The sequence below is a fragment of the Oncorhynchus nerka genome, linkage group LG3, assembly GCF_034236695.1.
Source record: "Oncorhynchus nerka isolate Pitt River linkage group LG3, Oner_Uvic_2.0, whole genome shotgun sequence".
NCBI lineage: Eukaryota > Metazoa > Chordata > Actinopteri > Salmoniformes > Salmonidae > Oncorhynchus > Oncorhynchus nerka.
Window position 1 is genome coordinate 14,114,195 of NC_088398.1, and position 71,043 is coordinate 14,185,237.

Sequence of the window (71,043 nt, forward strand, 5' to 3'; positions counted from 1 at the left end):
AGTGACTCTCTGCTGCATGCAAACTAGCAGTATGTAGGTCAGTGGAAGAAGCCTCTGACATCTCAACATCAACTCACTTTTTATTTAAATTTTTAACCTTTATTTAACTAGGCAAGTCAGTTAAGAACAAATTCTTATTTTCAATGACGGCCTAGGAACAGTGAGTTAACTGCCTGTTCAGGGGCAGAACGACAGATTTGTACCTTGTCAGATCGGGGATATGAACTTGCAACCTTTCGGTTACTAGTTCAACACTCTAACCACTAGGCTACCCTGCCGCCCCGGTTTTAAGTAATATCACTACCATCAAGCATAAAACCCTCTTTTATTCTGCATTACACCAGACAATGCACCACTGAAAGACACTAAAGTTGGTTCTTGCAGTGACATAATATTATTGCTAGATATAGACAGAACTTTTAACAGAGGGAGGAGGGGAAGAGCGAGAGATAACGGGAGAGAGAGATGTGGTATTGATGAATTGCAATCTATTTGAACAGTCTGTAGTGAAGTTGGATTCCTTTCTTGTTCTCATTGCCCTCTCATCTATTAAATTCTATTTCAGATAATGACCATATGATAAACACTAATAGCATGAGGAGAATATGTTGTCCCAAATCTACCCAGGCCTCTTCCCAATATGTACAAACTTTACTTGCCAACAGTACAATAATAATAATAATACATGGGATTTAATGCACTTTTTGAAAAACCCACAGACACTCACTGTACATGAAAGAGTATAGGACAAAAACAATAATAAGACAATAAAATGAATACAAGCTACTTAGACATCCTTTTTCCAGACCAAACTGGTTCAGCGAGCTTTGAGATTTGGCTTGGTCATAAACACATGTATTCATCTTGTGTAATGCTCTGATGCTATGTACCCCACCCCCTCCCTGTACATAGCCATGTTATTTTTACTAGTTTTTGTTTTTCGTTATTCACTGTGTATTTTTTCCTCATGTCACTATTTATATATATGAAGCATGTGACAAATACAAGTATATTTGATGCTGACTGCAGCAGACTTGCTTTTCCATGGGAACAGTTTGCTGTGGTTTAGTGTATGAAGGGAAGAAATACAGGTGTCAGATCTTAATTTGACCAGTTTCGTCACAGGAGTAAAATAATCCTGCAGCAGGAGGACTTGATTATTTAAAAATGTGATATTTTTGATTGGGAAATTAGTCTTGGATAGGCTACAGTAGGCTATAGTTTAGGTGTAGCCTACAGCTGCATTTCATATACACTTGTATGGCATAGTGGAGAACAAAATCTATCTTGTGTTATTAAGCTATATAAAACAACGGTTGTTGAAGTGCATGTACATTTGAATGTCACAGCAGTAGGACCTACAGTAGTAGGACATTTATTCTGTCTGGTTCTTTAGTGTTTAGCGAGCGATAGAGAAAGAAAACTGCAGGTTTTCAGTAAATATATGTAAATCAAGAGGCACATTTGAATTTCCTCAGGTGCAGGGAAATTCTCTGTAACCACAGAGTGATCAAATTAAGATAATACATCTGTACTTGCCTGGTTGAACCAGAATGAACACTGCACACACCATTATTCTACCTCTTTACTTATCAAGTCTGGTTCAACCAGCCAGGCAAAAGGAATACAGTATTGCCAAGTTTATTTGCACAGCCATCTGAATCTACACTACATCATGGTCCTTTTGTGTCAACTCTCTTATTCAATAACTGCTGAAAGTGGTTGGATCTCTCATTGAGATATGTAGTGTAGTGTCATTTGAGTGAGTTTAAGGTAACCGGGTCAGGAGGATGTGGCTGCTATTGTTGTCGTTTTACTGCTGCTCTGTGGGGCCTAGGACACTAGCCGTGCAATTCTACGTCACCCAAAATTAACTGGTTCAACTCAACAAGTTCTTCTCTTGTGCCTTATAGCGGGACAGGTGAGGGTGACTCCTCTCTATGATGGACCCAGAGTTGACTTGGTAATGAAAAGTGTTCCCACTGCTGCAGCAAAACTATATTTAGGCTGACTGAAGGCCTACTGAAGAAAAAATACTAACTTTATCACTTGGCCCAAATGTTAAACTTTTTGCATACGCTCTAAATGGGTACTGATCCCAAAGCAAAAGGTTACGCATGAAAATCAGAGAGAGAGTTATGCATGTTTAGCTGCTAATAAAATGCATTTGTTACTGCATGTAGTTCGTTTGACTGGTTGGTGAAGGAGCCTAGCGGTTAGTGTTGAGACAGTAACCTATAGGTTGCTTGTTCAAATCCCAGAGCCGGCAATGTGGAAAAATCTGTCATTACGCCCTTGAGCAAGGCAGTTAACCCCAACAACAACTGCTTCCCGGGCACCGATGACATCAATTAGGGCAGGCCCTGCACCTCTCTGATTCAGAGGGGTTGGGTTAAAGTTGTGAAGCTGAAAGATATCCCCTTTCCCTAAGGAAAGTATCAGTTTTCATCTCATACAAATGAATGTAGTCATTGTTTGTATTTGACAGTTGAATTGCTGTGTGCTTTTAGGTGGATAGTGCTTCTGCATTTCATTCAATCCTCATAAAATGGGTATATAGGAGGAAGAGACAACTCCGCATCAGAGGATGATAAATATAGTAGGAAAGTTTTGTTTTACAGTAAGGCAGTTCCTCTTTCTCAACATCTGTGAGTGAACAGGTGGACATCAGGCATCTTTAAAGAGGGCTGACACCTGCAGCTTTGCCTTTTACCAGTGAATGCTGTTTACTCTTTCAAAACCTTTTGAACGGTCAATATTCTCCTCACAGTTTTGTTTTCACATGGTAGCCTAGTAATCCTATTAGTGCTCTGACACCTCTGTAGAGTCTGTGACCTGTGTGTGAATCCCTACTGTAGCTCTCCCATCCCAAATCAACTGTTATTCGTCACGTACACGGTTTACAGCAGGTAAAACTAACTGACGCAAGTTAGGGGTGATAAACAAATGTTTTCTACTGTCTATTACCACTCGGATACGCACCACTATTGACATGAAAACACACAATATGGAATGATAACATCTGTGTGAAACAAGTACGTTTTTTTAATCAATAGGTTTCATAGATTGGGGTTGCGCTATACAACTTTTCAGTGGTTCTTACATGTAATATCCCTAGGTCCAGTCAAAGTCTCTGTGATAATGGTCTGATGAAGTGTCAAACTGTTTGTATTCTGGATGATAATTCCTCATCCTTCTACTCTATTGTTTTTGATAGAGGGCCTGCCACAGGGTCTACAGCAGTCTACCACAGCAAACCAAACTAAAGACATACCATGGGTTTCTTCCCCATCCCCCATCTAAATATACACATTTTCCTTAAATACTTATTGCCTGATTAGCATTTTGTACACACTCCCAAAGCGGCCATTCAATTAGTTGCATTTAATAGTTAAACGCACTAAGGATGCATTTAGCATGTCCAGGTCCATGTGGGATTTTCCCATGACTCATCTGGAACATGCTGAGGCAGAGAGCGGATTTGCAGGAATTGGAGGAGAGTTGAAGCAACTACTAGATGCTTCACTGCCAAGTGAAAGTTGTCTAACAGGTACAGTACAAACTGTAACTATTAAGCAATTGTCCTGGAAAGGGCACACACTATACCAGATTGATAGCTCAGTCTAATTTTTTATTTTTATATATAGTAGGTACCAGTAGATTACAGTAGATCTTTAATTGGATGTGATTCATGTTTTTCACTCATGGAAAAGTTGTCCATTTATATTTAACTATACTCTATAAATAACTATATTTAACTAACTTTAAATCAAATATATTTCACATAGTCATGTAAATGTGCAACACCATCGATCCTCCATGTGTGTCTATAATCAGCCCCCACACAGTCTGATATGGATTTCTTCCATCCTATGGTTGGCTACTGTTGTGTAACCTCTTGGCCTCCTCTGTGACCCCTGGCTTTATTTAGACAGAGTTTCCAATTTGCTCCTTACCCCTTCCTCTTGACACTAACTCTTGGAGATTTAAAGACTGTACAGGGTCTGGATAGGTATACGCAATGTAGTGGAGGAGCTTCCACCTCACTGATCGGCACACCTTGAAGGGTAAGGACCAAAGTGAAGTGGTAGGGAGTCAATTGGGACTGGCTGTGTTTCACACAATAAAGTGCAGATTGCAATAAAACATAAGTATCAGGAAAAGAGACAGATCGAAAAAGACAGTGTCTGTCAGCCAGACCTTTATTTGTTTGGAAATTAGCGTCTCTGCGACAGTGAATTGACACTGTCATTTTCTAACCCAGATTCAGCCCAGGGAGGCATACTGTAGCAAGTAAAGATAATGTGTCACAGAGGCTATCTAACGCCATTGTGAAATCCTCCATGTCAGGCGGCCTTGAAGGACCTTAAGGGAGGGTTTTATGGTGAAAGGGGCTTATCTAAGCTGTAACGCTGGAGTATAAGATTCCTGATGGCTGAGATGAGGTGGACATGCTGTTAAAGCACTGAGCCTCCAGACAATCCGCTCTCATTTTCACCATATCATCCTCTCTTCTTCACCTCCTTTTCCATCTCCTGCACCTCCTTTCTACCCCGGCTACTATTCAGCATGGGAGTCAATTACAGCTTTGAAGAGTAAGTGACAATACTTACTATGGATACCAAACCTGGACACTTGATTTGGAGAAATAAGGGGTTTGTAAAGACAAATCTTGCCCTTTCTTTGCTAGGTTAAACATGTAATTTAACAAGGGCAGTTTCTTGATCGGGGAAATAGCTAGGCCTATGTCAGCTTCAGCTCTAGCCTCTTCAGGTCTTGTGTGTGCTTTAGTCATTATTCATGCAGACCAGAGACTATGTATGATCTGATAGTGGCATTCCAATGGGCTGTAGTCATGCATTTGGACCCTAAATGAGCTTTTTCCTGTAAGCGCTATTTCTGAAAAGTAGCTGAAAGACTTGTTTTTCCATGCAGAAATTGGTTCACTTTAGGCTTGTTTAAAGATTTTTGGCTTGTGGTTGCTAGATTAGATTGTGTTTCAATCATATTGCAGAGGAGTGTGTGGGTTTTTGGTGAAACGTATTACATAATTTAAAGTACATAAACATTATATTGATGTATGAGATTGCCTCCTCAGGGTTGAACTGATCCAAACCAAGGACAACAACACGAGACACTACAAGCATCCCTGCTGTCTGGTAGTGGAGAAATACGAGCTAGCTGTGCTGTGCTGCTGTGCTGCCATAAACTGGGGGGTGAGTTCTGATTCAAGGATCTAAAGATGTGGCATTGCATTCAACGACCTCTATCTCTAAAACAATGAGAGCAGTTTCTCATTATAAAGAATGGATTAGACAAATTAAACAAGTATGAAATAATAGATTTAAGCAAGTTTGAAACTATTTTTACTTGACATTTATACATCTAGGTTAGGTTTGTTGTGATGAAATATCTATGAAATATTGTAGCTTTAAGGCACATATTTGTTAGCCTGGGTACCAGTCTTCTTCTCCTAACATTCCACTCCTTGTCACTTCTTCTCATATGCTAAACATCTTTGCAATAGCACGGAGTACAAGGAGTGGAAGGTTAGGTGTGGAAGGTTAGGAGACACAGACTAGTACCCAGGCTACAGAATTGTTGGCTCATTGCCATGAGTGCAACAATGAGATATTTTGACAGTTCGCTCAAACCTGCCGGACACCCCATATATGGACATATGCCCCATAATTCAGTTTACTACAAGTGCCATCCTGTTTTTCAAGAAAGGAATCTGAAACACAAAACTGAGGTGGCCAATACGGTTTCCACAAGCAGGTCTACTATCAGCCAATGAGATTTAGGGGGATGGAAGTTGAATGAAGTAAGAGAGAGCATTTGATGGTTGGGTATAGGTTATCAGTTCACACTCTTGCCTGTGCCTGTGGTACATACAGTATCATATACTGAGGCAACTGTGTTACATTATTAGTATACATGAGTTGTGTTTGGGAGGAATATTAGTAGACATGAGACTAATGCAGGAGAACATCAAGGTGCTTTACTTTGCAAACAAATGTCTGGAGCCATATGTAATGGTGGGTTGCTAACTATACTCTTATTTTTGTGAATTGTAATGTTTAGTGTGAGATAATGTATTAGTATGCATGCCATTTGTATTTGTATTTTTTGAAATACCTTTAGTATGACCCAAATATGTGAAGAGTAATTTTAGGGTGGTGTGCAATAATGTTAATTTATTGGTGAAGGGTTGAATAAATGATTGTATTTTGTCTTTTATCAACCACCCTCACTCACTAGTACTGATTGTGGGTGTAATTTCATGTTTTATTGTGTTTGTTTTTGAGTCAGTTAATTACTCAGCCTTGTTTTACAATATCAGTGTGGTTAAGAAACTGACAGCAGAGAGAAAAAGAGAGTGTGTTTTAACAGAGATGTGGCTGAGAAACTCACAGCAGAGAGAAAAAGAGAATGTGTTTTAACAGAGATGTGGCTGAGAAACTCACAGAGTGAAAAAGAGAATGTGTTTTAACAGAGATGTGGCTGAGAAACTCACAGCAGAGAGAAAAGGAGAGTGTTTTAACAGAGATGTGGCTGAGAAATTCACAGAGTGAAAAAGAGAATGTGTTTTAACAGAGATGTGGCTGAGAAACTCACAGCAGAGAGAAAAGGAGAGTGTTTTAACAGAGATGTGGCTGAGAAACTCACAGCAGAGAGAAAAAGAGAGTGTGTTTTAACAGAGATGTGGCTGAGAAACTCGGAGTGAAAAAGAGAATGTGTTTTAACAGAGATGTGGCTGAGAAACTCACAGAGTGAAAAAGAGAATGTGTTTTAACAGAGATGTGGCTGAGAAACTCACAGAGTGAAAAAGAGAATGTGTTTTAACAGAGATGTGGCTGAGAAACTCACAGCAGAGAGAAAAGGAGAGTGTTTTAACAGAGATGTGGCTGAGAAACCCACAGAGCGAAAAGGAGAATGTGTTTTAACAGAGTTGTGATTTCATGTCCAAATCATCCCAAAGTGTCTGAAATGGATTTTGTACCTTAATAAAGTTACTTTAAGATCATTTGAACATGAAAGCGAAACATTATAATACCTGGGACATATAAGTAATTTTGTAATTTTGGTGAACTTTCCCCTTAACAGAGTTTGTGGTTATTTCCTTGCAGATCATCACAGGGAACGATTCAGTAAAGCCTCGATGGAGCGTGTGCAGCTCAGAGGAGGGTAACCGCTCTGAGGGCGAGGAGCCTGAGGACATACTTCCTGTTCTCCGAAACCACAGCCAGCTCCTCAACGACCAACACATCGAGAGTGTGAGTTACTGTTAAACTACACTACAACAAAACACTGTGGCTAATACAGTCACTTCTGGCATGTTTACAGAAATGCTGATGAAGGTGCTTTGTACTTATCAAATAAACCTAATGAAGTAAAGGAAAAGTAAAGCAATCATCTCACAGCAGTATATAGGCTACACAGCCAGCTCATGGGAAGAACATAGTGCTTTGGTTTGTTTGATATGTACAAAGCTAAATATGGGACTTTTTTTTGGTTCTTCAATTTATACTGAGTTCCGGGAAAATAAAGTGCACATACTCATCTCAGCATTACACAGCTTTGACATGTGAATTTAAATGGGACATTTTCTCATCATCCATCTCATCCTCTGTTTCTGAAACCCACAGCTAGCCAATCACATACCAGCAAGGACACAGGGGTATCCATGGAACCTGGTCTACAGCACAGCCATTCATGGCACCAGCCTGAAGACTCTGTACAGGCAAATGGCCCACATCGACAGTCCTGTGCTTCTGGTCATCAAAGACATGGGAAAAAAGGTGGACATCTCAACAACGCACTGTTCTATATGACTGACATCTAACGTACTGTTACATCCATGTACTGCTATTACATTGTTATTACATTATGAATGGGTCATACGATCCCAGTAAAATGCTAATACGTTTGTTTTCCTCTCTCTCAGGTGTTTGGTGCCTTCTCCTCCCATCCCTTCAGAGTGAGTGACTGTTGCTACGGAACAGGAGAGACTTTTGTCTACAGCTTTGACCCTGCATTTAAGGTAACATTGCATACTGTTGTGTGCACGGCTTGTCCATAATGGCATCCTATTCACTATATACATTTGACCAGCGCTTACCTTTGTACTATAGGGAATAGGGTGTCATTTCAGATACAGCCCCTGTTGTTGTAGTTAATAGGCTGTCTCTTGACTGTCGTGATGGGTGGAGTTAGTCTGACACCTCTCTCTTCACACAGGCCTACAGGTGGAGTGGTGAGAACTCTTACTTCATCAGGGGCCATATGGACTCTCTACAGATTGGTGGAGGAGGGTAAGTGTTCAGAATTTTCTTTATCAGAAATACCGAAGCCTTTATCATCTAAAAGTAAATCTAGTTAGCTTCCACAAACTCATTGATGTCTACAGATCTTATTGGCTAAACCACATCATTTGGCTCTGGTCTGATATATACAGTGGGGTAAAAAAAGTATTTAGTCAGCCACCAATTGTGCATGTTCTCCCACTGAAAAAGATGAGAGTGGCCTGTAATTTTCATCATAGGTACACTTCAACTATGACAGACAAAATGAGAAGAAAAAAAATCCAGAAAATCACATTGAAGGATATTTAATGGATTTATTTGCAAATTATGGTGGAAAATAAGTATTTGGTCAATAACAAAAGTTTATCTCAATACTTTGTTATATACCCTTTGTTGGCAAATACAGAGGTCAAACGTTTTGTGTAAGTCTTCACAAGGTTTTCACACACTGTTGCTGGTATTTTGACCCATTCCTCCATGCAGATCTCATCTAGAGCAGTGATGTTTTGGGGCTGTTGCTGGGCAACACGGATTTCAACTTCCTCCAAAGATTTTCTATGGGGTTGAGATCTGGAGACTGACTAGGCCACTCCAGGACCTGGAAATGCTTCTTACGAAGCCACTCCTTCGTTGCCCGGGCGGTGTGTTTGGGATCATTGTCATGCTGAAAGACCCAGCCACGTTTCATCTTCAATGCCCTTGCTGATGGAAGGAGGTTTTCACTCAAAGTCTCACGATACATGGCCCCATTCATTCTTTCCTTTACACGGATCAGTCGTCCTGGTCCCTTTGCAGAAAAACAGCCCCAAAGCATGATGTTTCCACCCCCATGCTTCACAGTAGGTATGGTGTTCTATGGATGCAACTCAGCATTCTTTGTCTAACAAAACACGATGAGTTGAGTTTTTACCAAAAAGTTATATTTTTGTTTCGTCTGACCATGACATTCTCCCAATCTTCTTCTGGATCATCCAAATGCTCTCTAGCAAACTTCAGACGGGCCTGGACATGTACTGGCTTAAGCAGGAGGACACATCTGGCACTGCAGGATTTGAGTCCCTGGCGGCGTAGTGTGTTACTGATGGTAGGCTTTGTTACTTTGGTCCCAGCTCTCTGCAGGTCATTCACTAGGTCCCTCCGTGTGGTTCTGGGATTTTTGCTCACTGTTCTTGTGATCATTTTGACCCCACGGGGTGAGATCTTGCGTGGAGCCCTAGATTGAGGGAGATTATCAGTGGTCTTGTATGTCTTCCATTTCTTAATAATTGCTCCCACAGTTGATTTCCTCAAACCAAGCTGCTTACCTATTGCAGATTCAGTCTTCCCAGCCTGGTGCAGGTCTACAATTTTGTTTCTGGTGTCCTTTGACAGCTCTTTGGTCTTGGCCATAGTGGAGTTTGGAGTGTGACTGTTTGAGGTTGTGGACAGGTGTCTTTTATACTGATAACAAGTTCAAACATGTGCCATTAATACAGGTAACGAGTGGAGGACAGAGGAGCCTCTTTAAAGAACAAGTTACAGGTCTGTGAGAGCCAGAAATCGTGCTTGTTTGTAGGTGACCAAATACTTATTTTCCACCATAATTTGCTAATAATTTCATTAAAAATCCTACAATGTGATTTTCTGGATTTTTTTTTCTCATTTTGTCTGTCATAGTTGAAGTGTACCTATGATGAAAATTACAGGCCTCTCTCATCTTTTTAAGTGGGAGAACTTGCACAATTGGTGGCTGACTAAATACTTTTTTGCCCCACTGTATCTTTCTCTTGTTGACCTCTAGGGGGCTTTTTGGCCTGTGGCTGGATGCTGATCTGTACTACGGTGCAAGCTTCCCATGTCACACCTTCAACAACCAGCCCCTGTCCACCCAGCAAGACTTCACAGTGCAGGACCTGGAGGTCTGGACTGTCCAGTAAACAGAGCGAGACGCTGAGAGACTCAGAAGCGGAAAAGAGAGAGAGAAAAAACTAGAGCCATGTCTATCTATGGTTTACAACATGGCTTTACTTGTGTTCAGTGAGGTTTAGCCTGTGTTCAAGCTGTTAAAGTACAGTAAGCTTAATATAGTAAGCTTGGTTTGTCCAATGACCTTATATATGAATGGACAACGCCATCGATCACGTGACACCAGTCATTCCTATGTGAAAACTCAATAGTGCATTTGAAGCCAAGGAAGTCCATTAAGATGGCGTCTCATGTGGGACATTTACATAGGCATTACATGCTAGTTTGAGCTACTCCAGGATGTGACGTTGCAGGCTAGCTCAGTGCTGCCCCCTCTCATTGAGTATTTCATGTTAAAGGCAGAATGGGGCATGCTGCCATTAGCTACTAAATTATGACAGTAACTTCTTCTGTGTGCGATTTTAAAATAATTGGTTCAAGCACATACATCTGGGGTATAAGACATTTTTGTTTTTATTTGTTATTATATTTATACGAAGATTGCCATCTTCCCATTCACTGTCCTGTGTTTGGCAAATAATGCCTGCAGTACTGTGGTTGGCCTTGAATGAGAGGGGGCAGTCATTCACCCCTGGGTTTGTCACGTGTAAAACCTGGTCTAGTGACTTTTAGGCTGGTTTTACCTGTGTTTTACCAGCGCGAAACCTATTATACCAGCATTAACTCAGGATGTATCTGTGTTTTGCCTGGTTAACTGAGGACTGTATGGTGAGAGATAGACAGGCTGTTTTACAGTGTCCTACTGTTTGCTGCTCAATACCTGCTACTGAACAAGCTCTGTCCAATACGAGCATTACAACCTAGACATCTAAGCTGTAAACCCTCCATCAATCCTTTGTTATGGACAGCATTTACAAACCAAAGCCCATTTTAGAGTAATATCCTATTTTCATTACAATTTCCTCATAAGCTTTAAACTTTATAGAGGCTAAGATGAACACACTACTGTACTACCCAACTATTTTCTATTTATTTCTGTGTCTGTGTTACAAGGGTACAACATCAGATGCCCCGTAGGGATTCCTCACACACACAACACTCAGGTCTAGAAACAGCCACGGCAGAGTACTGTCTCTTAGAGCTGCTAAAAGTGGCCTCTAATGGTTTGTACTAAAGGTATGGGTTTAAATCCATGTTAAATGTTTTCTTACATTTCTAAAAGAGAATAATGCAATTTGTTTAAAAGAAAGAAACAGGATATAAGATGGACCAATTGTTTTAGTTTGGTGTCTTTTTCACATTCCTTTGATGTTTTTTATATTTGCTATAAAAATATATATATATATATTTAAAGAAATGTTATCCAGGGAAGTATTTTGTTTTGTTTTTCTGTATGTGTTCTGTACAGTGCTGGCACTGTTAATGGCTCCTTATTAAAATTCTGCATTTCCAGGTGACAAAAAATGTGCTTTAAACTTGTGTGATTATGTGACTGATTGTTTTCAGATCAATAAGCATCATTGCCTGGAATAGTAATACTAATATTAATCTCATCAACAACAATATAAAAGCAAGATTCATGATAACAAAAGGACATATGACATGTTTTAGATTTACCCAGTATTTTGAATTATCATGCTAGATGCCCAGTCATTTCTGTATGCTGAAATTAAGCTAGCAATAGGTAGCCTAAGGCCACATCAGTAATCACTCATTGTATGATTGGTTTTGAAAGAAATTATAAAATGTCACAGCATTCATTTACATGTTGCTGTACTGTCAAAGAAAGTATGTTTGCTTAATGAAAATGACACCTGCAATCTCAAAAGCAAGGCCTACATAGGATGCAGCCTAATGTACTTTCACAACAGCTAATGGGGATCCTAATAAAATACAAAATACCTAAGTTGAGCACATCTTTATTACTGTAAACAGTAAGGATGAGTTAGATTATTTTTTAAAAGTTATAGGCTATGACCAGTAAAAAAAAATCAAGAAGTTAATCTTTATCGTTCTTTTCCTAGGTCACGAAAATGGCTTAAAAAATCCCATCTTTAAATCATTTAGGCAAATTCAACAATGCAATATAACCGTAGCATTGACTTATACATGTTGAAGAAGTGGCAGAAAATAGAAAAGCATATCTGATAAATGACTAAAATGTAAATATTTTATCTAGACGATTCAGTGAGAGACGTGTTTCACTGCCACCTTCAGGTGGACATTCGTGCGCACTACCAAGTTGAGTAATTGTTTGCTTTACCTTTCGACTCACCAACGATAACCGTTTGATCCACTTGTGTTCCTTCGTTGATAGGTATGATTTCCACTAATTACCACAGCCACAAAGTTGGAATTGGCTAGGCATAAGGTTAGCAGGGTGGTTAAGGTTAGAGTTAAGGTTAGGTTTAAAATAGCATCCTAAATACATTGTAGAAATAGGCGGGGTTTATGCCTTTGTGGCTGTGGTAACTAGTGACGACCATTAAATATGGCAACCAACGAAGGTTCTGAACCTGCAAATGCATATATTTCTAAAAGAAACGTAGGTCAAGGCGAAGGATACGACAAGAAATGCATATTCTGCAAGGTTGTCAACAATGAGATGGGCACGGAGATTCTTCATGTTGTAAGTATGAGTGAATTATTGACACAAACTAGCTAGCTAGGCTAACGTTACGTTAACGTCGTTAGCTGGCTAGGTTAGCTGTCAGAAAACAGCGACGTTGATTACCACTACGACAGGTCATTTGAGCTAATCCATTATCATATTTCCATAGCTATGTGGAAACAATATACATTAATGATCCCAAAAATAGTTTTTAGGCAGGTTAGCTTCCAAACTGAAAACAATGCTGATTGTGATGGACGTTCTAGCTGAACCAACTAGTGACCACCCCATGTGTTTGACTTCGTTTGCATGACAGGACGAGGAGGTCTCTTGCTTCAGGGACATCAAGCCTGGAGCTCCCCATCATTACCTGGTTGTGCCAACGAGACATGTTGGAAACTGTAAATCACTCAGTAAAGAGCATGTGTCATTAGGTATGCAACTTTAAAGTTGTGTGTGTGTGTGGTGTGGTGTGGTGTGGTGTGGTGTGTGTGTGTGTGTGTGTGTGTGTGTGTTAACTGATTATCCTGCTGTGTCTGTGATCAGTAGAGAAGATGGTGGAGATAGGGATGGAGATCCTTCAGAAGAACAATGTCTTAGACCTCAGCGATGTTAGGTATGACCACAACATTCTCTCCAGTCAATGTCACATGATTCAAATGGAGTGTTTTTCAATCTTCAGATGTTATTCGGGCTGTGACAATACCAGTATTGAGATGTTTTCCATGGGGGGGGGGAATTAAATAGAAAGCAGACAACTCTTTGGTTCTTTAAAAACCTGCTGTATGCAAACTATTGTATGATATATATATATATATATATATAGCCTGAAAAATGAACAAATGTGACTAGATGATGACATAATGTCTGTTTCCAACATTAGGGCTGTTTTCCAAAGTAAGTTAAAGCCATGTAGTGTGTTTGTTTCTTTGCCACGATACTGACAAGAGTCGCTATACTGGTATCGTCCCGGCCCTTTTATTAACAAGTGGCTCCAATTGTAAAGGCCAATCTATTTATTTTTGCTATACATGCATAGTTGATTGGTTTGACTTTATGAAATGACATACAATGGCAAATCACATTCAGCAGTCTGTAGAATTTAGCATTTTGAACATGTTGCTGTTGTCACAGAAGATCATGCAGAGACAAAGAAGCAGACAATTATTATTATTTGTTTTTCTACAGGTTTGGCTTCCACTGGCCTCCATTCTGTTCTGTCTCTCACCTGCACCTACATGTGTTGGCACCTGCCAGTCAGATGGGCTTCATGTCCCGCCTCTTCTACAGACCCAACTCCTATTGGTTTGTCACTGTAAGTCTCTTTCAAATGGCCATTGTAGTACGGTAGTTGTCAGAATTTGTGTGATAAATGTTTCACAATTCCCCCCACATTGTTAAATAAAGGTAAAATAAAAAGTCTGTTCTGTGATAATATTATCCACCTATTGAGTTCAGTGTTCGTACAGTACCAAAGTCGGGATAGAACAATAATTTCCCTTGCCTTGCTGCCTTGACATCACCTGGACACAAACATCAACTCCACTCATTTAGACTTGTTAGAGTAGCTTGTTAGCATTGTGTTTGGGAAAGAGGGCTCTTTTTAAAAAAAAAATTTTTTTACATAAAGTTGGACAGTCTAGATTGGCAGCTGATGAACAGCTCCATTGTTCCTCACTGTTCCAGCAGCTCTTTTCTGCCACTCTGGCTGTTGTGTTGTCATCTGTTAAGAGCCAGTCAGCCAACACTGATCTCTCACTGCATTATCACTGCCAGCTTTCATGGTCAATTAACTCCCTGTGGAGACTACTGGGCTGGGGAAATCTGTTGGGATGAAGTAAGGTGACTAAAGCCCCAAATACACTGGACTAGGAAACCTGCTTTTTTCCTGTGTCTGCCTTCAGTGTGTATATGGGTCTTCCCAGGTTAAAGGATGGCCATCTATACAGTATGTCAGGGACACTCACCCATATCAGTCTATTCCCATCAGGTTGGTTTGCAGGCATGCACCTCATGCAAGAGCCTTTGTTTTTCTACCTTTAGATACAATACATGAGCGTGACAATGGACTGGCAATTCAGACATCAAAAGACATGAAGAAGCCATGACATGTCATTTTATTTATTATTATACTATTTGTGTTTGTCTCCTGCAGGCTGACCAGTTGATTCAGCAGCTGAACTCTAAGGGAGAGACCAACTGAGGAGTGGGTTGCAGTCTGGGCTGGTCCAGTGAGAAACGGGGTTACCTTACTAGTAGTGAAGTGAGCAGGTCAGGTCTGGTCTCCCTCCATGGTTCTCTGTGTGAGTGTACTGTACTCCCCAGCAGGTTACAGTGAGACTAGTGATGATGGTTCAACTCAACTGAGGTTTTTAATTCTAGTATCAAGCTGAACAGCCAAATCAGAAATTAAGCCAAATGTGTTTTCCTTACTTGCTATTTTAAATAATTTTTTGAAAATGACCAATAGTTACTCTTTATTTTTTACCACAGAATATGAAATAGTAATGACTGGAATGATTTTGGGGTCAATTTCTGTTGGTATAGAAAGATATCAAAAGTGATACGTTTGTGTTTAGGCTCTAGTATTAATATAAAGAACGATTAGTAACGTAAAGGCATTCCTAAGTGATCATAACCAGGAGACCTGAGAATGGGATGTATTGGGACTTGGAAACCTACAGTAAGTCTCATTGCAGGACACCTTTGATAAAGATGTCTAATGCATGTGCATCCCAAATGTCACCTTTTCCTATAGGGCTCAAAAGTAGTGTAATGAATAGGGCACCATTTGCGATGCAGTCACTGTCAACAGTATCTTGTATTATGAGGTATAATAACTGAAAGCGGAGAAATATAATGAGAAGTATGAGCTCTTTTAGGCCTCAGTCAAGTGATCAGAAAAGCAACTGTTTTGCATGAATGGTATTCAATCATATATGATCAAAGAGTAAAATGGAAGTGTACACTGGGGTGTGGAGGTTTAATATATTCACTGAATAATACCTACATTACTAATTCATCAAGATGCATAATAGGAGCTCAGTCATCCATAAACAATTGTTTCTTGAGTCACATTCTGTTAACACAATACTCTGCATTAATTGTGTTATTTTATTATGAATGTTGGAGAGTGATTCTTAATTTTGTTATGCACTACAGCCCAATGGAACACTCAACAAAGTAATGTATGTTTAGTGTATGCTGCTGCATGAAATTAAGAGCGTCATGTGTTTGTATTTATTGGTTGACGTGTCGCTGTAAAATAATAATGGTGGTTCATGGTTAAATAAATTATGCATTGCTGCCTCCACAAGTGTATCAGATTTCCTTCCTGGTCTCTTATTAATGGGAAACATCATTCAGTAACACTTACTGTAAAGTATGCAGTATGACTTAGGCAGTATGACTTAATATGACTCTTTCTAATGCCTTATTAAAAAGTATTATGTTATGCAGGCTTTAAATAAAGTGTTACCTGTCATTCTAATGCAATTGTATTATGAATTAGTCCGTTTTGGTGATTTTTTTTTTTTTGTGTGAAGACTTTATTGATAAAAATCAGTGCCTTTCTAAACAAACATGTTTGGAATACAGTAATTATTTTTCAAATTAGTAAAGTGTTACAGTATATTTCATGAGTGCAAGTAGCTGAAAAAGCATTCCTCAAACAACCCTCGTTAGGTTGAACAATGTGCATATAGTACAGTGTGAATTCCACAAATGCCAGTGGATCAAAAAGTGATGTGCTATTTCTCCTGAATGTAAATATAATTGTGATGCATTTTGCTACATTGTCAACCATGTATACAGTTTCATAGCCTCCTTCCAGGATTTCTAACATAAGCCTACAGTGTCAGTGTGTGGTATTTGTGCCATAGAATGTACACATTTCCTCTGTCTAATTACAAAGATTGCTAAGGAACATTGTAAACGCTGTGTAGATTACAGTGTACTTGTGTAACTGGGAATGCAACGCAAAGTCCATTCAGGCCAATAAGCTCAGGTTCATCCTACAGCACCATATTGCATGTCCCTGCTGCCACAGGTTAGTTATCTTGGGCCCTGCCCAGAAACAACTACCCTTGCTAGGTGCAGGTGTAAACATGAAAGAATTGGATAGGTGTTGCTGCACCTTGCTACCTAATGTAATTTTCACCATATTGCTTAGACCTAGCCAATCCTTTCACAACTACACAAATGCCTAAAGAGCTAGGGGATGTTTCTGGACAGGGCCTTGGTTAATGTCTTGTCCGTCGGCTGCATAAACCTGGTCACTGAAGCAGCATAATGGCGACCCTGTCATTTCATCCTGGTCACTGTAGCAGTGTGATGAGGACCCGGTCATCCTGCCCCTGCCACAACATCTCCCCTTCAAAGCTGACCAGGCCTTGTTTTCTGGCCCTCAGCAGGATCCCCACCACCTTGTTGGAGATGTTCACATAGTGCTCAAACAGCTTCCCAAACTCCACTGTCACGACAGGTCTCTCCTCGCTGCCTCCGTCCCCACCGCCACGGCTTTCCCCGATGTCCCTGATCATCTGGCAGAGCTCCTCCACCTCCCGGGTGATGTGGACGTGGGCGTCCCTTCCCCTCTGCTCTGTCAAGGAGCCCTCCAGGGGCCTCCCGTAGCCATCCTGGTCCCTTTGGAGCCTCTGCTGCTGGGCAGTCACATTCACCATAGCCCCCCGGTTGTTACTGAAGGGGTTGTGTTTCTGGTACTCCTGGTGCTTGTTGGACCATCTCTGCCAGTTCTCCTTTAACCCTTTCACTGACGTCACACACACTGTCCTGTCATCGTTAAACTCGACAGGTGCATCGTTGTTCTCCATGGTGGTGTTTCAGATGTCTTGTACGTATTAAGTGGTTTGTCCACTTTTAGGCATAGTTCATTTTCTGTGGGTGTAATAAAAGTTTCAATGACCAACTGTTGAGAGCACAATTACATGTCTGTATGGTAGCCTAGGCCTATTTCTAATTTATGAAGACACAAATTAATACTCAGAAATAACCTATTTAAACCATTAATTACACCCTGAATAAAGTTATGGTAAACTATATTAGTTATAATAAAGTTATAATAACAGGTCATCATCCTACTAATGCTCTGATGAAGGTGAGAGTTCTTCCAGATCAGAGGTATCATGCCAATAGGATGCACAGAGGCACGTGCCCCCTCAAATTTGTCATGTAATTAAAAAAAAAAAATATATATATATATACAGTACCAGTCAAAAGTTTGGACACACCTACTAATTTCACGTTTTTTCTTTATTTTTAAATGTTCTACATTGTAGAAAAATAGTGAAGACATCAACACTATGAAATAACACATGGAATTATGTAGTAACCAAAAAACAAATCAAAATATATGTTATATTTGAGATTCTTCAAAGTAGCCACCCTTTGCCTTGATGACAGCTTTAAACACTCTTGACATTCTCTCAACCAGCTTCATGAGGTAGTCACCTGGAATGCATTTCAATTAACAGGTGTGCGTTGTTAAAAGGTCATTTGTGGAATTTCTTTCCTTCTTAATGTGTTGAGCCAATCAGTTGTGTTGTGACAAGGTAGGGGTGGTATACAGAAGATAGCCCTATTTGGTAAAAGACCAAGTCCATATTATGGCAAGAACAGCTCAAATAAGCAGAGAAACAACAGTCCATCATTACTTTAAGACAAGAAGGTCAGTCAGTGCGGCTGCAAAAACCATCAAGTGCTATGATGAAACTGGCTCTCATGAGGACCGCCACAGGAAAGGAAGACCCAGAGTTACCTCTGAAGCAGAGGATAAGTTCATTAGAGTTACCAGCCTCAGGAATTGCAGCCCAAATACAGTGGGGCAAAAAAGTATTTAGTCAGCCACCAATTGTGCAAGTTCTCCCACTTAAAAATATGAGAGAGGCCTGTAATTTTCATCATAGGTATACTTCAACTATGACAGACAAAATGAGAAGAAAATCTAGAAAATCACATTGTAGGATTTTTAATTTATTTATTTGCAAATTATGGTGGAAAATAAGTATTTGGTCACCTACAAACAAGCAAGATTTCTGGCTCTCACAGACCTGTAACTTTAGAGGCTCCTCTGTCCTCCACTCGTTACCTGTATTAATGGCACCTGTTTGAACTTGTTATCAGTATAAAAGACACCTGTCCACAACCTCAAACAGTCACACTCCAAACTCCACTATGGCCAAGACCAAAGAGCTGTCAAAGGACACCAGAAACAAAATTGTAGACCTGCACCAGGCTGGGAAGACTGAATCTGCAATAGGTAAGCAGCTTGGTTTGAAGAAATCAACTGTGGGAGCAATTATTAGGAAATGGAAGACATACAAGACCACTGATAATCTCCCTTGATCTGGGGCTCCACGCAAGATCTCACCCCGTGGGGTCAAAATTATTACAAGAACGGTGAGTAAAAATCCCAGAACCACACGGGGGGACCTAGTGAATGACCTGCAGAGAGCTGGGACCAAAGTAACAAAGCCTACCATCAGTAACTCAAATCCTGCAGTGCCAGACGTGTCCCCCTGCTTAAGCCAGTACATGTCCAGGCCCGTCTGAAGTTTGCTAGAGAGCATTTGAATGATCCAGAAGAAAGATTGGGAGAATGTCATTTGGTCAGATGACACCAAAATATAACTTTTTGGTAAAAACTCAACTCGTGTTTGGAGGACAAAGAATGCCGAGTTGCATCCAAAGAACACCATACCTACTGTGAAGCATGGGGGTGGAAAGATCATGCTTTGGGGCTGTTTTTCTGCAAAGGGACCAGGACGACTGATCCGTGTAAAGGTAAGAATGAATGGGGCCATGTATCGTGAGATTTTGTGTGAAAACCTCCTTCCATCAGCAAGGGCATTGAAGATGAAACGTGGCTGGGTCTTTCAGCATGACAATGATCCCAAACGCACCGCCCGGGCAACGAAGGAGTGGCTTCGTAAGAAGCATTTCAAGGTCCTGGAGTGGCCTAGCCAGTCTCCAGATCTCAACCCCATAGAAAATCTTTGGAGGGAGTTGAAATCCGTGTTGCCCAGCAACAGCCCCAAAACATCACTGCTCTAGATGAGATCTGCATGGAGGAATGGGCCAAAATACCAGCAACAGTGTGTGAAAACCTTGTGAAGACTTACAGAAAACGTTTGACCTCTGTCATTGCCAACAAAGGGTATATAACAAAGTATTGAGATAAAATCCTACAATGTGATTTTCTGGATTTTTTTTCTTCTCATTTTGTCTGTCATAGTTGAAGGGTAACTATGATGAAAATGACGTGGGAGAACTTGCACAATTGGTGGCTGACTAAATACTTTTTTGCCCCACTGTAAATGCTTCACAGAGTTCAACAGACACATCTCAACATCAACTGTTTAGAGGAGACTGTGTGAATCAGGCCTTCATGGTCAAATTGCTGCAAAGAAACCACAACTCAAGGTTACCAAGAAGAAGAAGAGACTTGCTTGGGCCAAGAAACACAAGCAAGGGACATTAGACTGTTGGGAATCTGTCCTTTGGTCTGATTAGTCCAAATTAGAGATTTTTGGTTCCAACTGCCGTGTCTTTGTGAGACGCATAGTAGGTGAACGAATGATCTCAGCATGTGTAGTTCCCACCGTGAAGCATGGAGGAGATTTATTTAAGTGATTTATTTAGAATTCAAGGCACCAGCATGGCTACCACAGCATTCTGCAGCGATACACCATTCCATCTGGTTTGTACTTAGTGGGACTGTCATTTGTTTTTCAACAGGACAATGACCCAACACATACTCCAGGCTGTGTAAGGGCTATTTGACCAAGAAGCAGAGTGATGGAGTGCTGCATCGGATGACCTAGCCTACACAATCACCTGACCTCAACCCAATTGATATGGTTTGGGATGAGTTGGAACGCAGAGTGAAGGAAAAGCAGCCCGCAAGTGCTCAACATGTGTGGGAGCTCCTTCAAGACTGTTGGAAAAGCATTCCAGGTGAAGCTGGTTGAGAGAATGTTAAGAGTTTGCAAAGCTGTCATCAAGGCAAAGGGTGGCTACTTTGAAGAATCTGAAATATAAAATATATTTGGATTTGTTTAACACTTTTTTGGTTACCACATGATTCCATGTGTTATTTCATAGTTCTGATGTCTTCACTATTATTATACAATGTCGAAAATAGTTAAATTAAAGAAAAACCCTTGAATGAGTAGGTGTGTCCAAACTTTTGACTTATACTGTACCTCTTAGTGAGAATTCTCCTTTCTCCATTTCATAGCATAAGCTATGGACAACTAACACAATTGCATTTTTTCGGTGGCAATTTGAATGCACAGTGATACCGTGACGAAATCCTGAGGCCCGTCGCCATCACCTCATGTTTCAGCATGATAATGCACGGCCCCATGACGCAAAGATCTGTACACAATTTCTGGAAGCTGAAAATGTCCCAGTTCTTCCATGGCCTGTATACTCACCAGACATGTCACCCACTGAGCATGTTTGGGATGCTCTGGATTGATGTGTATGACAGTGTGTTTCAGTTCCCACCAATATCCATCAACTTCGCACAGACATTGAAGAGGAGTGGGACAACATTCCAAAGGCCACAATCTGCCTGATCAACTCTTTAAGAAGGAGATGTGTTGTGCTGCTTGAGGCAAATGGTGGTCACACCAGATAATGATTGGTTTTCTGATCCACGCCCCTACTTTTATTTTTAAGGTATCTATGACTAGTAACTCAGTATAATCTTTGTAATGGTTGCACGTTGTGTTTATATTTGTATTCAGTGTATATATATATTATTTACATTTTTTGTTAAATCTTTTGTTGTTTCTCTATAATACTACTAGCCACCTACTGTAGCAATTTTATGAAGTTGGCTTTAGCTAGTCCAGATAGGTTCCCAATCTCCCAACCTCATAACTAGCTACCAAGAAGCTATTTCAGGCTATTTATCAGGCTAGAGTTGCTAGCTTGTATAACTATCTTAGTTGGCAAGCCTGCTGGCAAGGTTGGTAGTCTTTTGAAATGCTAGCAATTACTAAATGTACTGAATAAGACCCACATTCCTTTGAATATTTTACCTAGACTTTAGTAGAGACGCAGAGAAGCATATTTAGTTTCTTTGAAAAAAATAAGCACCAGTCAGGCAGGAGAATAGAGAGCTCAAGAGGTATGCTTAGATATGCAGAAAAATATACATATTTTTTAAAATATAATTAAGCATAGTGACTCTAGATTGCAGGAAAAAAGCTACTTCAGATGTTTGAAAAATGCTAAATTTGCCCATTTCAGGAATGGGACCACCCCTCTGCCATCCTCACTTACTTTGTGCCCTCTCAGATTGTTAGGCTCCTGTTCCAGATTGATTTAAACATGAAAAACATTTAATTTATCTCGCACAAATAAATTTTACATTACAAGAAATCTAGGAATGCAAGGTGAGCACACATCTGTAAACTGAAAGTGACATACATACGGTAAGGTGACAAGTGTCACTGCTACAATGTCAAAATCGATGTATTGCTTATTCCGAGATTTTCTTCTTCTGTCCGTGTCGAATTTTAGGTACCTTACACTTCTTGTCACGAACACTGACATAGCCTGAGGAACATGTGTCTGTTAGCAACATTGTATCCATGCTATGGAACTTTACATTAGAACAGTGTTGAATCGGATTATTTTTCTACCCGCAGTGGAAAAACACTGATCGGCATCCAAAGTAGCCAATGACAATGTGGTGGTGACGCAAGTAGCTAAATGTTGGTGTCACGTGCCCTGTCAGTGAGCAATGTTCTGAAGTAAAGCTGCTTAACTTTGGGATATGTTTAGTTGGTGGATCATTAGCTCTCTCTACAGTAAAATGATTCACCCTAATTTATGAAGCAGTTATGTAGCAGCTATACAGAATAATAAGCACACAATTATTTGACGTTAATGACTAAACTGAAACATACTCTTTAATTTTGCGTTGCCAAAATACATGCAATGCACATTCATTGCTGGTAAAGTGGTATTTATTTTTGGAACTGACAGGAACTACTATTCGCGGGGACGCGGTTTCTAGCCGGATGTATTTTGCGTGGGAACGCGAACATGGCGATCCACTGTAGCAGAACATGCCTACAATATTTGATACATTTGGCCCACGACAATGTTGACTTCAGGCTACCGGTATGTATATCAATATATATATATATATCTGTCAAACTGTACATGTTGTGTTATTTCTCTCCATCTCTAAAGATCTGGGTGTCTCATTACGGCATTTCTCCCGATACATTAGCTTGCTAAGCTAGTAACGTTACAAGCTGCAAACTGTCATGTTTGAATTCTTCAGAAATGTTCTGATTTTATTTCTTGCACATCGTAACATTACAGGAGATTAGGGCGCTGCTGTCCCTCAGGGGCAAACCGTTTGATCCAGGTGAAAACTTCAAAGAAAAGGTAAAATAAGTTAGTGTCCATATGTATTATTTGCCTGATAGCCATACCAATTTTTTAAATTGTATTTGACCTTTATTTAACTTATTTAAGCAAGTCCGTTAAGAACAAATTCTTATTTACAATGACGGCCTACCAAAAGGCAAAAGGCCTCCTGCAGGGACGGAGTCCTGGGATTAAAAATAAATACAATATAAATATAGGCCAAAACACACATCACAACAAGATAGACACTACATAAAGAGAGACCTAAGACAACAACAACATAGCAAGGCAACAACACATGACAACACAACATGGTAGCAGCACAAAACATGGTACAAACATTATTGGGCACAGACAACAGCACAGAGGGCAAGAAGGTAGAGACAACAATTCATCACACAAAGCAGCCACACCTCTCAGTAAGAGTGTCCATGATTGAGTCTTTGAATGAAGCGATTGAGAAAAAACTGTCCAGTTTGAGTGTTTGTTGCAGCTCATTCCAGTTGCTAGCTGCAGCAAACTGAAAAGAGGAGCGACCCAGGGATGTGTGTGATTTGGGAACCTTTAACAGAATGTGACTGGCAGAACAGGTGTTGTATGTGGAGGATGAGGGCTGCAGTAGATAGGGGGGAGTGAGGCCTAAGAGGGTTTTATAAATAAGCATCCACCAGTGGGTCTTGCGGCGGGTATACAAAGATGACTAATTTACAGATGAGTGTCCTATGAGGAGCAAATATGATGGCTGAATGGTAAACAACATCTAGCCGCTCGAGAGCACCCTTACCTGCCGATCTATAAATTATGTCTCCGTAATCTAGCATGGGTAGGATGGTCATCTGAATCAGGGTTAGTTTGGCAGCTGGGGTGAAAGAGGAGCGAGTACGATAGAGGAAACCATGTCTAGATTTAACCTTAGCCTGCAGCATGGATATGTGCTGAGAGATGGACAGTGTCCCGTCTAGCCATACTCCCAAGTACTTGTATGAGGTGACTACCTCAAGCTCTAAACACTTAGAGGTAGTATTAACATCTGTGGGAAGAGGTGAATTCATCTTACCAAACCTCATGTCCTTTGTTTTGGAGGTGTTTAGCACAAGGTTAAGAGTAGGGAAAGCTTGTTGGACATTGAGAAAGCTTTGTTGTAGAGCGTTTAACACATTAATCTGCATATAAATGGATAAGAGGGCATCCTACTGCCTGAGCTATGTTGTTGATGTAAATTGGGAAGAGGATTGAGCCTTGGGGTGCTCCCTTGGTGACAGGCAGTGGCTGAGACAGCAGATTTTCTGACTTTATACACTGCACTCTATGAGAGAGGTAGTTAGCAAACCAGGCCAAAGACCCCTCAGAGACACCAATAATCCTTTGCCGGCCCATAATGAAGGGAGAAGTTGGCCATGTGTCCATGCATAGGCTACTCAAATCCTCAAATCTGCTATTCTTCTCCCCAGTCTCCATTCTGGCGCCTGAATGGCTTGTCAGAGGAAGATGTCAACAGCATCATGGCCAGAACTGTTTGTGCAAAGTAAGTGAGACAGATCAACAATGGAGTTGCAATGAAAAGAGTTAGATGGGTACTGCAGCATTGCTCATCAGCCCTTCTCTTCTGAGGTGATTCTCAACTTGAATGTCACAGTAATTGTAATGATCTTTTTGTGGTTACTTGTTTATCACCTAGGTCTGCATTTGAGCTGTGGGGTCATGGCAGAACACACATTGAACTCAGGACCTCGCTCTTGAAATATCCAACAGAGAACATGGTTTGTGAGAAATTACATTACTATCTAAATAGAGGGCAAACTACTCCACTAATGTGGAGTATCTAATGTGTGTAAATTTACCTCTCCCAACAGTCACCCTTCCTACAAAAAGACTCCACATACAAAATCAATGTCTACACTTTCAACAAGACTCTAGAGTTCGAAGATAGAATTAAGAAGATAGATGTGAGTATGATACACTTGACTTGAAATTTGTATTTAAGATTGAGCCCAGAAAAGTCCATTTACTCTACCTTTTGTACTGCACTATTGTGTTAAAGGGAGGCACTGATATGCAGTATGCACCATGACACCTGGACAAGTTACCCTGTGGTCTTCCTCCCCCAAGGCAATGGAATATCTCTCCTTCGAGGGAAGGGTCAATCTAAGGAACCCTAAACACATCTTCTGTCTGTTGGAGGACTATGGAACTGACCCTAACGACATCCCAGACGAGCCTCTCTACATCTACTTTGGGAGATGGGTGAGTCAGTATGCTGTGTGCTCCTTAATTTCTGTGTCATTATACAAATTAGTAATTACTGTAACTCATTAATGTTATTTACTGCAGTGGTTGTTAACCTTCTTTGGTTGCCAATCACATTTTGGTCTGCCTGAAGTATTCCCTCTTGTGAAACTTATTATGAGGCCTATGTCCTTATGAGTCTTCCCATGTCCCCCGTGTATAAGCCAGGTACCAGGTTGAGAAGCACTGTTTCATTTAGTGATAAAGGTAAGCCTATATTTGATCTTGTCTTATCAACTGTATGTTCCTTAGATTGCAGATGGCCAGCGTGAGTTGATTCGCTCTCACAGTGTGAAGAACAGGCACTTCATAGGTAACACCAGTATGGATGCTGGGTTATCTTTTATCATGGCCAACCATGCTAGGGTCAAAGCTTACGACCTGGTCTACGACCCCTTCGTTGGGACTGGTAAGAGAAAAGTTATTTTTGGTCTTTGAACTGACACTTGCAGAAATACACTGCATCTTAGCTGAACCCAAGGCTAGTCTGTGCTTATTGGATATTTTTCTTTCTCTCAGGTAGCCTCCTGGTTGCATGCTCTCATTTTGGTGCATATGTCTGTGGAACAGATATTGATTACAACACCATCCATGGGATAGGTAATATACTAGAAATGGCCTTGTTTACTTCCTCTTACTTTGGAACCTAGAGCTAAACATCTTGTGCTTTGGCAAGCGAGTTAATCCATTTATATGATGAACATTGTTGGTTATGCTCTTTCTATCATCTTTTTAAATACTTCAATTTTTCCTGTGCTCATATTCATGCTCAAATCCAATTGTATTGTCCTATAGGCCTAACACTTGATATGTGATATGATTACAACTAGGACCGGGACGATAACCACAATCTCTATTTTTTACATGGCAAAGAAATCAAGAAGTAGATCAAACTCTACTGGTCATTTTACACCTGTGTGCATGTAAAATATTGTGTGCTATAGCTTGGAAAATAAATAAATATGAATCTGGATGACAATATAATGTTTCCAACATTAGGGCTGTTTTCCTAAAGAAGTTAAATCCACTTTGTGTTTTGTTTCCTTGCCACGATACTAAGGAGTATCGCGATACTGGTATCGTCCCGGCCCTAATTACAACCCAGTGCATTGCTGTATAATAGTATTTTGGTTTATTTTTCAGGCAAAGCGAGTCGTAAGAACCAGAAGTGGAGGGGTCCAGATGAGAACATCAGAGCCAACCTGCGTCAGTACGGCTCAGAGAAGTTGTATGTGGACGTCCTTGTGTCTGACGCCTCCAAGCCTATCTGGAGGGACGGAGTGCTCTTTGACGCCATCATCACTGACCGTACGTTCTTATCCTAGAGCTCTGTGTGTTCTCTTCCCATGTAGGGTCCTCCATCCAGTAATGTCTCTTGTACAGTCATACACGAGTAAAATGTCTTAGTCTGTTGAAGTCCACATTCTTTGTGATTTGTTCAGATTTAAGTCTGTTCAAATTTCTTGTCTTTCATTTTTGTGTTTGTTTAATTCTCAGCCCCCTATGGGATTCGTGAGTCAACCAGGAGAACAGGCTCTCAGAAGGACAGTGTAAACAGTGTGAAGCCATCTGAAGACTAGTACGTCTTCATCTCCCTCTTGAGTCTGTGTTGTTTATAGTGCTTTGTATATTTGCTCAGTTTTGAAAAAGACGGCCTATAAAACTTGCAAGCAAGCAATAGATACACTAGAGATATATAAAGTCCTCTCAGATGATGTTAAATCTGTGTAAAGGCACAGACTGCAGTAACTGACTCTTTATCTTTCATCCAGTGTTGGAGACAGCCATGTCCCCGTTTCCATGGCCTACCACCTGAGTGACATCTTCACTGACCTGTTAAACTTCTCAGCTCACCACCTGGTCATCGGTGGGCGGCTAGTCTACTGGCTACCAATCTACAGGCCAGAGTGAGTATTGACGAGTTTATTTGTCAGGGACCATTCACAAAAACCCCAGTATTGCACCAGAGTTATCTACATAGAGGTACATGGTTAATATCCATCTGTGGTCCCTGGATACAGCACTTCCTGTTAAAGCTCTAGTTTGAATTTGTCAAATATTCACATCTGGTGTTGTTCAGTCTAATGTATCGTCATGGTTTTTACATGGGTTTGAGCTCACAGATGTATCGTCTACACAGTCTCCCTCTTCTCTATGTGTAAACCAAATAGCACTGTCATCAACTGTTGTGATGTCGAATAGATACAAACAGCATTTGATAAGACCTTATTGCACACAGGGTCAACCTCACCAGTCAGCTGTTTTTCCTGCTGATAAATGCTGTTATTTTTTCCCTTTACCCTGTTAGACCTTATCCTACTCCTCTACATCACCAGAGGAACAGAAGATGTTAACCCAGGCCCTGCAGCACCTAGTTTCTCCCATTCCCCAGGCGCATTCATTTCTTGACTTCTGTAACCGTAAAAGCCGTGGTTTCATGCATGTTAACATTAGAAGCCTCCTCCCTAAGTTTGTTTCATGCACTGCTTTAGCACACTCCGCCAACCCGGATGTCCTGGTCTGACTGAATCCTGGCTTAGGAAGGCCACCAAAAATCCTGAAATTTCCATTCCTAACTATAACATTTTCCGACAAGATAAAACTGCAAAGGGGGCAGAGTTGCAATCTTCTGTAGAGATAGAACTCTTCAGGATGTTATACTATCCAGGTCTGTGCCCAAACAATTCAAGCTTCTACTTTTAAAAATCCACCTCTCCAGAAACAAGTCTCTCACTGTTGCCGCTTGTTATAGACCCCCTTCAGCCCCCAGCTGTGCCCTTAACACCCCAGCCGCCCTACAATCTAAGCTAGATGCCCTCAATCTCATACAAATAATCAAGGAACCTACCAGGTACAACCCTAAATCCGTAACCATGGGCACCCTCTTAGATATCATCCTGTCCAACTTGTCCTCTAAATACACCTCTGCTGTCTTCAACCAGGATTTCAGCGATCATTGCCTCATTGCCTGCGTGCGTAATGGGTCCTCGGTCAAACGACCACGCCTCATCACTGTGAAACGCTCCCTAAAACACTTCAGCGAGCAGGCCTTTCTAATTGACCTGGCCCGGGTATCCTGGAAGGACATTAACTTCATCCCGTCAGTAGAGGATGCCTGGTTGCTCTTTAAAAGTGCTTTCCTCATCCTTAAATAAGCATGCCCCATTCAAAAAATGTAGAACTAAGAACAGATATAGCCCTTGGTTCACCCCAGACTTGACTGCCCTTCTCCAGCACAAAAACATCCTGTGGCGTCATGCATTGGCATCGAATAGCCCCTGCAATATGCAACTTTTCAGGGAAGTCAGGAACCAACATACTCATTCAGTTAGGAAAGCTAAGGCTAGCTTTTTCAAACAGAAATTTGCATCCTGTAGCACTAATTCCCAAAAGTTTTGGGACACTGTAAAGTCCATGGAAAATAAGAGCACCTCCTCCCAGCTGCCCACTGCTCTGAGGATAGGAAATATTGTCACCACCAATAAATCTACAATAATCGATAATTTCAATAAATAAAAAAATACTGCTGGTCATGCTTTCCACCTGGCTTCCCCCCCCCGCTTCTCCTTCACCCAAATCCAGACAGCTGATGTTCTGAAAGAGCTGCAAAATCTGGATCCCTACAAATCAGATGGACTAGACAATCTGGACCCTCTATTTCTGAAATTATCCGCCGAAATTGTTGCAACCCCTATTACTTATTACTAGCCTATTCAACCTCTCTTTCTGAGATCCCTAAAGATTAGAAAGCTGCCGCATTCATCCCCCTCATCAAAGTGGGAGACACTCTAGACACAAACGGTTAGACCTATATCCATCCTGCCCTGCCTTTCTAAAATCTTCGATAGCCAAGTTAACAAACAGATCACCGACCATTTCGAATCCCACCTTCTCCACTATGCAATCTGGTTTCCGAGCTGGACATGGGTGCACCTCAGCCATGCTCAAGGTCCTATACGATATCATAACCGCCATAGATAAAAGACAGTTCTGTGCAGCCGTCTTCATCGACCTGGCCAAGGCTTTCGACTCTGTCAATCACTGCATTCTTATCGGTAGACTCAATAGCCTTGGCTTCTCAAATGACTGCGTTTGACAGTGTGTCAAAATGGAGGGGCAGTTGTCCGGACTTCTGGCAGTCTCTGTGGGGGTGCCACAGGGTTCAATTCTCGGGCTGACTCTTTTCTCAGTATATATCAATGATGTCGCTCTTGCTGCTGGTGATTCTCTCATCCACCTCTACGCAGACGACACCATTCTGTATACATCTGTCCCTCCCTTGGACACTGCTAACAAACCTCCAAATGAGCTTCAATGCCATAACACTCATTCCAAGGCCTCCAACTGCTTTTAAATGCAAGTAATCCTAAATGCATGCTCTTCAACCGATTGCTGCCCGTACCTGCCCGCCCGCCTAGCATCCCTACTCTGGACGGTTCTGACTTAGAATATGTGGACAACTACTAATATCAGGGTGTCTGGTTAGACTGTAAACTCTCCTTCCAGACTCAAATTAAGCATCTCCAATCCAAAATCAAATCTAGAATCTGCTTCCTATTTCGCAGCAAAGCCTCCTTCACTCATGCTGCCAAACAGACCCTCGTAAAACTGACTATCCTACCGATCCTTGACTTCGGTGAAGTCATTTACAAAGTAGCCACCAACACTCTACTCAGCAAACTGGATGTAGTTTATCACAATTCCATCCCTTTTGTCACCAAAGCCCCATATACTACCTTCCACTGCGACCTGTATGATCTCTTTGGCTGGCCCTCACTACATTTTCGTTACCAAACCCACTGCCTCCAGGTCCTCTTTAAGTCTATGCTTGGTAAAGCACGGCTTATTTCAGCTCACTGGTCACCATAGCAAAACCCACCCGTAACACGCGCTCCAGCAGGTATATTTCACTGGTCATCCCCAAAGCCAACACTTCCTTTGGCCGCCTTTCCTTCCAGTTCTCTGCTGCAAATGACTGGAACGAATTGTAAAAAAAAATCACTGAAGCTGGAGTCTCATATCTCCTTCTCTAACTTTAAGCATTAGCTGTCATTGCTGCTTACCAATCACAGTACCTGTACATAGCCAATCTGTAAATGGCACACCCAACTACCTCATCCCCAAATTGTTACTTATCCTCTTGCTTTTTTGCACCCCAGTATCTCTACTTGTACATAGTCTGCACTAGAGGTCGACCGATTAATCGGAATGGCCGATTAATTAGGGACGATTTCAAGTTGTCATAACAATTTTTACACCTTTATTTAACTAGGCAAGTCAGTTAAGAACACATTCTTATTTTCAATTACGGCCCAGGAACGGTTTAAATAATGCAATAACAAAGTGTTGGAGAAGAACGCGTTCAGGGGCAGAAAGACAGATTTTCACCTTTCAGCTCGTTGGATGCAATCTTGCAACCTTACAGTTAACAATCATAATCACTAGTTAACTACACGTGGTTGATGGTATTACTAGATATTATCTAGCGTGTCCTGTGTTGCATATAATCTGACTGAACATACAAGCATACAATTATCTAAGTATCTGACTGAGCGGTGGTAGGCAGAAGCAGGTGCTAAACATTAATTCTAACAGCCCTTTCATGCGTTTTGCCAGCAGCTCTTTGTTGTGCATCAAGCATTGCGCTGTTTATGACTTCAAACCTATCAACTCCCGAGATGAGGCTGGTGTGACCGAAGTGAAATGGCTGGCCAGTTAGCGCGCGCTAATAGCGTTTCAAACTTCACTCGCTCTGAGCCTTGGGGTGGTTGTTTCCCTTGCTCTGCATGGGTAACGCTGCTTCGATGTGGTGGCTGTTGTGTTGCTGGTTCGAGGTATACTGTTACACTGTCAATACTAAAGTGCCTATAAGAACATCTAATAGTCAAAGGTTAATAAAATACAAATGGTATAGAGGGAAATAGTTATATAATAACTACAACCTAAAACGTATTACCTGGGAATATTGAAGACTCATGTTAAAAGGAACCACCAGCTTTCATATGTTCTCATGTTCTGAGCAAGGAACTGAAACATTAGCTTTCTTACATAGCACATATTGCACTTTTACGTTCTTCTCCAACACTTTGTTTTTGCATTATTTAAACCAAATTGAACATGTTTCATTATCTACTTGAGGCTAAATTTATTTTATTGATGTATTATATTAAGTTAAAATAAATGTTAATTCAGTTTATTTTTCATTTTTAAATCGGCCGATTAATCGGTATCGGCTTTTTTGGTCCTCCAATAATCGGTATCGGTAGAAAAATCATAATCGGTCGACCTCTAGTCCGCACATCTATCTCTCCAGTGTTAATGCTAAATTGTAATTATTTAGCCACAATGGCCTATTTATTGCCTTTACCTCCCTACTCTTCTACATCTGCACACACTGTACATAGATTTTTCTATTGTGTTATTGACTGTATGTTTGCTTATGTGTAACTCTGTGTTGCTGATTTTGTCGCACTGCTTTGCTTTATCTTGGCCAGGTCGCAGTTGTAAATGAGATCTTGTTCTCAACTGGCCTACCTGGTTAAATAAAGGTGACATTAAAATAATTAAAAAATACACTCGAGGGCAACAGTCACACTGGTGATTTAGCCTTCACCCTGATGAAGTGTTGCTACTGTACTAGATTTGCTTAACGAAGCATTCTAGTTTAGATACAGGCTTTTCTCCCTGCACCTCTTCCCCTCATAAGCATCATATTCTCTGTAAGGACCAGGGGGTTATTCCCATCAGTACATCTCATTCTCTGTCCCATAAAGTCTTCAGGCCTGGGGTTAGTGGTGTTCTGGTCAGTGTGCAGGTGTCCTGAGGTATATTGGGTGTATTGTTCCATACAGCTGGTTTACTGTGTGGACAGGATACAGGCCCCTGGGCCCTGGGACTCCTGGCCACTGATTACAGGGCAGGGTTTGAGCATCAGGAAGATGAGACCAGACCATGCACCACAGCCCTGTGATGTTTCTATAACACCTCACGCTTACCTCCAGCAGCTCCCCCTGACTGTCTGTGACACACACACTGGAGTTCCCCACACTGACTGAATAAGACAAGGAAAGGGAGAGAGGGCTACAGCCCTTAGAAGTGGTGGTTGAGAGAGAGAGTGTCTGTGTGCCTCTGTCTGACTGACTGTGTGCATCTGTGTGTGCCTGTGCTCTGCTCTGCTCCTCACTCTGGGTGTGTAGCCCCTAGCAGTTCCTGACCCTGTATCATTCAGGGCAGAGTGCCAAAATAAACCCATTAGGCCAGACATGCTGATTGGCTGACACTGACCAATCACAGCCTGTCTCCAGGTCCTGATCTGTTCAACACTGTTGAAACATTGATAGTAGATGTCTAAGCTGGTTAGATTTAGGTGGTCCGGAGTCTGTCCTGAGAGAGCGAGATATACTACACCACTAGATGTCGCCATTCACCAATGACTGTTACTGCAGTGGACCTTTGACATAGAACAGGGTGACTAAATGGTCCAAGGGGACAGGACTGTGTAGCAACATGCTTGTTTGTAAACACTGGTGTCACGGGGGTTGCAGTGCAGCTGCTGTAGGAAAAAAATATTTGTTGTGTTACTGTTGTGTTGGGCCGAGGTCGGACTAGACGCAGGCCAATACGGGGTCCCCTAACACTGGTCACAGGCCTGAGTGATGAGGTCCCCCAAGCCGGCCAATTAAAACATTTCCGCCGTCGTCATGACGAGCACTGCCTTGCCCCATGCCTCAGCTGCCTTTCAGTGTTTCAATTTACTCTGTGGCTTTTCAAGCTCATTAGTCACTCTCTTTCTCCCCCCTCTGATGCTGTGTTTAAGTTTGAACTAGCTCAAAACTTTTCCAGTCGCGGTGGTGTCTGTTACCATTTCCTCTGCCGCAGCGCCTTGGCAGGGACCAGACCCATTATCTCTGAGGCTAAAGCATAGAGATAGATAGAGGACTCATCTTTATATCTGTGCTATTATGGCATCTGTGACAGCATGGGCAGCGCCATGGAGGCTACAACCCATAGGAATCGCCACCGAGTTGACTACTTTAAAATGGCCGAAGCATGGTGGAAGCCCTCAATGGCGCTGCCCATGCTAAAATAGCCTTTTGGTCACTAGAGGTTTCTATCATTCTCTATGGATAAAAGTCATAAGCCAGACAGCGCTAATGAAGCAGAGTGCAAAGCTAACAGGAAGCTCATGGGGTTTGAATCCCCATGGTTGGTTTTACCGGGTTATCAATTTCCTTTTGTCTACAACACTCCTGCTGCTGCCTTACTGCGAGACAGATCCTTGTGCTTAATGCCCGTGTCTCTGACCTTCAGTATACCATTAGGGCTGTACAGTGTAACCATTTTACTTGCATATGCGCCTAAATATTTTGCTGTGAGACCTGACATATTTATTTGGAGCACCAGAGTGACAATAAAAAAAAAAAGTGTGCGGCAGCCCCTGAGTGCCATGGAGAATACACGGAGTAGATTCATGACCGTCACCCTTGCGCCATTGCTACAAAGAAAACGGCTTGTTACGTCAAATATATTTCATTGTGCTCCTAAATTTCTTTGTGTGCTCCTACATTTTCTAGCTTAGGCGCACACGTGCCCCTTGTCCAAAAAAAAAAAAAATCAGTATAGAGCCCTGACCTGGAAATAAAGGCAGAAGATATGGGCTAGTCTACTGCACCTCAGCCTACTGGGCTTAAATGGCCTCTAACCTGACCCCTAGTCTGCCTGCCTATCACAGGAGGTTGGTGGCACCTTAATTGGGGAGGACAGGCTCGTAGTAATGGCTGGAGTGGAATTTGTTTAAATCGTATCAAATACATCAAACGCATGGTTTCCATTGATTCTGTGCCGGTGCCCCCTGTGTATAACCTCGCTATTGTTATTTTACTGCTGCTCTTTAATTATTTGTTACTTTTATTTCTTGTTCTTATTTTTGGGGGGGTATTTTTTTATATATTTTTTTATATACTGCATTGTTGTCTAAGGTCTCGTAAGTAAACACTTCACTGTAAGGTCTACCTATACCTGTTGTATTCGGCGCATGTGACATTCATTTTGATTTGATGTATTTGATGCCATTCCATTCACTGCATTCCGGGCATTATTATGAGCCGTTCTCCCCTCAGCAGTCTCCTGTGCTGCTTATAAGCATCTGCACAGAGGTTTCAACTCTCTTTGTCTGAGGGTGGAAAAAGCTGTATTTAAAGTGAAAGGCCCAGCCCCACCCATCTTTAAATGAAACGGCCAATGTGGCAGATCCAGCTACCCAGTAATAAGAGGTGATTGGCAGGAAGAATTAACGGCCACTTTGTTCAGGGTGCTCACCGAAGCTCGCGCGCACATGTACACACACACCATCCACAATACATTAGAGGTCTGTATTCCACAGTGGCCATGGCAACCCAGGAGACAAACAGTAGGGTGAAAATCTGGCCCAGTGTGGTGCTGGTAGGAGAAAGTGCTACATATGCAAACAAACACTCTCTCGTAATCTACCTGTACTCATAATAACGGCTACACTGCAGTCATCCATTTAGTTAGTTGCTTACTCTTACAACTGCAGCTCCTGATCCTAATCTCTCAGAACCAGTTGTTCTGTAAACACTCGCGAGAATCTCACAAAATTAGGAACCACCCGTGTCCTTGGTTCTCCAGTTTGACGTCAATACTATTCATAGTAACTTACGTCCTTCGCCCTGTCTAGTGCATAGAAATGAACTAAACCAAACAATTGCTGTGTTACATTCTACTGCGCATAAACTATTAACTAAGGTATAGTGCATAGAAATGAACTAAACCAAACAATTGCTGTGTTACATTCTACTGCGCATAAACTGTTAACTAAGGTATAGTGCAGTGTGTTACATTCTACTGCCCATAAACTGTTAACTAAGGTATAGTGCAGTGTTACATTCTACCGCCCATAAACTGTTAACTAAGGTATAGTGCAGTGTGTTACATTCTACTGCCCATAAACTGTTAACTAAGGTATAGTGCAGTGTGTTACATTCTACTGCCCATAAACTGTTAACTAAGGTATAGTGCAGTGTGTAAACTGTTAACTACATTGTTACATTCTACTGCCCATAAACTGTTAACTAAGGTATAGTGCAGTGTGTTACATTCTACTGCCCATAAACTGTTAACTAAGGTATAGTGCCCATAAACTGTTAACTAAGGTATAGTGCAGTGTTACATTCTACTGCCCATAAACTGTTAACTATATAGTGCTACATTCTACTGCCCATAAACTGTTAACTAAGGTATAGTGCAGTGTGTTACATTCTACTGCCCATAAACTGTTAACTAAGGTATAGTGCAGTGTGTTACATTCTACTGCCCATAAACTGTTAACTAAGGTATAGTGCAGTGTGTTACATTCTACTGCCCATAAACTGTTAACTAAGGTATAGTGCAGTGTGTTACATTCTACTGTTAACCCATAAACTGTTAACTAAGGTATAGTGCAGTGTTAACTAAGTTACATTCTTCTACTGCCCATAAACTGTTAACTAAGGTATAGTGCAGTGTGTTACATTCTACTGCCCATAAACTGTTAACTAAGGTATAGTGCAGTGTTACATTCTACCGCCCATAAACTGTTAACTAAGGTATAGTGCAGTGTGTTCCATTCTACCGCCCATAAACTGTTAACTAAGGTATAGTGCAGTGTGTTACATTCTACTGCCCATAAACTGTTAACTAAGGTATAGTGCAGTGTGTTACATTCTACCGCCCATAAACTGTTAACTAAGGTATAGTGCAGTGTGTTACATTCTACTGCGCATAAACTGTTAACTAAGGTATAGTGCAGTGTGTTACATTCTACTGCCCATAAACTGTTAACTAAGGTATAGTGCAGTGTGTTACATTCTACTGCCCATAAACTGTTAACTAAGGTATAGTGCAGTGTGTTACATTCTATAAAACTGTTAACTAAGGTATAGTGCAGTGTGTTACATTCTACTGCGCATAAACTGTTAACTAAGGTATAGTGCAGTGTGTTACATTCTACTGCGCATAAACTGTTAACTAAGGTATAGTGCAGTGTGTTACATTCTACCGCCCAAAAAGTGTTCACTAAGGTATAGTGCAGTGTGTTAGTCTATCATCCAAATGGCCCATGTGGAAGGTCCAGCTACCCAGTAATAAGATGTGATTGGCAGGTATAAGGAATTCCTTGATTTGGTCACAGTGCTGACAAACACACACACACACACTAGAGGCCTGTATTCTACAGGCACTTGCAATCAATAGCATCTATTAACCACGTTATTATTATGAATAGTATTGACGTCAAACGGGAGAACCAAGGACACAGGTGGTTCCACATTTTGTGAGATTATATCTAGTGTTTAGTATCTGTGGTTAGAATCAGAAGCTGGCACTTGCATTAAAATGCAAATAAATTTATAACATTTTTGACATGTGTTTTTATGGATTTTTGTTGTTGTTATTCTGTCTCTCACTGTTCAAATAAACCTACCATTAAAATTATAGACTGATCATTTCTTTGTCAGTGGGCAAACGTACAAAATCAGCAGGGGATTAAATACTTTTTTCTCTCACTGTAGTTCTGTCCTTCATCTGTAATGGTCTATTAATGTCAAGTTTCATGGACCCCATGAAGAGTAGCTTCAGCTTTGACCCTAGCTAATGGGGATCCTAATAAATACAGTACCTTGCCCTGGACAGCTTTAGTTATGGTGCTTGGCCGACATGCGCACGAACACACACATGCATACGCGCACACACACACACACAGCACTCCTGACAAGACTACGTTTTTCCCGATATCTTAAATCTAATCTAGTTCACCTTTTTCACAGTGGCTTTTGTCCACTTCAGTCAGATCATGACATGGTCAGTAAAGGCCTGGAGCTGAGAGAGAAATGGTCTAGAGTTGGGAGGAGGAAAGAAGGTTGAGAGGGAGGGAGGAGAGAGCTGATCTGGGTTGAGTTTAATGGAGAGAGCTGACCTGGCCTGGATGTAGTGTCATTTTGAGGGGATTACATGGAGGCTAAGGCTGGTCTACTCTGCAGGTGAGTGTATGGTGAGATGCAGATATTGTGCTTTGGAGGATAATTTGGACCCATCAACCCTTTACACTTGTTGGTTCATGCTACAGTACAGGACCAGCTGTTTAAAAATGTACTCAACCATAATGATTCACCAGTAGTGTGTCTGTGTTTGTAGGTACTGTGAAGAGATGGTGCCCCTGAATGCCTGTCTCAGACTGGTCAGTAACTGTGAACAGACCCTTTCCAGCCACACCTCCAGACGTCTCATCACCATGGAGAAGATCAAGGAACCAGAGGTGGGTGTCTGTCTGTGCTTCCATCTGTATGTGTCTGTCTCTCCGCCCACCCATGTGTGTGTGTTTTTCCTTTTGTACTACCCTGTGTGTGTGCATCTGACTGTGCTGTTACGAGCGTGTGTATGCATTTGAGTGGAACGTCACCCATTTCGAAAAGGTAGGTGGATCCCTTTGTGAATATGATTGCAACACCATATAATTGTAGGTTTTCGTGTTGCGCTTACTATGAATTACATGTATCTAAAGAGTAAAGTACCCGTGCCACTGAATATGTTTGTGCCGTGTTTGTATGTACGAGCATGCACATAAACTCAGCAAAAAAATAAACTTCCCTTTTTCAGGACCCCATCTTAAAAATATCATTTGTAGGGTTTACATTTACATTTAACATTTAAGTCATTTAGCAGACGCTCTTAAACACCGTTTCCCATGCTTGTTCAATGAACCATAAACCACTTTTATTTTATTTATTTCACCTTTATTTAACCAGGTAGGCCAGTTGAGAACAAGTTCTCATTTACAACTGCGACCTGGCCAAGATTAAGCAAAGCAGTGTGACAAAAACAGCAACACAGGGTTACACATGGGATAAACAAATGTACAGTCAATAACACAATAGAAAAATCTATGTACAGTGTCTGCAAATGTAGTAAGGTTAGGGAGGTAAGGCAATAAATAGGCCATAGTGGGAAAATAATTACAATTTAACATTAACGCTGGAGTGATAGATGTGCAGATGATGATGTGCAAGTAGAGATACTGGGCTGCAAAAGAGCAACAAAAAATAACAGTATGGGGATGAGGTAGTTGGGTGTGCTATTCACAGATGGGCTGTGTACAGTGATCGATAAGCTGCTCTGACAGCTGATGTTTAAATTAGTGAGGGAGATATAAGTCTCCAGTTTCAGTAGTTATTGCAATTCGTTCCAGTCATTGGCAGCAGAGAACTGGAAGGAAAGGCGGCCAAAGGAAGTGTTGGCTTTGGGGATGACCAGTGATATATACCTGCTGGAGCGCGTGCTATGGGTGGGTGTTAATATGGTGATCAGTGAGCTGAGATAAGGCGGGGCTTTACCTAGCAAAGACTTACAGAAGACCTGGAGCCAGTGGCTTTGGCGACGAATATGTAGCGAGGGCCAGCCAACGAGAGCATACAGGTCGCAGTGGTGGGTAGTATATGGGGCTTTGGTGACAAAACGGATGGCACTGTGATAAACTACATCTAGTTTGCTGAGTAGAGTGTTTGAGGCTATTTTATAAATGACTTCGCTGAAGTCAAGGATCGGTAGGATAGTCAGTTTTATGAGGGTCTGTTTGGCAGCATGAGTGAAGGAGGCTTTGTTGCAAAATAGGAAGCAGATTCTAGATTTAATTTTGGATTGGAGATGCTTAAGGTGAGTTTGGATGGAGAGTTTACAGTCTAACCAGACACCTAGGTATTTGTAGTTGTCCACATATTCTAAGTTAGAACCGTCCAGAGTAGTGATGCTGGGCAGGCAGGCAGGTGCGGGCAACAATTGGTTGAAGAGCATGCATATAGTTTAACTAGCATTTAAGAGCAGTTGGAGGCCATGGAAGGAGTGTTGTATGGCATTGAAGCTCGTTTGGAGGTTTGTTAACACAGTGTCCAAGAAAGGGCCAGATGTATACAGAATGGTGTCGTCTGCGTAGAGGTGGATCAGAGAATCACCAACAGCAAGAGCCCGAGAATTTAACCCTGTGGCACCCCCATAGAGACTGCCAGAGGTCCGGACAACAGGCCCTCCGATTTGACACACTGAACTCTATCTGAGAAGTAGGTAGTGAACCAGGCGAGGCAGTCATTTGAGAAACCAAGGCTATTGAGTCTGCCGATAAGAATGAGGTGATTGACAGAGTCGAAAGCCTCGGCCAGGTCGATGAGGACGGCTGCACAGTACTCTTTTATCTATGGCTGTTATGATATAATTTGGGACCTTGAGCGTGGCTGAGGTGCACCCTTGACCAGCTCGGAAACCAGATTGCATAGTGGAGAAGGTACGGTGGGATTCGAAATGGTCGGTGATCTGTTTGTTAACTTGGCTTTCAAAGACTTTAGAAAGGCAGGGCAGGATGGATATAGGTCTGTAACAGTTTGGGTCTAGAGTATCTCCCCCTTTAAAGAGGGGGATGACTGGGGCAGCTTTCCAATCTTTAGGGATCTCAGACGATACGAAAGAGAGGTTTAATAGGCTAGTAATAGGGGTTGCAACCATTTCGGCGGATACTTTTAGGAAGAGAGGGTCCAGATTGTCTAGCCCAGCCGATTTACAGGGATCCAGATTTTGCAGCTCTTTCAGAACATCAGCTATCTTGATTTGAGTGAAGGGGGGAGGCATTGTCAAGTTGTTGGCCGGGGTAGGGGTAGCCAGGTGGAACGTATGGCCAGCCATAGAAAAATGCTTATTGAAATTCTCGATTATCGTAGATTTATCGGTGGTGACAGTGCTTCCTAGCCTGTGGGCAGCTGGGAGGAGGTGCTCTTTTTCTCCAAGGACTTTACAGTGTCCCAAAACATTTTGAAATTGGTGCTACAGGATGCAAATTTCTGTTTGAAAAAGCTAGCCTTAGCTTTCCTAACTGACTGAGTATATTGGTTCCTGACTTCCCTGAAAAGTTGGATATGGCGGGGGATATTCGATGCTAGTGCAGAACGCCACAGGATGTTTTTGTGCTGGTCAAGGGCAGTTAAGTCTGGAGTGAACCAAGGGCTACATCTGTTCTTAGTTATACATTTTTTGAATGGGGAATGCTTATTTAAGATGGTGAGGAAGGCACTTAGAAAGAATAGCCAGGCATCATCTACTGACGAGATGAGGTCAATGTCCTTCCAGGATACTAGGGTCAGATCGATTAGAAAGGCCTGCTCGTTGATGTGTTTTAGGGAGCGTTTGACAGTGATGAGTGGTGGTTGTTGGATCGCTGGCCCATCACGGATGCATGCAATGAGGTAGTGATCGCTGAGATCCTGGTTGAAGACAGCAGAGTTGTATTTAGAGGGAAAGTTGGTCGGGATGCTAGCTATGAGGGTGCTCATGTTTACGGATTTAGGGTTGTACCTGGTAGGTTCCTTGATAATTTGTGTGAGATTGAGGGCATCTAGCTTAGATTGTAGGACGGCCGGGGGGCTAAACATATCCCAGTTTAGGTCACCTAGCAGTATGAACTCTGAAGATTGATGATGGGCAATCAATTCAAATATGGTGTCCAGGGCACAGCTGAGGGGGGTCTATAACAAGCGGCAACAGTGAGAGACTTATTTCTGGAAAGGTGGATTTTTAAAAGTAGAAGCTCGAACTGTTTGGGCACAGACCTAGATTGAACTCTGCAGGCTGTCATACTGTCTCTGCAGCAGATTGCAACTCCGCCCCCTTTGGCAGTTCTATCTTGGCGGAAAATGTTATAGTTAGCGATGGAGATTTCAGGGTTTTTGGTTGTTTTCCTAAGCCAGGATTCAGACACGGTTAAGACGTCCGGGTTGGCAGAGTGCGCTCTTAGGGAGAAGGCTTCTTATGTTAACATGCATGAAACCAAGGCTTTTACGGTTACAGAAGTCAACAAATGAGAGCACCTGGGGAATGGGAGTGGAGCTAGGCACTGCACGACCTGGATTAACCTCTACATCACCAGAGGAACAGAGGAGAAGTAGGATAAGGGTACTGCTAAATGCTATACGAACTGTTTCCGTCTAGCACGTTCGGAACAGAGAGTTAAAGCAGCAGGTTTATGGGCACGATAGCATAGATTCAAGGCATAGTGTACAGACAAAGGTAAGGTAGGATGTGAGTACATTGGAGGTAAACCTAGGCATTGCGTAATGATGAGAGAGATATAGTCTCTAGAGATGTTTAAACCAGGTGATGTCATCGCATATGTAGGAGGTGGAACAACATGGTTGGTTAAGGCATATTGAGCAGGGCTAGAGGCTCTACAGTGAAATAAGACAGTAATCACTAACCAGGACAGTAATGGACGAGGCATATTGATATTAGAGTCGATGAACAGTCGATGAACAAACTACCTGCCCTCCAGGACACCTACACCACCCGACGTTACAGGAAGGCCATAAAGATCATCAAGGACATCAACCACCCGAACCACTGCCTGTTCACCCCGCTATCATCCAGAAGGCGAGGTCAGTACAGGTGCATCAAAGCTGGGACTGAGAGACTGAAAAACAGCTTCTATCTCAAGGCTATCAGACTGTTAAACAGCCACCATTGAGTGGCTGCTGCCAACACACTGTCATTGACACTGACCCAACTCCAGCCACTTTAATAATGGGAATTGATGGGAAATGATGTAAATATATCACTAGCCACTTTAAACAATGCTACCTTATATAATGTTACTTACCCTACATTATTCATCTCATATGCATACGTATATACTGTACTCTACATCATCGACTGCATCCTTATGTAATACATGTATCACTAGCCACTTTAACTATGCCACTTTGTTTACTTTGTCTACATACTCATCTCATATGTATATACTGTACTCGATACCATCTACTGTATGCTGCTCTGTACCATCACTCACTCATATATCCTTATGTACATATTCTTTATCCCCTTACACTGTGTATAAGACAGTAGTTTTAGAATTGTTAGTTAGATTACTTGTTGGTTATCACTGCATTGTCGGAACTAGAAGCACAAGCATTTCGCTACACTCGCATTAACATCTGCTAACCATGTGTATGTGACAAATAAAATTGGATTTGATTTGATTTAGAGAGAGGCATGTGTCTAGTGGGTCCAGTGAGTGGTTGGGCTGACTGGGGACACGGCGATTCAGACAGTTCGCAGGCCAATGCTAACAGTTAGTAGGCCGCTGCTAAACGAGCTAGCAGTTAGCAGACCGGGTTAGCAAGCAAGCAGTTAGCAGGGGCTGGCAGTTAGCTAATAAACAGTTAATAAACATTGATAAAAGATACAAGTGTTATGAATGGAAATATAGATACACTTTTCCTTAATGCAACTGCTGTGTCAGATTTCAAAAAAGCTTTACGGCGAAAGCACACCTTGCGATTATGTTAGGTCAGTGCTAGTCACAGAAAAACATCCAGCCATGTTCCGAAGAAGGAGAGGTGTCAGAAATAGCGTTATAAATATTCACTTACCTTTGATGATCTTGATCGGAATGCACTCCAAGGAATCCCAGTTCCACAATAAATGTTTGTTTTGTTCGATAAAGTCCATCATTTATGTCCAAATACCTCCTTTTTGTTCGCGCTTTTAGTCAAGTAATCCAAATGCATAATGCGCGATCACTTGTTCAGATGAAACGTCCAAAACGTTCTATTACATTTCATAGAAACATGTCAAACGATGTATAGAATAAATCTTTAGGATGTCTTTATCATAAATCTTCAATAATGTTCCAACCCGGAGAATTCCTTTGTCTTTAGAAATGCAATGGAACGCAGCTACCTCTCACGGGCACGCACGTGTGATCAGCTCATGGAACTCTGCCAGACCTCTGGCTCAAACAGCTCTCATTCTCTCCTCCACAGTAGAAGCCTGAAACAAGGTTCTAAAGACTGTTGACATCTAGAGGAAGCCTTAGGAAGTGCAATATGACCCCATAGACACTGTATCTTTGATAGGCAATGACTTGGAAAAACTACAAACCTCAGGTTTCCCACTTCCTGGTTGGATTTTTTTCTCCGGTTTTTGCCTGCCATATGAGTTCTGTTATACTCACAGACATCATTCAAACAGTTTTAGAAACTTCAGAGTGTTTCCAAATCTACTATTATATGCATATACTTTTGCGCCTGAGTAGCAGGCAGTTTACTCTGGGTACCTTTTTATCCAAGCTACTCAATACTGCCCCCCAGTCCCAAAGAAGTTAATGAACATGCACCTGTGAAACGGTCGTTAAGACACTAACAGCTTACAGATGGTAGGCAATTAAAGTCACAGTTATGAAAACTTAGGACACTAAAGAGGCCTTTCTACTGACTCTGGAAAAACCAAAAGAAAGATGCCCAGGGTCCATGCTCACCTGCGTGAAAGTGCCTTAGGCATGCTGCAAGGAGGCATGAGGACTGCAGATGTAGCCAGGGCAATAAATTACAATGTCCGTACTGTGAGACACCTAAGACATCGCTACAGAGAGACAGGATGGACAGCTGATCATCCTCGAAGTGGCAGACCACGTGTAACAACACCTACACAGGATCGATAAATCCGAACATCACACCTGCGGGACAGGAACAGGATGCAACAACTGCCCGAGTTACACCAGGAGCGCACAATCCCTCCATCAGTGCTCAGACTGTTCGCAGTAGGCTGAGAGAGGCTAGACTGAGGGCTTGTAAGCCTGTTGTAAAGGAAGGTCCTCACCAGACATCACCGGCAACATTGTCGCCTATGGGCACAAACCCACCGTTGCTGGACCAGACAGGACTGGCAAAAAGTGCTCTTCACTGACGAGTCGTAGTTTTGTCTTACCAGGGGTGATGGTCAGATTTGCGTTTATCGTTGAAGGAATGGGCGTTACACCGATGCTTGTACTCTGGAGCGGGATCAATTTGGAGGTGGAGGGTCCGACGTGGTCTGGGGCGGTGTGTCACAGCATCATCGGAATGAGCTTGTTGTCATTGCAGGCAATCTCAACACTGCGCGTTACAGGGAAGACATCCTCCTCCCTCATGTAGTACCCTTCCTGCAGGCTCATCCTGACATGACCCTCCAGCATGACGACTGCCATACTGCTCGTTCTGTGCGTGGTTTCCTGCAAGACAGGAATGTCAGTGTTCTGCAATGGCCAGCAAAGAGCCCTGATCTCAATCCCATTGAGCACGTCGGGGACCTGTTGGATCGGAGGGTGAGGGCTAGGGCCATTCCCCCCCCAGAAATGTCAGGGAACTTGCAGGTGCCTTGAGGAGGACATGCACTGAAGTACTTAATGCAGCTGGTGGCCACACCAGATACTGACTGTTACTTTTAATTTTGATCCCCCCTTTGTTCAGGGACACATTATTCAATTTCTGTTAGTCACATGTCTGTGGAACTTGTTCAGTTTATGTCTCAGTTGTTGAATCTTATGTTCATACAAATATTTACACATGTTAAGTTTGCTGAAAATAAATGCAGTTGACATGTGAGAGGATGTTTCTTTTTTTAATGTTTACTATGAGTTGTCTGTGTGTGTTCTTTAAACGTTCACGTGCAATACAACACAGTTACAGTTAAGGGGGATGTCGATGGTGCTTCTCTCGAGGTCTGCAGTAAACCTCAGCATCTGGCTATGATTGGCTTTTTTTATATACAGCACTTAAATGACTTAATCACACATTTTATGGAAAATAATCCATCTTTGGATTTGACAACCTCTTCACTTCAAAACACCAAATTGTTCCCATAAAGGAAAGCCCTGCGCGAATCACCGCATACACACACACACACACTCTGGAATCTGTCTCTGACTCCCAGTGCCCCAAACCTGGAACATATCTCATAGCATGCTACTATATATAGGTACAGTTCCGTTAAAGTATTCATACCCCTTGACTTATTCCATATTTAGTTGTTACAGCCTGAATTCAAAATGGATTACATCTGGGTTTTTTCTCTCAATTGTCTACAGAAATATCTCATTTACATACATACAGTACCAGTATAAAGTTTGGACACACCTACTCATTCAAGGGTTTTTCTTTATTTTACTATTTTCTACATTGTAGAATAATAGTGAAGACATCAAAACTCTGAAATGACACATATGGAATCATGTAGTAACCAAAAAAGTGTTAAACAAATCAACAAAAAAAAATATATATATATATGAGCTATTCTATTCTTCAAAGTAGCCACACTTTGACTTGATGACAGCTTTGCACACTCTTGGCATTCTCTCAACAAGCATGAGGTAAGTCACCTGGAATGCATTTGAATTAAGTGAATTAACAGCTCAAATAAGCAAAGAGAAACGAGTGTCCATCATTACGAGAGTCCATCATTACTAAGGCATGAAGGTCAGTCAATCCATAACATTTGAAGAACTTTGAAAGTTTCTTCAAGTGCAGTCGCAAAAACAATCAAGCACTATGATGAAACTGTCTCTCATGAGGACCGCCACAGGAAAGGAAGACCCAGAGTTACTCTGCTGTGGAGGATCTGTTCCTTAGAGTTACCAGCCTCAGAAATTGCAGCCCAAATAAATACTTCACAGCGTTCAAGTAACAGACAAATCTCAACATCAACTGTTCAGAGGAGACTGTGAATTGAATTGCTGAAAATAAACCACTATTAAAGGACACTAACAAGAAGAAGATACTTGCTTGGGCCAAGAAACACGAGCAATGGACTTTAGACCGGTGAAAATCTGTACTTTTGGTCTGATGAGTCCAAATTTCAGATTTTTGGTTCCAACCGCTGTGTCTTTGTGAGATGCCTAGTAGGTGAACTGAGTATGATCTCCGCATGGGGCGGCAGGGTAGCCTAGTGGTTAGAGCGTTGGACTAGTAAACGAAAGGTTGCAAGTTCATATCCCCGAGCTGACAAGGTACAAATCTGTCGTTCTGCCCCTGAACAGGCAGTTAACCCACTGTTCCTAGGCCGCCATTGAAAATAAGAATTTGTTCTTAACTGACTTTCCTAGTTAAATACAGGTAAAATTAAAATAAATAAATAAATGTGTGGTTCCCACCGTGAAGGTGTGATGGTATGGGTGTGCTCTGCTAGTGACACTGTCAGTGATTTATTTAGAATTCATGGCACACTTAACCAGCATGGCTACCACAGCATTCTGCAGTGATATACCATCCCATCTGGTTTGTGCTTCGTCGGACTATCATTTGTTTTTCAACGGGACAATGACCCAACACACCTCCAGGCTGTGTAAGGGCTATTTGACCAAGAAGCAGAGTGATGGAGAGCTGCATCACCTGACCTGGTTTGGGATGAGTTGGACTGCAAAGTGAAGGAAAAGCAGGCAACAAGTGCTCAACATATGTGGGAACTCAAGATTGTTGGAAAAGCATTCCAGGTGAAGCTGGTTGAGAGAATGCCAAGATTGTGCAAAGCTATCAAGGCAAAGGGTAGCTACTTTGAAGAATTTCAATATAAAATATATTTTTATTTAACACTTCTTCTTTTTTTTGGTCACTCTATGATTCCATGTGTTATTTCCTAGTTTTGATGTCTTTACTATTATTCTACAATGTAGAAATAATTTTGCTAAGACACTCCAAATTGAGCCCAGGTGCATCCAATTGACTTTGATCATCGTTGATGTCACTACAACTTGAGTCCACCTGTGGTCAATTATATTATGTATACATGATTTAGAAAGAAAAACCTGTTCATAAAATGCCGCGCAGTTGACGGTGTATGCCAGGGCAGAAAATATACCATAAAGTCCAAGGAACTGTCCGTAGAGCTATATACAGTGGGGCAAAAAAGTATTTAGTCAGCCACCAATTGTGCAAGTTCTCCCACTTAAAAAGATGAGAGAGGCCTGTAATTTTCATCATAGGTACACTTCAACTATGACAGACAAAATGAGAAAAAGAAATCCAGAAAATCACATTGTGCGATTTTTAGGTAAACCTTCGCTCCAGTCTGAGGTCCTGAGCGCTCTGGAGCAGGTTTTCATCAAGGATCGTCTGTACTTTGCTCTGTTCATCTTTGTCTCAATCCTGATTAGTCTCCCAGTCCCTGCTGCTGAGAAACATCCCCACAGCATGACGCTGCCACCACCATACTTCACCGTAGGGATGGTGCCAGATGTGACTCTTGGCATTCAGGCCAGAGAGTTCAATCTTGGTTTCATCAGACCAGTGAATCTTGTTTCTCAGGGTCTGAGAGTCCTTTACTCCAAGCGGGCTGTTATGTGCCTTTTACTGAGGAGTGGCTTCCGTCTGGCCACTCTACCATAAAGGCCTGATTGGTGGAGTGCAGCAAAGATGCTTGTCCTTCTGGAAGGTTCTTCCATCTCCACAGAGGAACTCTGGAGCTCTGTCGGAGTGACCATCGGGTTCTTGGTCACCTCTTTGACCAAGCCCTGCTCAGTTTGGCCGGGCGGCCAGCTCAAGAAGAGTCTTGTTGGTTCCATTTAAGAATGATGGAGGCCACTGTGTTCTTGGGGACCTTCAAAGCTGCAGAAATGTTTTGGTACCCTTCCCCAGATATGTACCTCGACACAATCCTGTCTCGGAGCTTTACGGACATTTCCTTTGACCACATGGCTTGGTTTATGCTCTGACATGCACTGTCAACTGTGGGACCTTATATAGACTTGTGTGCCTTTCCAAATAATTTCCCATCAATTGAATATAGCATAGGTGGACTCCAATCAAGTTGTAGCAACATCTCAAGGATGATCAATGGAAACAGGATGCACCTGAGCTCAATTTCAAGTCTCATCGCAAAGGGTCTGAATACTTAAATAAAGTATTTCTGTAAATTTGCACAAATTAAAAAAAAACTGTTTCTGCTTTGTTATTATGGGATATTGTGTGTAGATTGCTGAGGATAAATAAGGCTGTAACGTAACAAAGTGGAAATAATCAAGGGGTTTGAATACTTTCCGAAGGCACTGTATGTATACACTGGAACAATTTACACAATATGTACTAAGAATGATGTGTACAGCAGTAAATATATTAGTGAGCTATGTCAATAATCCATTATGTAAAGAAGATATGCTGTGGGTATAAACAGTCACTAAATACAAAGTACAGTAGTAGAATTATTAGAATGAGCTATGATGGGAATAGAGTATTTAAATACTCAGTGGGAAATGGGAAGTGTCCAGTGGTTCAATGTCTCTGTCGTGGGACAGCAGTGTTGGTTGTGTGTGTGTGTGTTTGAGAGAGTTTGCAGTGTCAGTTTGTGTGAATTTAACTGCTTCCATTCAGAAGTGATGTTTGTGTTTTTAACTCCTACCACGGAGCACTTTGAAGTTAGTTGCTGAGCTTTTATATTCTGTGTTGAATGGTTTGGTGTATGGTTGTGTTGGGAAATGTTCAGATTTGGGACAGGTGTGTGAACTCTAGGCCTATCAATGACTACCAGGTAGAAAATATAACCTGGAAAACTTTGACCTCTGTGGTTATTGAATAACCTGCTCTAAGGAAGTATTAGGAGCTTCATATCTGGGATTGCTCTTTAAGCTCTTGGATGTGGTGGAGACTGAAGGAAACTATCTCTAGGTCCATGACAGGTTGCCTGGCAGTGGTAACCAGGGCCGACAGAGAGAGGTTGTGTTGACGAATGGCAGGCCAGCTGTGGAGTCTTCCCTTCTAGCACTCTGCATCCCGACACCTCATTACTCCTCATCCCTTTCACCATCCCTCCCGCTCCATCCAACTTTCTGTCCACCCTGGCACATTCTTGCCTGCTGGCCTGCCAAACACTGCCTAACGACCTGGCCAAAGCCCTAACCAGGACAATATGAGGAACTTAACACTCTGCTAACATTTTATTATTGTTACACTGAGCTTGTGACGGCAAGGTGGAAAACAAGGTGAGAATTTTATCCTGTGGTTGTTTGGTTAGTTTAATGGGATACCTGGCAGAGGTCTGATATAATCTGATTTCTTTCTTCCTTCGCCTGTGTTCAAAGGCATTTTTATGACGCTAAATATGTTTACTTAACCGATGATGTAGGTGAATTGGTTCCACTTTGTGAAGGCAAACCCTCACACTTTTTTTCACAAATTTAAGAGGTATAATTGTACTAAGAACTTTCTGTTGGTATATGGGGCTAAATTGTATTTTCCCTCTCTATAGGAGACAGATGCGCTGGCCCACCTGTCAGACCCTCACTTTAGCCCGTACCAAGGCCACAACGCCTTCAGGGAAAAGTACTTCAGCGGCATCAGCAAGAGGACATTGACAGGAAAGGAGGAGACCAACAAGATGGCCACCAACGGTGGGGAGTAATGTAAGGATCACATGATGGCCCAATTCCAAATGGACCCCTAAGCCAGTATGCAATTGTGGAGAGGATTTCACCAGTGCAATCGATATGGTAATAACTCCACCTTGCTGTTTGATAGGCTAGGTGAACGTTTCACCATATTGCATATACAAATCGAATCCTCACAGATCTGCACAAGAGCATTAGGTGAAGGTTCTAGGGCTCCATTTAGGATTGGGCCGACACCTGCCTATGGTTTACAATGGACTCCATGGGGACATAGGGCTCCCTGTTTTAAATGTCTCATTTTCTATTCAAATATGTTTTTTATTGTTTGATGTTTATTGCCCTTTGTGTAATAAGTGTGAATTGTGAACGAATAAACACCATTTTAAAATATGTATTTATTTATTGGAGCCAGGAGATTTAAGGGCTCTCAATGTTGTACATCTTTCTGTGTTATTTTTTGTCTTATCCCAGCAAGCACATTATCAGACTTGATTCAAGAGGGCCCTAACCTAAGTGTCTAGAGTACTGTTAAAGGGCTTTACTTTCAGGCAGCTGTATCCATGTACCAGAGGGCATTTAGATAACAGTTTGACAGTATCCCTGCATGATTCCAGATGAGACAAGGGACAAACTTGTTCCTCACAAGTCTTTTCTCAAGCTTTTATATCCGGACATTATAAGAAACGAACGGCTCCTTATTGTAAAGACACAGAATAAGTTTCTGAAGTGCCAGCCATGGTTTGTTTGTTTTGCCATCATTGGCAGAATCTGGGAAATGCTCAACTGTGTGTTCTTTTAGTGAAGGTGTTGTTTATCTAACGTTGGCTCTTGAGAAGTGATGCCATCATCTTGGCCACCCTGCATGGTCCAAGCCTTGGGGGTGTTGTGTGAAGTGATGTTTGTGTGACTGAAGGAAATACTTTTGTGGAGGGGGCCTGGTGTTTGTGGGGGGCAGTGCTTTTGAGGACGGTGGGTATGTCTTAAATGGCACACACTTATACTATACTGTACTGTATAGTGCTCTACATTTGACCAGAGCCCTATGGGCGTTTATATAGGAAATAGGATGCCATTTGTGACGCAGCCTGAATCATACCAGTCTACCTTTGACAATTTGGAAAGATGAGAAGCAACCTAACTGTCTGTAGTTTCTGTCAGAAATCTAGACTCTTGTCACCGCTGAATCAGTGAGGAATAACCTTAGATGAGGTTCATTTTACCTAGCCACAGCGATCAGGCTGGTTCCAACTGGCTACATGTTACCTGCTAATTTATCAAATCTGATTGACTACAGCCATAATAACATAATACAAAGTTATTACAGGGTTTTTATGGTCATTAAAAGTAATGGATTTTATAATGGTGTTTCCTAAGCCTGGAAAAGTCATGGAAATGTATTTAATAATTTGATAATAAAATGTATTTAGGCACAGTTTTTACATATTTTATCAATCCCCCCAAAAATCTGCATATCGCCAAGATTGGAATGACGCATTAGTGCGTCTGTGTTTGTAAATTCGAACCGAATGTGAATCAAAATAATTTTGTGAATCGCGAACAGTAATTTTCGGAAAAAAAGATTAGATGTAGCCTTTCTTTTGGATTATTTGGCTTCAAAACTAGTTTTGTAGATACTTCCAGTTGATTTGGGCATCCAGTGTATAGGACATTGCAACTCAATAGATGCTATTCAGCAGGGGCGGACTGGGACCAGAAATCGTCCCTGGCATTTGTAACACATCGGCAATTTTTTTCCCATGAGGCCCCCAAACCGGCCCGTTTTCTTCCCTTGAGGCCCCCATTATTAGTCCAGATTATTATAATTTTTTCGCAAAAAAACAACTAGTTAGGCAGGCCAACTAGGCTAAAAGTGGACCAGCACATCTAGCAGATAACTAGTTAGCCTGCAAAGTAAACACTTCTAAGGCAGCTAAGATAAATGTGACTACAAAGGAACTTTCTTGAAGAAAAGTTGTGGAGTTGCATCTGCTGAATAAAAAACTTTGTAGCCTACCATAGCCATTTGCTCTTTGATATATTGAATCAGTGAATTATTTCCAAAGACATAAAACGTATTTTATATGTTATACATCAAGGGTGGTCAACCATCCTCCAGGAGAGCTAGTGGGTGTGCAGGATTTTATTACAGTCCCCATTTAACAAACCACGTTTTGGAAATGATCTGCTCAGCCGAGCCTTGATAAACTGGCTCTGATGTGTTTGAACAGGGCTTGATCAAATGCCTGCACACCCAGTATCTCTACAAACTGAGGGTTGACCATGTGTTTTTTGTAATTGCCTATCTGGTATTTTACTTTGGGGGGGTTAAGTGCTTGCACAACTACAGGAGATTGTAAATGGGATCAGAGAGCAGCCTGCCAGTGTCAATACCACATTACACTTACTTTTTTTATACATTATGTACGTAGAGACACCGCTAATGGGTGGTAATGGAAGTTTGGTTTAAAAGTCATGGAAAAGTCATGAAATTCCAATAATGACCGGAACGGAGCAAATGGAAAGGCATCAAACATGTAAACAATGTATTTGATGCCATTCCACAGATTCCGCTCCAGTCATTACCACGAGCCTGTCACCCCACTTGAGGTTCCTCCTGGGTAGGAACCCTGTTATTACTATACCATAAATCAATCAGGGATCTTGTTTTTAGCAGGGGCTGGGTTGGCACCTTCCTGTAATAAAGATGGAATACTACTACCCTGTCTGTTGGTGAACTGTGACCTTTGAACTGAGACAGATGAATAAACCCATGACCTGAGAGGCTGAGCTCTCTCAGTGCTGGTGGTAAGGTGGAGGCCAAGTGTCTAGGGCTTGTTAGGAGCGTAGGGGATAGGTTTTGTTTCTGGACAGGGCCTGTCAGCGTGTTGGGCTGAAATAACAGCCCTGAGAGTGGCATTTTGAGGGCAGCACCAGTCCACTTACCAGCTTCTAGTCCAGTAGGAAACCTGTTGTAAATCTGTTTCCAAGGTGATATGGTTATGCTTGTTTATTTTTATTTTTTTAATGATGTGTTGATTTGCACTAATGGTTGTAGAATTTGCACTAATGGTTGTAGAATGGTTCTGAGTATGATGCCTGTCAACCCAGTAAAAGAAGCACACATTTACTAGAGCTATGAACCCAATGAGATATGAGTTCTAGTCCCTGAGCAGATTAAATGGCATCTGTATTGAGGTCACTTGAAGACTTAGGAAAACTCCTCCGATTTAAGTGTTTCTTTATACTCTGTAAGGAAAGTTAAGTAATAATAAACTGCAGTTAGTGAACTAATTTCCTGTGTTTTTAAATGAGGTGTGTTGTTTAAATTGGGTGCCCAAGAACAGGCCTTTAAACTAATAAAGGGCTAAAACAATAACAGCAACAGGTCTCTATTTCGCAGCAGGGCTATTTTGGATGGGAGGAGGAAGGTGATGAGCACTTATTTATGTGATACAGGTGGTGGCAAAAAATACAGCCCTGTTTGGTGGGTTGGTTGGGTGGTTGGTATACCCAGACTAAAGAGGACATGTTTAGATGAGTGAGGCACTCTCAGTCAGGCAGCCCAAGCCCAGACCAAATAACAGGGTGCCCCCACCTTTTACCCCACTGCAGTTAGTCAGCAGCTTTCTGTGTTTTCCGACCACAGTTTACATGTGGCTGGGTCATTTTTCATCTCCAAAGCCTGCGTAGCGACCATTTATATACTTTACTCCTCAGCCTGTTTATCAACGGGGTTCAGCTGCACCCATAATTCCCCCCAATTTCCCCAGAGAAAAAGGGCAAAAACATGATTACACGATCGCCAGTTGCATCGTTTGTGGTGCATATCGTTTAGATTACCCAACATGCCTTGGCCCATCAGGGGAAACTCTACGCTACCACACGACACACAGACCTCCCATCTTCCCTCTATCCCCCCAAACTCCTCCTCACCCCTTCATCACGTGTAAACAAACAATTCCTATGAAGAAACAGAAGAGCGTTTCAGGCTTGTTATTTTTACTGGTCTCTCTATGGAGTGTTGCCACCACGTAGTGAGAAAAAGTTTACTCAAACTTCCAGTGTGTGGCTGGAGACTATAATTAGGAGGGGGTTCCTTCTTTCTTTGGACGTGTGGTGTACATGCACACTCACTCTCACTCTCTCTCGCTTTCACTCTCACTCTCTCTGATGCTGTCCAGACACAAGTAGATACAGGGTGGTTCCACCTTAAAAAGCACAAGAAAGAGGATTTTGACACCCACCATCTCAGGTTGTTCTGAAATCGTTTCTGTTGTTAGAAAGATTAGCATTCCTGAAACATTATTTTGTTGAAATGTAATTTTTAATTAAGCTAATTGATTGCACCCAAATTGGCCATTGTAATATGTAGGGGTCATATAATATTCAATACATACAGTACCTAACATCTGATTTGGACCAGACTTTTTTTCTAACAATGAGTTATACATGAGGAATCCAAAGGAATGGTCAAAAATCACCCACGGACCTCCCAGAACCCATGCTAAAGTAGTATGGTACTGCGGAATGGAGTTTTGTTTTCTTCATCCTATGTATTGTATTTTTGTATTTGTATTTATTGAGGATCCCCATTTTCAGTGAATTTGGTGATGTTTTGTTCCTCTGTTCAGAGAAATCAGTCATTAACGTTGTTAAGTTTGTGTTCCATCCTACATCCTGATATTACCAAAAAATAAACCTAAGAACTTCAATGACGGGAAAAGAACATCACCAAATTCACTGAGAAGACATTAATTACATAGGATGAAGAAACAATTCTCTGAGCCGCAGCTCCATGCTACCTGTCAAACAGAGAACTGATGCTATATACTCATTGTTGGGGTGGGATTTTGACCAATTCTTTGTATTCCTTATGTCTTACTCATTGTTAGGAAAAAGTTTGGTCCAAATCTAATAATAATTTTTTAATTAGGGTGAACTATCCCTTTACAAAATGGGGGGGAACAATACTCTGAGCTGCTCCATAGTAGTTGTAATTATTGAATATTATATGAATCCTATAAATTAAAATGGCCAATTTGGGTGCAATAAATTAGCTTAAATTCACAGAGATTAAATTCTATTTAAGCATTCCAGAAATTTTATTTTGTTTATCTTATGTTTCTAACAACAGAAAATATTTCTGAGCAATCTGAGATTGTGGGTGTCATGGCTTGCAGGAATGACATGGAACGACCCTGCAGTGGATTTTGTTGTTTCCTTTCTCTTAGACCAGAAGGGAATTTTGTGTATTCACTCTTCTTGCATACAGTCATATCTTTGTTGTGCACATTGTCAATTGGGAATAGATGATTGTGGTGATTCATTGTCTGTCTGCCACTCTAAAATGTCCTCTAAAATGTGATCATTTGCAGGATACTGAGGGATTGTCTATATAACCTGATAGAGATATTGTTGAAGTAGCAGGAAACACAAAGGTCCAGGGTACTACCATTACAAGTCACATACCCTGTGAGACACGAAAGTCCATGTCCATGCCATCATATCAGTCAAGGCATCTCCTCTGCATCCCTAGATCCTGGAGGCCTGACTGCTAGCCTGGGGGAGGGGTTGGAAGCTAGCCGCCCCTCCAGGCCCGCTGTTCCAGAACACTGCGTACTCCTGATGACTTTCTCCAGCGTGTGAAAGAGCCATCCAAACTGCTGAGTCAGTCAAGGTAACCAGACCGCGATTAGCATCATTTGCCAGCAAGCAAGAGGAGGAGGTGGAGGTAGAAAATGAGGAGTATCACCCCCCACACCCCCCCAGAGATTTAGGGAGTCCAGGTCTAGGGAGAAGAAGACATTCATCATGGTGATGTCTCTTACCAAGTCAGACTGTCCCACATCTGTTTGATGTTGACTGATGACGTGTGTTGGGGGAGAGGGGTGTTTTATGCTGTAAAACAAGGCATCACGCACTCACAAACACACACACACACACAATAACACTATATTGTTGTCCGTGTGTATGCATTTGCATTGCGGATGTTGGTATGCGAATGAGTGTGGGTTTGATTGAGCATATGTGGTGCAGGTGCAGTGCACTTGTCCCTAGCCAGAGGACTTAACAGCGCACACACACCTGCAGGTTCCCCACCCACCTCTAACTTCTGCCCCCAGGTCACCCCAATGCCCCATCCACCCCACCTTGACCTGGCCTCCCCTCCTCTACCCTCCTCTCCTCTGGCAGTCAGCTATGGAGCCACAAAAAAAGATTTGTAGAGCCACAAATCACTGCAGGAGACCATGGCCTGCTTTTATACAGCTGTGTGAAACTAAAACACTGTAGGCTACTGCCTCAACATCAAGGACAGGCTACAGCCCTCAAACTATCTGTCTAACCTTTAAACAAATAAAAGAGTGTATATTCTTTTAAAAATAAACCACTAGGTGACAGCCTTGAGTAAAGGATACACCAACCAACAAGTCCTGCTGTATCGTGCCTCTCCCTGGATGGTGGATAGTCTAGATGAGTTGCTTTTGAAAAAAGGCAGATGACCATTGAACACACGCCATGCTGTTAAAGATACACGACTGGACGTGGAGCGGGTCAGTGACCTGGAAGTACAAGAGGGCACTGACCGCCCTGTCACCAAACTCACCCTCCACACCGCCACACACACCCCTTCCCTCAGTGCCTTTTATTCTTATTAAGGCCTAGGGTGCATCCCAAATGGCACCCTATTTCCTTTATAGTGTACTAAATAATCCGTTTGTTAACCTGGTTCAACCTCAATAATATGTAATTACACAAATATTAAAAAATGTGTCACTGCCATTATACAACTATGGCCCCTGAATGAGACTGTGGAAAGAGCCTTCAATGGCCCCTTTTCTCACCCTAGTAAAGACTGCATTCATGACGGTTTGTTCATTTGCATGCAGTGTGTTAATAGGGTCATCAATTTATTTGACAGGTTTCTACAGAGAAAGTGTAATATACAGAGCAACTGGGAGAAGAACCAGAGTGAAGTGGAGGGTGAGCTCAGCTAGGGAGGGGGTTGGAGAGAGAGAGAGATAAGGATAGGGGGGAGATAAGGGAGAGGGTGATGTAGAAAGAGAGAGATTGAGAGAGAAAGAGATGGGAGCGAGAGCAATGAAGAGAGAGAAGGACTGAGAAAGAGGAAAAAGTGGGTAAACTTTCAGTTTGCTCCATGCTTCTCAGCTCCTGGTTCGTTAACAAGGCAAACCGGGCTCACAATGGCCCAGCCCTTGTATAATGACTCTGAGGTGCCAAGTGGGCAACCAGGACGGCGGTGACACCATCCACAACACATTTCCTTTTCCAGTCCGTCAGGGGACCCAAGAGGAGAAGTGCTAATGGTTTTTAACAAAGCAAATTGGAATGTATACTATAGGCAGAGTCGTATTTCAGTCAGGGCTTCTTGTGTGTGGAATAAGTATATGTTTTCTTCAAATCAGAAAGCCTCTTCAGTTCTTATGCTTTATATCAAGATGGCAAGGCACCATGTTTGTTCAAACAGTTAGCGTGTGAGTTTGGTATGCAACAGTTGCAAGACTGAATCGGTTAAATGTTTTCGAAATAGATTTCATAACAGATATTGTGAGTATTATAGTCTTCAACCTTAAGGCTTCTCTTTGTTTTGTGAAAATAGGGCCTACAGTGGAAGGATCCTCTCTGATTGAATCAATAGAATATATTAGAATATAATCTATTAGAATAAAGTGGAATCAATTAATTTGATAGAATCAAATGAATCTATTAGAGTTCAGGCAATAGTACTTAAATTGCTCCTAAATTCAACTCCTGTCTGAACCATATGTACCTCCATCCCTGCCTACACGGTGTTTGCAGCCCTCACACTCATCTCACTCTGAGGACATATTACATCTTTCAGGATGAGATGTTCTGCCTCTTGTCTCTCCAGGAACTGGAGTGTTGCCTGTGAGGGTCGTTGGGTTTGAATTTCGGCGATGCGCCTGAGTGCGCATGGGGAGGGTGTGATTGGGGTGTGAGGGTGTGTGTGTGGAGAGGGGATTTGGGGGCGGGGGGGCTCTCACGGCTGCCTTGATCACTGGAATGTGTTTTCCATGGGGGTCTACGTTTGCAGGGGCCAGGAAGTACGCATGGTGCTGAAATGTTGTTTTCTCTGCCTGCCTGGGACCTTGGAGACAGTCACCCCTATTGGGGCGGATAGAGGAATCTGTGCCGGCTGATGGGTGTTGGGTGTTGAGGAGCTATAGGTACAGGTAGGCCCTGGCTGCAGACACACCTGTCTGTTGGTGTACAGGTGAGCTTGCTGAATGCTTTCCTCCCTCAGTTGCTCCTCAACTCAGGTACAGCCTTATCCCAGGCTGATCCAACTGTAACACTGGCTGCCAATGACTGGATGGAGCTCAGCTCATACGCAATGAACCCAGCAAAGACAGTTGTGTCATTTACTGTTGTAATCCATGGTGAATGTTAGATCAAAGGGGGCTATGTACTGTACTGTATATATGCACATTGCCTGGACATGATGGTGATTGTCAGCATGATGATAAAGTACCGTGGGCTTTCAGTATCAAACATCTTGTAGCTGTACGAGCCAGAAAATAAAACAAAGTGCTCTGAGGTTTACTGTACTGTAGCTTGTAACTGAACTTGTTGCGATTTAGATTGCTGAATCTGTGGAATATGAGTGGTTCTGAACCACAGGCCTTCAGTGCAGTTTCTCTGTGGACAAAAGGTTTGATGTGGCAATGTAGCAAGTTTATCAGACAGCCTTTGGAAAGGAGGGAATATTTCTCTCTTCCAGCCCCTCTCCATCCATTCACTTACTTTATCTGGAATTCGATCTGTCTAATAAACATTTTTGGATGGGGCTGATAAGGAAAACCACAGCGTTGTATTTTCCTCTCTAGAGACAGAAGGAAAAGTAGCTACTTCAGGCACTGTAAAAGGCTTGTGTAAAATCAAGTGTTATGGGCAGGTTAACAAGTTTACTTTTACAACTGATTTCAAGCTACTGCCAGAAATTCTGTTTATTTTTGCTCTTTTCAGTTTTACTGTTATTAAAAAATGTTGCCATGCTACCCCTTTTTGCTATTAAAGGATAAACCATAAAGAAGCAGCGAAGCCTAGACTGCTGGAGGTTGTCAGGTCTGGGTCTGGGTGGTTGGAAATGGGTTGTACACTGGATGTGAACAGTAGCTACCCTCCTGGTACTAACTCACCGTGGTTAATGACAGCTTTCATCTGGGCTGTGTGTGAATATGTGTTATGTGTATCGGGGTTGATTGGGTTAAATTTGTGGATGTGTGTGGATTGTTTGAGGCAAATTGTTTGTTGGTGTGTGTGTTTGTGCTTGCATACATGGGTGCATCAGTTTGTGTGTGTGTGTGTGTGCGGTGCATGCGTTTCTGTGTTTGTGTTTTATGAGATTGAGAGAGATTAACATATCTTTGCGGTTATGTGTCGGGTTTTCCAAAACTTGTGCTTGATACTTTTTTCTTGCCCACACTGAAATGTGCTTCTCTTTTCTCTCTTGATGACTATCTAGTTTCACCTCTGAAGGTAATATAGTGAATCAGCACAGGCAGTGATACATCAAACCCCACTGTAGTTCAGGTGGTACCTTTGTTCCTCTGGGATTTTGTGGATGTTTCTGTTGGTTGGATCATCCATTCAGGATAAATCCTATAAAAAGGTGTTGGATCAGAATAAAAATGTACAGTAACTACAACGTAACTACTCTGCAGAGTTCAGTAATACTGGCCTACCTTGAATTAGGTATTTCATCCAAACCTGAGACCATGTGAACCCAAGCTTCCACAAAGCAAACCTACAATACAGTACATAGTGTAGTGGAGGTGATTTGGAAACACACTCTCATGAAGACGTAGCCCTGTCTGAGACTTAGAGCCCCAAACGTGTCCCTTAGACACATGGCCGACTCTCCCAAGTTACAATACGAGACCTTGGGACTATACAGTTCTATCTGCACAAAGCATAGTTCTGAGATATTGAGCATCAAAGTTTTCACATCCCAGGTTGTGATCGCAGAACTGTTTTGTAGTGAATTCTTCTTTCATAACCCAGGGTCCTCACCTTAAAAAAAATCCTAAGTGTCACGCCCTGACCGTAGATTGCTTTGTATGTTTCTATTTTTAGTTTGGTCAGGGTGTGATGTGGGTGGGTATTCTATGTTTTGTTCTATGTTTGTATTTCTATGTGTTTGGCCTGGTATGGTTCCCAAACAGAGGCAGCTGTCAATCGTTGTCTCTGATTGAGAACCATACTTAGGCAGCCTGGTTTCGCCCCTTGAGTTGTGGGTAGTTGTTTTCTGTCTCTGTACCAGACAGGACTGTTTCGTTTGTTCCGTTTTGTTATTTTTGTTTTAGTGCTCAGGGTAATTAAAAGATCATGAACACGTACCACGCTGCACCTTGGTCCTCTCCTTCTTCCACCTACGACGATCGTTACACTAAGACATTTTTAAATCTGTTTTTTTGGGGGTGCAATCGCAGATCGAATTGTCAATCTGGGTTCAGCCATAAGGCCATATGGCACACAATGTTAAAATAATTTCAATAGAAACGTACAGACATTTAATAATGAAATAAAGATAATACACTTCCTTCTTTCTAATCACATAATCAAATATATTCATTTATGTTCATCACACATTTGTTAAAGCGATAGTTCCCTAAAATGACAAATACACTACAGTGTATTCAGAAAGTATTCAGACCCCTTGACTTTTTCCACATTTTGTTACGTTACATGGATAAAAATAATAATAATAATCCTCATCAATCTACACACAATACCCCATAATGACAAAGCAAAAACATTTATTAAAAATAAAAAACAGAAATACCTTATTTATATAGTATTTAGACCCTTTGCTATGAGACTCGAAATTGAACAGGTGGATCCTGTTTCCATTGATTATCCTTGAGATGTTTCTACAACTTGATTGGAGTCCACCTGTGGTAGATTCAATTGATTGGACATGATTGGGAAAGGCACACACCTATCTATGCTCTGACATGCTCTGACAGTGCATGTCAGAGCAAAAACCAAGCCTTTAGGTTGAAGGAATTGTCCGTAGAGCTCAGAGACAGGATTGTGTCGATGCACATATCTGGGGAAAGGTACAACCATCTGTGCAGCACTCCACCAATCAGGCCTTTATGGTGGAGTGGCCAGACTGAAGCCACTCCTCAGTAAAAGGCACGTGACACCCCGCTTGGAGTTTGCCAAAAGGCACCTAAAGGACTCTTCAACCATGAAAAACAAAATTGATTGAACTCTTTGGCCTGAATGCCAAGTGTCACATCTTGAGGAAACCTGGCACCATCCCTACGGTGAAGCATGGTAGTGGCAGAATCATGCTGTGGGGATGTTTTTCAGCGGCAAGTACTGGGAAACTAGTCAGGATAGAGGGAAAGGTGAACGGAGCAAAGTACAGAGAGATTCTTGATGAAAAACTGCTCCAGAGCGTTCAGGACCTCAGACTAGGGCGAAGGTTGACCTTCCAACAGGACAACGAGTGGCTTCGGGACAAGTCTCTGAATGTCCTTAAGTGGCCCAGCCAGAGCCCGGACTTGAACCCGATCTAACATCCCTGGAGAGACCTGAAAATAGCTGTGCAGCGATGCTCCCCATCCAACCTGACAGAGCTTGAGAGGACCGGAAGAGAAGAATGGGAGAAACTCCCCAAATACAGGTGTGCCAAGCTTGTAGCGTCATACCCAAGAAGATTTGAGGCTGTAATCGCTGCCAAATGTGCTTCAACAAAGTACTGAGTAAAGTTGAAAGAAAATGTAACCACCTGTTTTTGCTTTTTTACATTATGTGATATTGTGTGTAGATTGATGAGAACAAAAAAACAATTTCATCCATCTGAGAATAAGGCTGTAATGTAACAAAATGTGGAAAAAATCAAGGGGTCTGAATACTTATATCTTATATCCTATGGATAACTAGCAACATTGCTAAAGCTTAGCTCTGGATAAGTAAACGGATATATCTTTCTGGTCTCTGACACCCAAAGTCAGTCAAATACTTGCTATTAATCAATAAAATGTAGTAAGATTGAAATGTTTGTGAAATACCCCCTTCCAAGTAGGTTTCCGTATTGATGTAGAACAAGACAAAAACAACAATGCCTCTCCTAAGGGAATAAAACATGCTCTAAGGAACCTGTATTGATTTATTTTTACCATAAAGAGTTGACGTTATAGCTAATCTTCTGAAAAAGTGGTGAAACAAATGTAATGAATTGAAAAAGAGGACCAGAACCTATGATATGAATAATCAACTACTATAAAGTTCTAACTGCAAAATGTATAGTTTTGAGATAATGAGTATGTTATAAGTCCCAGATCTCAGAACCGCTTTGTGATGTCTTCCTCTTTCATGACTCAATAAGTATTTCACCTTACATACAATTATTTGTGATCGACAAACCAGCATTGTGTGATTGGATTGCAGATAGAACCTTATAGCACCAAGTTCAAAGGTGTTTGCGCAAATAGAACTTTCAGATATTTCATTTTTTTCATCCTTCTGAAATATTTAAAGGACCAAAATATGAAAAGGAACAACTAAAGAGTAACTCTATGGTCCCTATTCCAAATTAGGAAGTTACATATTTCTTACACACACCTTTCCTACGCACTTCTCAGTAGCTGCTATTCAGACTTACCTTATGAAGGTGCATAGCAGGCTTTGCAGGCATGGTTCCCTTGTGTGCGCTGCATAAATGTAATTCAACAGCTGAAAAACGTTCCTCTTGCTAACCAACAGATTTTCTTGTGGAGTTGTCATTCATTAGGGTTTCGAGTACGTTTATCAAAAGCCACCCCTTTAAATACGATGTAGTTATGATTTTGTCGACAGACTCACTAGAATACATCAAGAGAACAGGTTCAGAATATTATGGATCAATGAAAGAAAGCCATCTAAATATATGCATATTAATCTCTGTTTCAGCACCAATTGGTAGAGAACTTTTTTTATTATATAGGGGAAGAAAAATATTTATGAATCATAAAAAAAACAGGTTTGGATAGCCTTTCGCACAAAAGAAAGAAAACCGGTTTGATTCATTCTGAATATTCCGACATTCAGTTCTTCCACCCATGATAATGTTGGCAGGTTAGTTTACATATAATTATAATAGGGATAATAGTGTACAATAGTAGGCTGTCCTCTCGTCTATATTCTTGTCTATTGCCTGCACTAACCATGGAACTGTGTGATGACAGCCAAGTATTACACCATGTATCGGATTCAAACTCTTAGGCTTGGTCTACACTCCACTTCATAACGATTTATTTAGCCTTCATGTCTTTTTAAATATTATCAACTGTTACTAATGATCCTCAGCAACAACCACATGGCCGTGATGGCGTTTACAGAGGAAGCACATGAAGGTAAACAAAACAATGTAATTCAATGGAATGATAATGTAGACTATACCAACTGAAGGAACTAACAGTAAATTGGCAGTTGAATGAATATGTGTGGTTATTAGGCCTACTGACGGTCGGTACTGATAGTGGCTAATATTTAACATGATAGGAATAAGAGGCAGAGAAAGTCGGGGTAGCCTATAATTAAGACTTTCGAGAGTGCCCATCCCTGCAAGTTAAAAGGCCGTACAATTTAAATTCTGCATAAATGCACAGCATTTCATAAACTTTACTGTGGAAAAAAGTGACTGGTTTCACATTTGTCTCCAGCGATTATAAGGTAAAATAAGATCTAAAACAAGTAGCATTTATATTTAGGCTACAATTCCCTTATCCAAACGGATGACACATTTATCTAACTCTTATTGAGAGCTCTTGTCTATTACAGTGCATGGAGAATGGTGTTATTTCTATCAAAAAAAATAAAGTAGGCCTAGATGTTTTTCCTCTTGGAGCCAGTAGTTTTGCTAGACGTTATTCTAGGTTTCCTCACGCATAAAGGAGGTGGAATTATTAGGGAATTAAGTCAAAGTCATAATATGCCGTTTCTGTAGACACACCTCCGCCACACCTTCATTTATTTGAGCTCCACCCAAAACAAGCAGCATGTGAATAGTACAATATTCTCATGCTTAAGTTCAAGGTCAAGGAAAAATGCATAAAAACTGAATTAGGTTCCATTTATGTTCGCTTAACTCCCGGAATCAACCAATCGGAATCGGGGCTTTAGTGAATGTCATTTAAAAAAAATGTCAGATAGAACTTTATAGTCCCAAAGCCTCAAACCTACAAGTGTGTTTATCTCTCTCTCTCCCCCCATACAGTCTGGTGTTTACAGCTCTGCTGTGTGAAGCGCTTCCCTGCGGCTCCATGCTCTCCACACACCATACGATTTGTCGTGGATCACAGGCCTGAGCCAGAGCTATAGAACCAGTGCCAGGAACTCAGTGGGAAACCAAGAGAGACAAAGGTTATCTAGGATCAGATCAGATAAAGATACAGTTAAGTAAATATAAGGAAAGGTATAGATAAATTCACATACGTCCTTGTCTGAAACCTTGGTAGCTAGGTTCAGAAGAGCATAGCTATAGATGTATAGTGTTGGTAGGGTTGGGATACCTCTACCGCTGCTGCTCAGTTGTTATGATATAGTGCCCATATTCAACTGATCTCATGTGCAGTAGCAATATTGTAGGCATAATGAGTATCGAAGCCAACACTGCAAGGGTTAGATGAACTATCTCTGGAAAACAAATCTGAAACACTCATATTTATTCAAGAATTTCTCATTTGGAAGCACGGAAGGAAAGAGAAAAAAGCTTGTTATAAAGTTCAGGGTGCTTTGAAAAGGGGTATTTGATCCACTTTTCAGATGATGTTATAGAAGGCCTGATCCGTTTCACATCAGTTGGAGATGAATTTACAGTACTTCATTCCCATTTAGAGGGATGGCCAGTGGGCAGTCTTGGTGAGGTATTAAAGGAGAAATGTCCTCATTTAAGGAGTGTTGATCGGCCTTTATTAGACACTTAGCACCTCATCAGCCGACCTTCAGAAGGGGGTAGTTAAAACATAGAGTTTGGAGCTGCTCCAGCCACGGCAGGTGGGTGTTTTTTCTGCTGGTGGCATAGCTACCATCCTGACACAGGACCACAGGCAGCAGCCACTCCTCCCCAGTGGTGTCCAGTGGTGAAATACAGTGTGTGCTTCCAACAGTCATTTATCACAAATAACGTCTTTCCAAAAAATGAACGGTTTGTGTAATGAAAGTTGAAAAAACAAAACGTAGCAAAACGAGTTCAACCTGTAATAAAAAACAGACATGCCAAGCAGCATGAGGAGGCGGAGAGGCTGTTTCATTCGCTGCCAGGGTTCCCCTGAGGTGGGGGAGCTGGTTGGTGGGGAAACTTTACATTATAAGGAATTAATTAAGGTTTGAATGCAGCAAGGCAGTTAGATGCTCCTAATTGTTATGCCCCCCCCCCTATCACCCCAACACTCCACTCCGCATCAGTTTGCAACAGTTGAAACTCCCCCCCACAGTTGAACCCCCCCACACCGACATCTCCATATTCACATTCTCTGAACTTATGTAGATTTTCCATTGGTATAAAGTCAAATCTAGGACCCAGTCACCAGAGTATGTTCTCTCCCTCTAGGGGGAAGGCATTCACAGGTTCCTTGAAGTAGAGAGCAGCGTTACCTGGAGAAAGACAGGATTGGAAAGGAGAGAGGAGAGAAAGAAGTTACATGGAAGATAGTGAGTGTTATGGATAGTGAGTGCTACTCATGTGATGAGCAACCTTGCCTAAAAGCTGAAGACTTAGGTTATTCCTATAGGTTTTGTTTTAACTCAGCAGGCTAACACTGTCTTCTGGTGTGTAGATGACCCGAGTTCAAACCCAATTGGTCAAATGGGAACATGGAGAGTGGAGGGAAAAAGATATCTAGATATGACCCATTTTTCACCCTGACTGCTGCCCCACACTGAACTTCTGTATACCAGCTCCACCTTAATTAAATTAACAATCAAATATGGATATTAAAACAACCATTGAATTATATTGGCTCATGGAAAAGTTTTTAATAATCTGGTCTTTTTCTCAACACCTTTGTAGCAGAACATCTGATCTGATGCATATGGGTCCATGAAGTCTGTCTGATTTACCGTCCAGCTAACTGACACTAATGGATTGGAATTAATCGGTCCTGTTATTTATTGAGCATTATACATTTTACAGTTGCAAGTTTACCTCTGGCAGCCTCTTTTCTCTGTATCTGCATGAGTTGATGTAACTCTTGTTAGCTGCGTCCTCCTCCAAGCTCCACTCTGATTCTAAACTTCAGAGCTCTGGCTTGCCTCATTGGCTGGGGAAAAAATAAAAACGATAAATTAAAGTGTTTGGAAATGTTCCTTTTCAATTTCAAAGGAATCAAAGTAAAAAGTGAGAAACTATTGTCTCATACACTACCGTTCAAAAGTTTGGGGTCACATAGAAATGTCCTTGTTTTTTAAAGAAAAGCATGTTTTTTGTCCATTAAAATAACATCAAATTGATCAGAAATACAGTGTAGACACTGTTAATGTTGTAAATGACTATTGTAGCTGTAAATGGCTGATTTTTAATGGAATATCTACATAGGCGTACAGAGGCCTATTATCAGCTACCATCACTCCTGTGTTTCAATGGCACTTACAGTTGAAGTCGGAAGTGTACATACACCTTAGCCAAATACATTTAAACTCAGTTTTTCACAATTCCTGACATTTAATCCTAGTAAAAATTCCCTGTTTTAGGTCAGTTAGGATCACCACTTTATTTTAAGAATGTGAAATGTCAGAATAATAGTAGAGAGAATGATTTATTTCAGCTTCTATTTCTTTCATCACATTCCCATTGGGTCAGAAGTTTACATACACTCAATTAGTATTTGGTAGCATTGCCTTTAAATTGTTTAACTTGGGTCAAAGGTTTCGGGTAGCCTTCCACAAGCTTCCCACAATAAGTTGGGTGAATTTTTGCCCATTCCTCCTGACAGGGCTGATGTAACTCAGTCAGGTTTGTAGGCCTCCTTACTCGCACACACTTTTTCAGTTCTGCCCACACATTTTCTATGGGATTGAGATCAGGGCTTTGTCAGGGCCACTCCAATACCTTGATTTTGTTGTCCTTAAGCCATTTTGCCACAACTTTAGAAGTATGCTTGGGGTCATTGTCCATTTGGAAGACCCATTTTGCAACCAAGCTTTAACTTCCTGACTGACGTCTTGATGTTGCTTCAATATATCCATATAATTTTCCTTTCTCATCGTGCCACCTATTTTGTGAAGTGCACCAGTCCCTTCTGCAACAATGCACCCCCACAACATGATGCTGTCACCCCCGTGCTTCATGGTTGGGATAGTGTTCTTTGGCTTGCAAGCCTCCCCTTTTTCCTCCAAACATTTCATCAGACCAGAGGACATTTCTCCAAAAGTACGATCTTTGTCCCCATGTGCTGTTGCAAACCGTAGTCTGGCTTTATTATGGCGGTTTTGGAGCAGTGGCTTCTTCCTTGCTGAGCGGCCTTTCAGGTTATATCGATATAGGACTCATTTTACTGTGGATATAGATACTTTTGTACCTGTTTCCTCCAGCATCTTCACAAGGTCCTTTGCTGTTGTTCTGGGATTGATTTGCACTTTTCACACCAAAGTACTTTCTTCTCTAGGAGACAGAACAGGCCTCCTTCCTGAGCAGTATGACGGTTGCTTGGTCCCATGGTGTTTATACTTGTGTACAATTGTATGCACAGATGAACATGCTACCTTCAGGCGTTTGGAAATTGTTCCCAAGGATGATCCAGACTTGTGGAGGTCTACAATTTTTTTTCTGAGGTCTTGGTTGATTTATTTTGATTTTCCCATGATGTCAATCAAAGAGGCACTGAGTTTGAAGGTAGGCCTTGAAATAAACCTCTGTGTTGCATTCCCCAGTTTCTGTGTTGTTGTGGGTTTGTATGTGTGTGTTTCAGGATGGTTTGTGGGATTCCAAGCAGCTGATTAGTTGGCTCCACTGCAGATTGGAGCTCGGACCCCGCCCTCTCGCCAGGGGAAACAGCTGGCTCATCAATTACCGACTCCTTCTGCAGCTTGAAAAGCCAGTGTTCCTTTGTTACGAGAGAGCTTCTTTGTATGTCATGTGTTGGTTGTTGGTCTGGTAAATTTGTTGGAAGTGTTTTGTAGCCGCTCCTTTAGAGGTATGTGTATACCATAGTACCTAGTGTCTTTGGTTTATTTAAATTGTTCACAAAGTTTTAATTATGGTGTTTAATTTGTTCCCAGGGTGGAAGGGGAAGGCACCTTGGGAGTGTTTAGGCAAGAGGCCTGCGGGCATACATATACCCGTAGTATTTACTATGTCTAGGCACACTAGGTAAGACTTGGGCGGACAACCCCCTGTATTTTGGTTAGCGCACCAGGTGGTGCTAAGAATAGGTGACCAGTGGGTAGGCAGGTAAGGTAGGATAGGGGGAACTCTTACTTTTACTATCTTTGCTTTGGTTCCGTCCTGCCCCTTTTCCCCACCTTACCGTGTGAAGGAAGAATAAATTCCCTGTAAACGGTAATATTCTCTGCCATCCTTACCCGCACCTCCAATCACATAACTTTTTTCACTCCACGGGGAGTTGAGTTGTAGCAGTGTGTTGCGTTCCCTCCTCCAAGAGGAGTACGTAACACTCTGACCCACTGGAATTGTGATACAGTGAGAGGTAGCTCCCGTTCCATTTGCTTTTCTGAAGACAAAGGAATTCTCCGTTTGGTACATTATTGAAGATGTATGTTAAAAACATCCTAAAGATTGATTCTATACATTGTTTGACATGTTTCTACAGACTGTAACTGAACTTTTTGACATTTTGTCTGCAACTCGTGAACGCGCTTCGTGAGTTTTGAATTGTTTACCAAACGCGCTAACAAAAGTAGCTATTGGACATAAATTATGGGCATTATCGAACAAATCAAACATTTATTGTGGAACTGGGATTCCTGGGAGTGCATTCTGATGAAGATCATCGAAGGTAAGTTAATATTTATAATGTTATTTCTGACTTCTGTTGACTGCACAATATGGCGGATATCTTTTTGGCTTGTAGGGTCTCTGAGCACCATACTCAGATTATTGCATGGTTTGCTTTTTCCGTAAAGCTTTTTTGAAATCTGACACAGAGTGTTTTCTATCCAAATCTACTAATAATAGTAATAATATGCATATCTTAGCTTCTGGGCCTGAGTAGCAGGCAGTTTACTCTGGGCACCTTATTCATCCAAGCTACTCAATACTGCCCCCCAGCCATAAGAAGTTAATTGCCCAAATGCACGGCCACTGTCCTACTTTATATCGCTATAGTATTTTCACAAATGCCTTAGTATACGTAATTGCCAAACATTCTAAGAATTTATGAAAACGTGAAAATGACCATATCTATGTGCTCGCTTGTCAGAACATATTTTAAAAAGTGTCATATTCTTCCTGGGGGTGTATATGGACAGATTGTTTTGTAAGATTTCCTATTGCTAAAATGTTGTCAGTCCCACTTTAAAACAATACCAAAGCGTTGTCCACCACTGTTTCGGTAAAACGTGTGGGGATGGGGCTAGAGAAATGTAACCACTCTCAACCACTTTGGGTTCTGATGGGGTACGTCAGTTGAACTAAGCTCATTATCCATTTATAAGTTATATGTTTGAAGAATCAATGGGTACATGCAGTATAATTAATTTACAAGTCCAATCATTGATGTAGTAGCTGCTGATTGCCACTTTAAATTATCCTTGTTGGACTTTATGAGCTGACTCATAGACATGACAGACACACACACACACACACACACACACACACACACACACACACACACACACACACACACACACACACACACACACACACACACACACACACACACACACAGAGAGAGAGCCAAGGGCAAGGCCCTGCTGTTCTAAAGGTTTTAGACTGGATGAGTTTTGCCCTTTCCCTCTCCAGAGGGAGAGCAGGCACTATGTCAGCACCCGGCAGGGGGCTCAGACAGTACCCTTTACACAGTCTAGGGAAACAAGGTGGTCTCTATCTGCACGCTGTGTGACCTCACTCATAGTAAAAGAGGTCAATTATCAAGTGAAACTACTGCGGTTAGATACTGTGGTCTCTTTCCCCAGTCATGCAAGGGAGTTAAGTAGTTAGACAATGAGGGGGTGGGCAATAATGGTATATAGAGAGCTAGAGAGTAAGAGAGAGAGCAAGAGAGAACAGGAAAGCGCGTGCAAAAGAGAGAGAGTGAGAGAGAGAGAAAGAGAGCATGAGAGATTGAGAGAGCGAGAGCCCCCTAAGCAAGCTTGTACTGGGGCTCTGTTCACAAACAGGCCCCACAGAGCCCCAAGACAGCAACACAATTAGACCCAACCAAATCATGAGAAAACAAAAAGATAATTACTTGACACATTGGAAAGAATGAACAAAAAAGCAGAGCAAACTGAATGCTATTTGGCCCTAAACTGAGAGTACACAGTGGCAGAATACCTGACCACTGTGACTGATCCAAACTTAAGGAAAGTTTTGACTATGTGCAGACTCAGTGAGCATAGCCTTGCTATTCAGAAAGGCCGCCATAGGCAGACCTGGCTTTCAAGAGAAGACGGGCTATGTGCACACTGCCCACAAAATGAGGTGGAATCTGAGCTGCACTCCCTAACCTCCTGAAAATTGTATGACCATATTAGAGAGACATACAGTGGGGCAAAAAAGTATTTAGTCAGCCACCAATTGTGCAAGTTCTCCCACTTAAAAAGATGAGAGAGGCCTGTAATTTTCATCATAGGTACACTTCAACTATGACAGACAAAAAGAGGGGAAAAAAATCCAGAAAATCACATTGTATGATTTTTAATGAATTTATTTGCAAATTATGGTGGAAAATAAGTATTTGGTCAATAACAAAAGTTTATCTCAATACTTTGTTATATACCCTTGTTGGAAATGACAGAGGTCAAACGTTTTCTGTAAGTCTTCACAAGGTTTTCACACACTGTTGCTGGTATTTTGGCCCATTCCTCCTTGTAGATCTCCTCTAGAGCAGTGATGTTTTGGGGCTGTTGCTGGGCAACACAGACTTTCAACTCCCTCCAAAGATTTTCTATGGGGTTGAGATGTGGAGACTGGCTAGGCCACTCCAGGACCTTGAAATGCTTCTTACGAAGCCACTCCTTCGTTGCCCGGGCGGTGTGTTTGGGATCATTGTCATGCTGAAAGACCCAACCATGTTTCATCTTCAATGCCCTTGCTGATGGTAGGCTTTGTTACTTTGGTCCCAGCTCTCTGCAGGTCATTCACTAGGTCC

At 41.8% G+C, this 71,043-nt stretch overlaps 4 protein-coding genes across 12 annotated transcripts; 3 read left to right on the plus strand and 1 right to left on the minus strand.

Annotated features, from left to right (window-relative positions):
* The first annotated feature begins 5,831 nt into the window (after window positions 1-5,831).
* On the plus strand, window positions 5,832-11,686 carry LOC115102352 (nuclear receptor coactivator 7-like). 4 transcript variants are annotated; one of them, XR_010460845.1, is made up of 7 exons: window positions 5,832-6,038; window positions 7,131-7,277; window positions 7,650-7,802; window positions 7,949-8,044; window positions 8,242-8,315; window positions 8,790-9,857; window positions 10,087-10,176. XR_010460845.1 is itself a non-coding variant. In XM_029622225.2 (6 exons), exons 1-6 carry the CDS (start codon window positions 5,970-5,972, stop codon window positions 10,220-10,222), a joined length of 675 nt encoding a protein of 224 aa, XP_029478085.2. In that variant the 5' UTR covers window positions 5,833-5,969; the 3' UTR covers window positions 10,223-11,686. The 4 variants fall into 4 exon arrangements, 1 of the variants encoding a protein (XP_029478085.2); XR_010460847.1 differs by having other exon boundaries at window positions 8,790-9,827; window positions 10,087-10,173; XR_010460848.1 differs by having other exon boundaries at window positions 8,790-9,861; window positions 10,087-10,171.
* Window positions 11,687-12,654: 968 nt separating this feature from the next.
* On the plus strand, window positions 12,655-16,143 carry LOC115102343 (adenosine 5'-monophosphoramidase HINT3). 2 transcript variants are annotated; one of them, XM_029622204.2, is made up of 5 exons: window positions 12,655-12,840; window positions 13,139-13,256; window positions 13,369-13,438; window positions 14,011-14,137; window positions 14,978-16,143. In XM_029622204.2, the coding sequence occupies exons 1-5, from the start codon at window positions 12,703-12,705 to the stop codon at window positions 15,023-15,025; spliced, it is 501 nt and encodes a 166-aa protein (XP_029478064.2). In that variant the 5' UTR covers window positions 12,655-12,702; the 3' UTR covers window positions 15,026-16,143. The 2 variants fall into 2 exon arrangements, with proteins under 2 accessions (XP_029478064.2, XP_029478074.2); XM_029622214.2 differs by having other exon boundaries at window positions 13,372-13,438.
* On the minus strand, window positions 15,681-22,522 carry LOC115102328 (actin-binding Rho-activating protein-like). 4 transcript variants are annotated; one of them, XM_029622173.2, is made up of 2 exons: window positions 22,286-22,522; window positions 15,681-17,718 (listed from the first exon to the last, which is right to left on the minus strand). In XM_029622173.2, the coding sequence occupies exon 2, from the start codon at window positions 17,652-17,654 to the stop codon at window positions 17,139-17,141; it is 516 nt and encodes a 171-aa protein (XP_029478033.2). In that variant the 5' UTR covers window positions 17,655-17,718; window positions 22,286-22,522; the 3' UTR covers window positions 15,681-17,138. The 4 variants fall into 4 exon arrangements, with proteins under 4 accessions (XP_029478033.2, XP_029478043.2, XP_029478052.2 ...); XM_029622183.2 differs by having other exon boundaries at window positions 22,282-22,522; XM_029622192.2 differs by lacking the exon at window positions 22,286-22,522 and adding an exon at window positions 22,135-22,271.
* A 154-nt stretch (window positions 22,523-22,676) lies between these two features.
* Window positions 22,677-50,128, plus strand: LOC115102322 (tRNA (guanine(10)-N2)-methyltransferase homolog). 2 transcript variants are annotated; one of them, XM_065008683.1, is made up of 14 exons: window positions 22,677-22,980; window positions 23,188-23,253; window positions 24,687-24,760; window positions 24,914-24,995; window positions 25,089-25,181; window positions 25,345-25,479; window positions 25,774-25,930; window positions 26,041-26,121; window positions 26,665-26,829; window positions 27,019-27,100; window positions 27,294-27,428; window positions 37,711-37,831; window positions 41,882-41,984; window positions 49,600-49,728. In XM_065008683.1, exons 1-14 carry the CDS (start codon window positions 22,903-22,905, stop codon window positions 49,638-49,640), a joined length of 1,413 nt encoding a protein of 470 aa, XP_064864755.1. In that variant the 5' UTR covers window positions 22,677-22,902; the 3' UTR covers window positions 49,641-49,728. The 2 variants fall into 2 exon arrangements, with proteins under 2 accessions (XP_064864755.1, XP_029478010.1); XM_029622150.2 differs by lacking the exon at window positions 41,882-41,984 and having other exon boundaries at window positions 22,692-22,980; window positions 49,600-50,128.
* Window positions 50,129-71,043: the final 20,915 nt, after the last annotated feature.

What these genes read in the sequence shown, in the direction of transcription:
- LOC115102352 (XM_029622225.2), top strand. Translation starts at nt 5,970, where the DNA reads ATGAGACTAATGCAGGAGAACATCAAGGTGCTTTACTTTGCAAACAAA. An exon ending in ACGACCAACACATCGAGAGT is followed by an intron (nt 7,278 to 7,649) that starts GTGAGTTACTGT and finishes TGAAACCCACAG; the next exon opens with CTAGCCAATCACATACCAGC. An exon ending in TCAAAGACATGGGAAAAAAG is followed by an intron (nt 7,803 to 7,948) that starts GTGGACATCTCA and finishes CCTCTCTCTCAG; the next exon opens with GTGTTTGGTGCCTTCTCCTC.
- LOC115102343 (XM_029622204.2), top strand. Translation starts at nt 12,703, where the DNA reads ATGGCAACCAACGAAGGTTCTGAACCTGCAAATGCATATATTTCTAAA. An exon ending in GCACGGAGATTCTTCATGTT is followed by an intron (nt 12,841 to 13,138) that starts GTAAGTATGAGT and finishes TTTGCATGACAG; the next exon opens with GACGAGGAGGTCTCTTGCTT. An exon ending in TAAAGAGCATGTGTCATTAG is followed by an intron (nt 13,257 to 13,368) that starts GTATGCAACTTT and finishes GTCTGTGATCAG; the next exon opens with TAGAGAAGATGGTGGAGATA.
- LOC115102328 (XM_029622173.2), bottom strand. Translation starts at nt 17,654, where the DNA reads ATGGAGAACAACGATGCACCTGTCGAGTTTAACGATGACAGGACAGTG.
- LOC115102322 (XM_029622150.2), top strand. Translation starts at nt 22,903, where the DNA reads ATGGCGATCCACTGTAGCAGAACATGCCTACAATATTTGATACATTTG. An exon ending in ATGTTGACTTCAGGCTACCG is followed by an intron (nt 22,981 to 23,187) that starts GTATGTATATCA and finishes GTAACATTACAG; the next exon opens with GAGATTAGGGCGCTGCTGTC. An exon ending in AATATCCAACAGAGAACATG is followed by an intron (nt 24,996 to 25,088) that starts GTTTGTGAGAAA and finishes CTCTCCCAACAG; the next exon opens with TCACCCTTCCTACAAAAAGA.